This window comes from Nansenia antarctica, assembly GCF_963989245.1.
Source record: "Nansenia antarctica genome assembly, chromosome: 6".
Classification (NCBI taxonomy): domain Eukaryota; kingdom Metazoa; phylum Chordata; class Actinopteri; order Argentiniformes; family Microstomatidae; genus Nansenia; species Nansenia antarctica.
In genome coordinates, this window is record NC_137676.1 from 23973949 (window position 1) to 24046037 (window position 72089).

Consider the following 72089-nt stretch of genomic DNA (forward strand, 5'->3'; position numbering starts at 1 on the left):
TTGTTTCACGTTCTTTGTAGAACCAGCCGGTTTGTCAATCAATGAATATTGACTAACGCTTTTAACCGAAATTATCATTTCTGCTATCTTATATTTTTGCCATTATATTTTTGGCCATTATGTAACAAACAGTAAGACCATTTACTGAAATTACAGGGCTATTCTCTCAGAAATAGCTAGGATAAATCAAAGAAAACCATCATAAAACTGATTAAATCAGGTCGGGTGTTTTTTATTTATTAAAGCATTGTTTTGAAGTCGACAGCGGTTGCCCTGGGTGACCGGGTGAGACACTGATTGATACGACGTCTCTGTGTTCACAGTCCACCGTTACCATGGAGGAAGACAAGCTTGCACACGTGCAGAAGTGGGACGGCAAGGAGACCAAGTTCGTCAGAGAGATTAAGGATGGCAAACTGGTCATGGTAAGAGAGGGGGGGGGGAGGGGGGAGGCTGGAGAGAGAGGGGGTGGAGGCTGGAGAGAGAGGGGGGGAGGCTGGAGAGAGAGGGGGGAGGCTGGAGAGAGACAGGGGGGGAGGCTGGAGAGAGACGGGGGGGAGGCTGGAGAGAGACAGGGGGGGAGGCTGGAGAGAGACGGGGGGGAGGCTGGAGAGAGACGGGGGGGGAGGCTGGAGAGAGAGGGGGGGGGAGCTGGAGAGAGAGAGAGGGGGGGGGGCTGGAGAGAGAGAGGGGGGGGAGCTGGAGAGAGAGAGGGGGGGTGGGAGAGAGGCCGGAGAGAAAGAGAGGGGGGGGGAGCTGGAGAGAGAGGGGGGGGGAGAGAGAGGCTAGAGAGAGAGAAGGAGGGGGAGAGGCTAGAGAGAGAGAGAAGGAAGGGGAGAGGCTGGAGAGAGAGAGAGAGGCTGGAGAGAGAGAGAAGATGGGGTGAGGCTGGAGAGAGAGAGAGGGGGTGGTGGGAGAGAAGCTGCAGAGAGAGAGAGGGGGGGGAGAGAGAAGCTGCAGAGAGAGAGGGGGGGAGAGAGAAAGAGAAGATGCAGAGAGAGAGAAAGGATGCAGAGAAAGCGAGAGAGTGACTGGGGAAAGTAAATGTGTGTGTGTATGTGTGTGTGCGTGTGCGTGCACACGTACTTGATCAACGTATGACAGTTGGGGGTCCAGTTGGAATGCAATGGGGAATGTTTTCTTGCCACACTTTGGGCCTTTTAATACTAATCAATCATTGCTTGAATGCCACAGCCTATTTGAGTATTGTTGCTGACCATGTGCCTCCCTTCATGGCCACAATGTACCAATCTTCTAATGGCTACTTCTGGCATGATAATACATCATGTCACACAGCAAAAGTTCAGTGTTCTTCAGTGGCCTTCCCAGTCACCGGATCTGAATCCAATAGAACACCTCTGGGATGTGGTGATTCACAGCTTGAAACTGCACCTGAAAAATCTGCAGGAATTGCATGATGCAATCATGTCATCATGGACCAGAATCTCAAAGGAATGTTTCTAACATCTTGTGGAATCAATGCCACTAAGAACGGAAGTTGTTTTGAGAGCAAAGCCCTACCCAGTATTAGTAGTGTTCCTAATAAAGTGTTCAGTGAGTGTGGAGAAGGAACCTTGTCCTCAATAATTCACACATTTTTCTTTCGTCCTCCACAGACCCTGACCTTTGACGACATCACGTCCGTGCGCACCTATGAGAAGGCATGAGTTGGATGACGTCACTACAGTCAAATCATTGTTAGGGCTCTTTATTGGACCACCACCAAGAAGAAGCAAGAAGTGTTTTTGCTGTTTTTACTGTTTTGCTGACCTGTGTACTTCACTGTTGAAATGTTTTAGGACATGGGCTGGAAATGTTTTTGTAAGAAGACCTTTTTTTTAAATATACATTTCTGTCGCAATGGACCATCCTATGTAAAGCTGTGAGAAACATACTGAAACAAGAAATAAAATGACTAAAGAAGCATAATTTCTTCCTGTGAATTCATGTTTGATTTCCAATGTATTTGGGAAGCTTACGTCATTGTCAACATACATACATACATTCTCACTCACACACACACACTCTCTCTCTCACTCACACACACACACTATCTCTCGTTCTCTCTTGTTCTTTCCGTGAGGGCATATACAGTGTATCATATCACATACCTTGTAGAATCATATTATTAACATGTAGCCCATAGTGCTGCATCAAGGTGTTATTGCATATAGTGGAGGTACTGATATTGAACTATCAACCAAGCTGGCGTTTTTTTGCGTGAGATAACACAGTGAGAACTCATGTGAACTCATTTGTCAGCAATATATTATGGAACAGTCTGGGTGTCTGCCAAGCTACATGTCATCTGGGCAGGACAACAATGTTTCAGGAAAAGGTCCCAAGTTCTCGTCTGCTGGACGGACTGACGTAACATTAGTCAGTAACAAGTTACGGTAAGGACGCGGTCAAAAGCGGTCACATGATCACCTTACTTCCTGTTTCTGTCCCGTGTGAAAGCTGTGATGTTGATGTGACCTATAGCTAACAACCCAGTCTGACTTGTGTTCAGTAGGAGTGATAGGACTGTGACAGGAGGCAGGCAGATAGCAACCATGGCACTGTGTGTTATGTATGTGGGACTGCGCCTTTAAGAGGCACCGGAAGTTAGTGGGGTAACCCCGTTGAAATGTGTTGTTGGAGTGCAAGATGGCGATGTGTGAAGACAATAAAGTGTTGACTGTTATCCAAGGTGCGGACAGTTATTGATCATAACATTGGCGACGAGGATTATGGATTCTCTACTCTCACCTCTTCCCCCGTTCCTCGCCCTGCCTGGCGATCCACCGGTCCCGTGGATTCGCTGGTGTGAGTCCTTCGAGACATTCATAGTAGCCGCCGGGTTGGCCGGTGCTAGTGACCAACGAAGAAAAGCCCTGCTGATTCACTCACTGGGCAGCGAGGGACAGCGGATTTTTCGGTCTCTCGGACCCGCTCCGAGATACGCGGACTGTGTGACACTGCTCAATGGACATTTTGCTGCTCCACAGAATGTAATGCTCCGGCGGATAATGTTTCGCCAACGTCGGCAGCAGACGGGTGAGTCTATCCACCATTACGTGGCTGATCTGAGGGGACTAGCCAGCCTCTGTAAATTCGGGGTGCTGGAAGACGAACTGATACGGGATCAGCTGGCTGAATACACTAATAACTCAAAGCTCAGAGACATGTTGTTAATGATGCCAGACGACCTAACTTTAGCTAAAGCTGTGGATTTAGCATTCCAGCTCGAGTCAGCAGCAGCCTTGAAGTCACAGCTAGCGCCCACCTCCAGCTCTTTTCCCCCCAGACCCATGCTACTAACCCACGGAGCCTTCCGAGTCCGGTTTCCCAGAGGACGGCCTCGATGTGAACTTTGCTGCACGCCAGGGTACGACAACACGCCGGGCCTGTGGTAATTGTGGCTCATCATCACACCAAAGCCGAGCCCCAAACTGCCCTGCCAAGGGGCAGCAGTGTAAGCGCTGTGGCAGGCAGAACCATTTTGCCCGGGTCTTCCACTCTACCCCCACAACAGACAGTCCACGGCCACAAGGTACACCGGGATGGCCCACACAGACGACCATCCATTCAGTGACTGCCACCCCCCGACCGGCTAAGTGGTGCACTGTTGAGCTGGATGGGGTTCGCCTCCCACTGCTGGTGGATACGGGGGCCTCCAGGTCGCTCGTGAACGCTCCCACGGTACGGCGGCTCTTTCCACTCCGAACGCTCACTGCCAACGCCGAGGACCTAGATGGCTATGGGCACTCCAAAATAGACATGGTGGGCACAATCGCCTTCACTGTGCGTTACGGGACTAAGGCCCTCCCCTCATTCACCTTTCAGGTGTCTCACCAGGGTTCTAACCTCATGGGTTTTGATTTGTTTTGCGAGCTGGGTTTCACCCTCATGGACAATGTTGGATCCGCCATCTTGTCTGTTGGCTCGCCGTGGGAACAACGCTGGCCTGCTCTATTCAGCGGTTTGGGCTGCCTCACCGCCTTCAACCACCAGCCCCTCCTCAAGCCCGAGGTGCATCCGGTGATACAGCCCATACGCCGCCTGCCCCTCGCCCTACGCGACGACGTCACCGCCGAGCTCCAGAAACTCTCGGATGCGGGCATCATCGAGCGTGTCGATGCCTCCCCCTGGATTTCGAACCTGGTGGTGGTAAAGAAAAAGTCAGGGGGCCTGCGTCCGTGCATCGATCTCAGGTCAGTCAACAAGGACAGGTACCCGCTGCCCACGGTGGAGGAGCTGGCTGCACATTTCTACGGCTCCTCTGTGTTCTCGAAACTCGACCTTCGCCAAGGCTACCTACAGGTTCCGCTGCACCACGACAGCCGCAACCTGACAGCTTTCGTGACGCATGGCGGGGTGTTCCGCTACACCCGCATGCCCTTCGGTCTCAGCTCAGCCCCCAGCTGTTTCCAGAAGATCATGACCACCATCTTCGCCGGCATCCCGGGCGTGGTCGTCTTCCTGGACGACATAGTGGTCCATGGTGCGACACCGGACGTCCATGACGAGCGCCTGGCGAGGGTGTTGGACGTCCTCGCCAGCCACAACCTCACAAAATGGGGAAAAGTGCACCTTCGCCACTCCGGTCATCGAGTTCGTGGGGTTCCGCCTGACCGCCGACGGACTCAGCCCGCTACACTCTAACGTAGAGGCTGTGCTGCGCCTGCCGGAGCCATCCTGCCCAGCTCAGCTGGCTTCGTTTCTTGGGATGACGGCCTACTACCTGCGTTTCCTTCCCCGATACTCCATGACCACCTCCCCACTGCGTGAACTATTGAAACAGGACGCGGTCTGGGAGTGGACCCCGGCCTGCTCTGCTGCTATTCACCAACTGAAGAAGCAGCTGACCTCGCCGCCGGTGCTGGCATTCTTTGACCTGGCGAGCCCCACACTCGTGACGTGTGATGCATCCAACACGGCGATCGGGGCGGTGCTGTCCCAGATCCAAGGGGGCACGGAACGCCCGGTGGCATTCGCCTCTCGGTCCCTCAACACAGCTGAACAAAAGTACTCGGTGGGGGAGCGGGAGGCGCTAGCCTGCGTCTGGGCGTGCGAGCGGTGGCATATGTATGTGTACGGGCGACACTTTACATTGCGAACTGACCACCAGGCTCTCACGGCCCTGCTCGCTACTTCAGGTTCGGGCCACAAGCCGCTGAGGATCTACCGCTGGTCGGAGAGGCTTCAACCATATGACTTCACCACACTGTTTACCCCCGGCAGGGAAAATGTAGTGGCTGACCTGCTCTCCCGAGCCACCCCCGTCCCAGCACTCGGCGGCCCCAACCCCGGCCCGTTGCCCAACAAGGGCCCAGACGAGATGGAGTCAGAGCTCGTGCTCATGCTTCACGCCCCACTCCAGGCCACGGTTTCCCTGGAGGACCTTCAGCGCGCGTCGACAGAGGACCCCACGCTCTCCCATCTCCACACTTACATCCGGGAGGGTTGGCCCACGAAAGTGCCGGAGGAGCTGGCGCCTTTTCATCAGGATCAGGAATGAACTGACCTGCTGGAACGGTGTCTGTGTGGCCCGGGGGCTCCGCACGTTCATCCCCAGCGACCTCAGGGCGCGCGTCCTCGCCATGGCGCACGAGGGCCACCTGGGCATTGTAAAGGTGAAGCAGCGCTGCAGGGATTTGGTGTGGTGGCCGGGCATAGACCGTGATATCGAGATGATGGTGAAGGAGTGCACGGCCTGCCTGGTCAGTGGGAAGACGGGCCCGCCACCCTCACCACCTCTACAGCCCTTGCAGTGGCCACCCACGCCTTGGGAGCACATCCAGCTGGACATATGTGGCGAACTTCATGGCGTCCCACACCACCAACGTTTCCTCCTAGTGGCCTACGACCTCCACTCAAAGTGGCCAGAGGTGGTCGCCACGGGGTCCGTAACAGCTCGGGTGGTCACTGACTTCCTTTCCTCTCTGTTTGCTCGGTGGGGCAATCCAAACGCCATCACAACTGATAATGGCCCGCAGTTTGTCTCAGCGGAGTTTGCCGTCTTCGTGGAGGAAAGGGGGATCAAACACATACGTACGGCGTTCTACCACCCGGAGGCAAATGGGGGGGTCGAGCGTTTTAACCAGACTCTGAAGAATGGGGTCAGAGCACACCTGGCAGATGGCCTGCCGTTCTCAGCCGCGCTGCTCCGCACCCTGCTTCACTACAGAGCAACGCCGCACTCAACTACCGGCAGCTCCCCAGCCCTCCTGATGATGGGCCGTGAGCTGCAGCTTCCTCTGAATCGGCTGCGGGCCCCAGCGGTCCCCACGCCAGAAGCAGCACCCTGCCAGAGCACCAGGGTCGCAGACGCACAGTGGCGGATGAAGCAGCGGTTCGATAGGAGACGGAGGGTGAGAACACCTCCCTTCACAGAGGGGGACTGGGTCAGGATTCGCCGCCCTAACCGGGACCACAAGCTGCTCTCGTTCTGGTCTGCGCCGATGAAGGTCACCGCTCAGCTGGGGCCAGCCTCGTTTCGCCTGGACGACAGATAACGGTGGCACGCAAGCCGGCTTCGGAAGGTGGCATCGCCTCCCATCATAGACCCAGAACAACCGCAGGGTCCAGCTGAGTTCCCACCTGAACTGGTGGAGGCCGGGGTTCGCCCAGAGGCTCGTCCAGCCCGTGCCCGGGTCAGACCAGCACACCTGAGAGCCTATACCGTGGACTGGTGAACCCAAGGGTAAGGTTTAGTGCATAGCCTGTTCAGTGGCAGAATAACCCACATGGCTATGCTGGTGACTGGCAGTCTACCCAGTTCATCAAGGTTAAAAAAGTTTGATAATTATAATGTTGTGTTCTTCTGGTTCCTGTGGGGGGGGGTAAATGTTATGTATGTGGGACTGCGCCTTTAAGAGGCACCGGAAGTTAGTGGGGTAACCCCGTTAAAACGTGTTGTTGGAGTGCAAGATGGCGATGTGTGAAGACAATAAAGTGTTGACTGTTATCCAAGGTGCGGACAGTTATTGATCATAACACTGTGGTCCTGTCTTCTAGTGTTCCTGCTTCTCTCCAGCCGCTAACCGCGGCTCCAGTTCAACCGTTGAACCGTCACCTGCCAAGCATAGGTACGTGTGTTATAGATACGTGTGTACTAGGGGTGCAACGGTTCAGTTGGCCCACGGTTCGGTACGGTTCGGTATTTTGGGTCACGGTTTTCGGTACGGTTCGGTTCAGAAACAAACGTTCCAGACCAACTCGACCTCTGACCAAAGGCCGCGTTCGAGGCATTCACGTGGACGCTCCGGCGCTCTCAGAGCTAATTTACGAACGCGGCCAAATTGATCTTCTCGCCATAAAGCTTAAGCGTACAGTGGGCTTCCTGTATAGATTTAAATCTTGCTTTTCCTTGGCTTCCAGAAAACGTCTTGTCTCCGCCCTTTTCCTTTCACAATTGGATTATGGTGATACAGTATATAGGTTTGCTTCTCTGTCCACTTTATCCAAGCTAGACCCCCTGTATCATTCGGTTCTAAGATACATCACCAATAGTGCCTTCAGGACCCATCACTGTACACTGTATAGTCTGGTTGGATGGCCATCTCTTTCTGTCAGAAGGCTCCAACACTGGTACACTCTTGTGTTTAAAATCATCTCTGGCTTCTTACCGAATTATCTGGGCCTGAAGTTCATCCCTATACCGAGTGGCTCGGGTCTCAGGTCTCGTAGATGGCTACAATACAAGGTGCCACTTATCATGAACAATGTTGGAAGGGCAAGCTTGTCTTATTATGGCCCTTGGTCTTGGAATGACCTACAGACTACTTTTAAATTAGAGGCCCTTATTTCCATAAGTATCTTCAAGCGTAGATTAAAGGATGTGGTCACCGCTCGCTGTACCTGCTTTGGTTAGACTTCTCAATGTTTTAATCACCTTGTAAATACCCCTACCATTGTTTGTCTATTGTATTGTTGCCACTGTCTTATGTCCTGTCTTGTTATCTGAACAGTTTTTTTAAGCTACTATTTTGACCCTGTCTTGGCCAGGTCTCTCTTGTAAAAGAGGTTTTAATCTCAATGTGACTTCCTGGTAAAATAAAGGTTAAAAAAAAAAAAAAAAAAAAAAAAAAAAAAAAACGAAAACCGAAAACCGTCACGGTTCACTAGTGAATTGAGCCGTGGAACGCAAACCGTACCGTCCGTAAAAAAACCGAGAACCGTTGCACCCCTAGTGTGTACATAGGTACGTGTGTTATAGATACCTGTGTTACATGTGTACATAGGTACGTGTGTACCTAGTGAACTGTGAACTTCGGACCCATGACGCATACCCATACACGCCTATGTTAAACTGCTCATTGGCTGTGTTCGGAATAGCATACTAGCATACTACTCATACTAGATATGACGTAGATTTTGAGTATGTAGTGCGTTCACCTTGTACAGTATGCGAGATTTGAGTATGCGAGAAATGTAGTATGCGAGCAATACTTCCGGGAAAATTGAAGTCTGTTACGATGGACACTTTTGGCATACTAGATCCCCAAAATGCATTTTGCGTCCAGGGTTGCAGGGTTGCGTCCAGGGTTGCCAGATGGGGTGGGTTACCGCCGAATGGGCTACTTGATTTTGAGGTTATAGAAAGTTTAGGCTGTAAATTGTCAATAATACAGCTGTTGTTTATATCGTCCGATAGCCTGGGGACCAAAAGCTTGCAATAAACATCGTTTTTTGCACAGATTTGAGTGTGCAGATGCCGCTTTTTTGCACTCTATTTGATACTCTTCAGCTGCAGCACCCCAGCTAAGTCTGATCACGGATGAGCGGTGGTATTTTCACTATACTGGGAATTAACATGGTGAAATGCATTCTTAGACAAGGCTACGTCGTCATGATTACAAATATGCCACTTGAAATGCATGAAATCCAAGTTTATTTGTGTCTTACACACATGTTCACTTAGTATTTGACTGCTTGTAGCGGACAATTTGGTTGTAGTGCTTGCCCACGATATGTTATTGGTCATATATATTTATTTTAATCATGTTATTTTACCAACTGTTAAGACAACAATATAGTAAGCTAGTTACTTGAGCTAGCTAACGATATTGGCCCCCCAAATCATTTTACAACCTGTTGTAATTATGTTACAATATTTCTGCCGAACTCCGTAAGTGAAGGTAAGCAACGTAGGGTGCGTTCGTAAAATCGCTCTGAGAGCGCCGGAGTGCACACTGGGTGCAACGTCATAAAGGGACCAGGTAATTTGATTGGACAAGAGGCATTCCATGAGTGCTGATCAGATTTCCAGGGCGAATTTACGAACGCAGCTAGCGAACAGAAGACGCAAAAAATCGTCAGATCAGATATATAAACGGGTTATTTTGGTAAACTGGACACATTTTGGGAATATATGTGGTTACTTTCTCGCCTGAAAACATATTAAAACTTCATAAAATGACATGTTAACACTTGTAAAGCCAAAATTACATATTTTAGCTAATGGAGGTTTAAAATGGAGGATATTAGAACGGCTATATTCAGTGGAAATAAGGGCCAGACGGACGGACCTTATTTCGCTGTAAAAAAGACGTCTGTTGTATATTTCTAACCTGTTGGCTACTAAAATGAAGAATAGTTATTGAGCAGGTTAAGACCATTTATTCAAAATACAAAAGTATACAGACATCAAAGCTGGACGCTGGTCTGGCAGAGAAAGAGAGAGAGAGAGAGAGGAGAGAGAGGGGGAGGGGGACAGAGAGGAGCTGCTTGGTCAGGCACAGAGAGAGAGAGAGAGAGGGCCAGAGAGGAGCGGCCTGGTAGAGAGAGAGAGAGAGGGCCAGAGAGGAGCGGCCTGGTAGAGAGAGAGAGAGAGAGAGAGAGCTGCTTGGTCAAGAGGTGGGAGAGAAGAGAGAGAGAGGGCTAGAGAGGAGCGGCCTGGTAGAGAGAGAGAGAGAGAGGGCCAGAGAGGAGCGGCCTGGTAGAGAGAGAGAGAGAGAGAGCTGCTTGGTCAAGAGGTGGGAGAGAAGAGCGAGAGAGGGCCAGAGAGGAGCGGCCTGGTAGAGAGAGAGAGAGAGAGAGGGCCAGAGAGGAGCGGCCTGGTAGAGAGAGAGAGAGAGAGAGAGAGAGAGCTGCTTGGTCAAGAGGTGGGAGAGAAGAGACCCTCTCAGAGCCCACACCCTTACTTATAAACAAAGTCAAAATGCAGTCACAGCCAGTGGTCCTATCAGGTCAAGGGGGAGAGGCCAGGAGGTCATAAATACCTTGCCCTAACCCCACAGTCAGGAGACATTTCTTCATAGCAAACATATAGGCCCATTATTAAGTACAAATAAACTACATATTCCCCCAGAGGGTGTTCCGAAACTAAACGACCACAAAACAAAAACAACCCTGCCTGAAAACCTCAACTATCATCCCAGTCCCGAAGAAAAGCACGGTGAGCTGCCTAAACGACTACCGCCCGGTGGCACTCACACCAATCATCATGAAGTGCTTCGAGAAACTAGTCCGGGCCCACATACTCACACGCCTCCCGCCCAACCTGGATCCATACCAGTTCGCCTACAGAGCCCACAGGTCCACAGAGGACGCCATAGCGACGACTCTCCACGCCACTCTATCCCACCTGGAGAGGGGAAACAGCTACGCGAGACTACTCTTCGTGGACTTCAGCTCCGCCTTCAACACCATCCTTCCAGACAGGCTAGTGACCAAACTACTAGACCTGGGTCTATCACACTCTATATGTGCGTGGATCAAGGACTTCCTGACCGACCGCCCCCAGAGGGTGCGGGTGGGCCCCCACACCTCCACAGCCCTCAGCCTCAGCACTGGGTCCCCCCAGGGCTGCGTGCTAAGCCCCATCCTCTACAACCTCTACACCCACGACTTCACCCCCGTCCACCCCAGCAACTACATCGTAAAGTTTGCAGACGACACCACCGTGGTGGGATGTATCTCGGGGGGGGACGAGGCGGCGTACAGGGATGAGGTAGAGCAACTGAGCAAGCTGTGCAAGGTTAACAACCTGCTGCTAAACAAGTCAAAGACCCAGGAATTCATCGTAGACTTCAGGAGGAAAAAGTCCGAGATCCAGCCCCTGCTCATCGACGGAGAGAGCGTGGAGAGAGTCTCAACCCTCCGATTCCTGGGACATCACATGCGGGATGACCTGGCCTGGAAGGACAACACAAAAGGCACCATCAAGAGGGCACAACAGCGGCTATACACCCTGAGATGCCTCAGGAAAGAACACAACAAGCAGGAGATACTGGTGCAGTGGAGAGCATCCTCACCTACGGCATCTGCAACTGGTTCCACAGCTGCACAACAGCGGAGAGAAACGCGCTACAGAGAGTCGTGAGAACAGCACAGAAGATCACCGGCGCCCCCCTCCCCTCTCTGGAAGAGCTGTACAACATACGCTGTCTCAGGAAGGCCTCCAAGATCTCCAGGGACCCGACCCACCCTGGGCACGAACACTTTATCAGGCTGCCCTCGAATAAGAGGTACAGGACCCCGGCCGCTAAGACAAACAGACTGAAGAACTGCTTCTACCACAGGGCTGTCAAGGCCCTGAACACAGCAAAGGCCTAAGTTCTGGGCCCAGGACAGTCCGGACGGATTGTATGGTAGCTAGTGCTGAGGCACAAACATGTACATTTCAAGCCTGCAAACTGTGACACTTTAAAATAACGTGAAAAAATACTTTTGTGCAATATGACAACCCTAGTTGACTATCTGTGCAGTATAGTACAGTGGATTGTGTACATAGCCTTTATTTATGTAAACCAGCTCCTTACCTTCTTGTGATTTTATGCTTTTTCTAAAATGTTTTTTTTTTCCCTTTCCTAACACCAGGGGAGCCACCCCTCCTAAATTTCGTTGTTTGGTACCTGTACTGTAGCAATGACAAATCAAGTCCATCCATCCATCCATCCATCATCCATCCAAAAACACAAAACCCCACATACTGCAACTAAGAAACCAAAGATTTTTTTTAAAAAATAAACAACAACAGACAGAAAAACTACACCAAAACACAACACAAGAAACATAATAACACAGACCAACCCAGCACCAGTACCAGCAACCAAAAACATCATATAAACCAAATACAAAACAATCAACAATAAAAAAAGAATCCTAAAAATAACAATACAAATTAATCTAAACACAGTACATCATACATATTTCAACACAAAAACTTCCAACGACCGACGTCTTCTTGTTTCTTGCATCTTCAGAACAACCTTTACCACTGTCTCAGATTGATAACCTTTCCTAGTCAGGAGCTTTTTCTTCGTTGCGCTAGGAACAGAACTTCTTTCCTATCTTTGCATAACCACCACATCACTTCTCAACTGACATCAATCACATACGATATAGAAATAAACAAACAATACACAAATAATGACATTCAGTTATCATAACACATAATTCCCCAACAGTAAGCACAGGACAAAGGGAATGCATTAATGCATAACCTCAGGTGAGGACTAGTCTTCTGAAAAGTTCATCAACGTGGACTGAGTGACTGATTTTCCAAAAACAGTCAATGAGGCCCTGTCTCCTAAGAAAGTCAAAAATCATGTCTGCTATAATAGGTGCTCCTATCTTAGCAAAATAAGTTTCCCATGCCCCTAAGACCGTTTCCAGCCATGCTATCATCTGCTGTCCATTCCCGTCATTCCCTTTTATCTGCTGCTTCACTACCCTATGCATAGTCTTTAATCTCTTCCTAACTGGTCGTCGTCCGTCAGTGTCATTCAGGTTCAGGCAGTCGTCTGGTCCCCTCCCACGCTGATCAAGGTCTGGGGAGTCGCCCTCAGCATCATCTGAAGCATAATGCAGGCACTCGCCAGCATCCCCAGTAGCACAGGTGTCCAGGCTTTGGACACTCCCAGGCTGGACCTCCAGACTGTCAACACTCTCTGCTTCGTTGGTTTCTGGTTCATTGGCATCTGGACAGCTTTCCACTGTCCCCTCGGTTTCAGGCATTGCCGGTAATGTCACTGGCTCTGGCAACACCACAGCATCTCCTCGTAGCTCCTCCTTCTCAGGTTCTCTGGGAACCTCGGCACCTGTTGGCACAACATCCTGCCTACTCTGTACATCCACCCCCCTGTCCACCACCCGTGGCCCAAATGGGGTAGGGATATGCCCAGACACCACTGGTGTACCCACTCTGATGTTGTTTCTCCAACAAACCCCACATTGACCTAAAGCATGGTCAATCTGTTCCATCAAATATGGACTCCAAAACCCATATTCCTTGTTGATCTTGCGTCTTACCTCCCCCCTAGCCACATGTGCTAATCCATGAGCTTCCCGTATTAACATGCCTAATAAATCTGAGGGTGCTACAACCAACCCCTCATGATTCCTCCATAGACCTGTGTCATCCTGACTTGCCCCCCTTGCTAGCCAAACGTTCTTGTCTAACGTAGTTGCTCTACTCTGTAACATCAATAAATCCTCAAGTGTGACCATGCCCTGTAATTGTACTTCATGTGCGACCAGAAGAACTTTACCTGCCTTGTCTGCTCCTGTAATGGCTTTGGCTGCATCCTCTGCAGCCCTGTTACCTTGTGTGACATGTGATGATTCAGACCTGTGTGCGGCACACTTCACTATGGCTAATTCCTTTGGCTTCATCATGGCTTGTAACAGCTTCATGATCTGTGCGTGGTGCTGTATAGGCGTACCATCAGTTCTCTTAAAACCCCGCCCCCTCCATACAGCTCCATTAAAATGACAAACATTATGTGCATAGGCAGAGTCGGTGTACACTGTCACTCTCCGTCCGGTTCCTAAGTTGCATGCTTCTGTGAGGGCAATAAACTCAGCCAACTGAGCTGAGCAAGGCTGAGGAACTGCCTCAGCCTGTTCCACAATAAACTTTGAATTCTGTGCTTTAACTAAGGAATACCCAGCGCACAAAGTTTCTCCTACCCGGTAACAAGACCCATCAACCCAATATTCTATATCAGCTCCCTTTAAAGGCAAAGCTTGTAGGTCTGTTCTATGCTTAATCACTCTGGCTGTCGATGGAATCTGAGCACCGGATGGCACCGTCACCTGACAGCTGTCAGGTGTGCATTTTACTGTACAGTTCAATTGGCATAGAGCATCTCTCCCTAGCAACCCTGTTGGCATGTGTTCTGACACAAGTATTGACAGAGTTGCTCTCTGTCCCTTGTACTCTAAGTCTACAAGCTCAGTTGTAGGAATCAGCTGTTTAATTCCCTCAAATCCGATTGTCTTCACATATTCTCCAGACATAGGAAGGTACGTGGCGTCTTCAGGCTTCTTTGTCACCACCAGCTGGCACCTACCACTCGGATCTTCTGGGCACCCCTATAGCCCAGCTGCTGGGCCTCCGTAAGGGTTCATCACTCCTGGAGCAGGTGTAGCAGGAGGCCAATATCCTCCTCCTTGGCTCCCCCCTGCGCCCCCTTGGGGCCTGTTGTAGCAGGTACAGGCTAGATGTCCATTTTGGCCGCATTGGTAACATGGTCCTAGAATCTTCATCCCTGCTGCTGTCCATCCCCCTGGTGGTGGTCCTTGGCCAGGCTGTGTGTATGGCTGGTATGGAACCGCTTGCACCCCTGGTGGCCCCTGTGGGTATGGCTGGTAAGTAGCAGGATACCCCCCTTGTGGCTGAGATGGGACCTGTAGAGCTAAAGCCTGCACTCCCTCTATGTTCCTCTTGCTTTCAGTCAATTGCACATGAGTCAATATTCTGAGTGACTCTTCATCTTGTGTCTTCTGTATCTGAATATTCTTTCGATATAACTCAACTTGATGAGCTACGTGGTCTATATAAACAGCTTTGTTCATGTGTCGTAGCCCCACCACTTCTGCTAGCTTATCCTTAACTGGGGTAGGAAGCCCTTCTTGTAGTTTTTCCCTGATTATGGATTTTTCTAAGGGGTTATCTTCAGCGTCCTTCCCTGTCACACTCCTCCATTGAGAGTGCACACGGGCAACAAAACCCCTGGGATTCTCATCTCCCCCTAGTGGCTTCACAATGATATTGTCTGGGTGAATGTGAGTAGGGTAAGTCTCTCTGATTGCCTTCCACAGCCTGCCTCTGTTTGCTGCGAAGAGCTCTGGGTCATAAACTGATGTGTTGATATATTTATGAAGTCCTGCCTTCATCAATATTTCCTGCATTGTATCCAAACCTGCAATAAAAGCTAAGAGTCTTTTCAGGTCTCCCATCGCTGCTTGCGTTCCTGTCAGTCTCACGTCTACCTCAGTAGTCCACGGGTGGCCACCATCTTCCAGGACTGGGAGCTTTTCTATCACTTCAGACAGATCTGTATGATTCCAAGGATGATATTCCATCTTGTTACCCCGAATCAGCACTGGACAGTTCTTTAATGTATTTGATGACATTCGATGACAATCTTCCTCTTCCTCCCTTTCTCGTTGCTCCTTCAGCCGTCTGTGGTGTCTTTCTTCCTCTCTTTCCGCTTTCTCCCGGCGTCTTCTCCCACCTTTCTTTTCGGCTGTGGCTATCATCTTCCTGACCTGAGCGTTGTAGCCTCCATCTGCATTGTCGTCATCACTTGAGTCTTCACTGCCATCTTCGCTGTCATCTTCCTTGTCACTCTTGTCCTCCCCTTTTCCCCTTGGCTCCTTCTTCTTCTTCTTCTGGGAATGGTCCTCCAGTGCCTTAGCATATGGAGGGGGACTGGAGACTGGACACATGTTTGTGAATGGAATGTTCAATTTCTCCTCAAGTGTTTTGGCCAATTCATTTTTCTTTTCCGTTCCCATTTCTGCTGTTTTCTCATCCCAAGCTAATGCTATTTTCTGCCCCTCTACCTTAAATAGATCTAAAATAGCTAACTCTAACCTGCGTTTCTCTGATCTAATCTTTCCTTTTTGATGTGCCTTGTGCACATTGATAACTATTTCCAATGTTGCAATTACTTGTAAGTCAAAGGTGCCCTCTTTCGGCCACGGCTGTTCAATGTCTGCCCAACGACTATTCCATTTCGTTGATATTTTGTTAATTACCTTAACAAGAGGATTCATTTGTTCTACTATAGCCATAGGGGATAAAGTAGCCAATATTCCACTATGTTCACTAATATCTTTTAACATCTTAGTTGAATTTGCCCCCATCTTAAGCTGATTGATTTCTACTGCTCAATATGCTGAAAATATTCTATAAGGTGTACTTTTCTTACAACCCACCTCCTTATTGCCTTGTTTGCTAAACAAATGTGACTGCTCCTGGTGTTTCTGGACACCTCTCGGAAATGAGAAAGACGTCAAATTCGTCTTTAAAGTTTTTTTTTTTTTTTTCAGATTTTCGTTTTTTTAGCTAACATTCAACTCGAAGATGTGAAGTACCCACTCGTTATTTTTCCGAACAGTTTTACGTTCATTAAATAAGTGTAATCTATAACACAATGACTTCGTTTCTTGTTGTTTGATGGGGATTCATTATCTTTGATGGGGATTTTCTGTGCTTAGTGATTTCCGGTGTAGCAACTTTCAAATACTCATGTCATCTTCAATTTGTTTCCGATTTCAATGTATGATGCATCATTTGAAAGCTTACAATCTGTAGTTTAAGCACATGTAAAAAACAGAAAAATTATTTCGCCTACAGGTAGCCCTTTTCATTGGGCTGTGTCACAAATGCTAGTCCAATTTAACTGTATTAACTGTCCACACAGAACCCTACAACTCAGAATAACAGATTTGCCTCTTGTGTATGTCAGTGCAGTATTAACTTAAATCTAATCCTCTGTGTAAGTACTTTATACTTAAATGTTTTTCCTAATTGTTTATGAATATATGTCACTTAATTACTCATTCAATACTAATTACAGTTCTAGTCAACACAATTATTAAACAACAAAGACTGGTCAACACCTAAGTATTCACTGATCTACAAAAACCCTTTTACTGCTCAACTATCAAATATGTACTATTCTGCTATTCCTTAATCAAAAGCTGTGGACCCTCTAACTAAAATAAAAGATGTAAATTACAAATATTAATTACAACCTGTAAATAAATCAACTGTTAAGTGAAAGGAATGAATGATTAGTTAGAATTATTCATTATATAATCGTATAGAGCCGTTTTATTGGGTGTCATAAATCCTTCTGTGCTGGAGGCAGCCAACAGCTGTCTCACAGAACGACTCTCTTTGAATCTTACCTAAAACTCACAATCTATCTTTTACTTTTAACAAACAATGCTTAAGCTTTCGTGATTCTGCGATCACAACTTTATCACAGAGAGAGAGGGGTTGAAATTAAAAGTATGGGTACCGTCTCTCAGCACTACAGTATTCACTTAGATTCAGTGCGCTTCGCGCTCTCTGTGTGTGTGTGGAATGCGCCTGCAATGCGCATGCGCGAGTCTCCGTGTGTAATGGCTGTAAGCGCTTCTTTTCCTAGTCTATGAATGTTTTAACCGTAACTTTAAACTATTTAAAATACCCCGATGATCAATTCACTTTATCTCTATCTTTAAAATACTACAGTCTATGTGTATGAATTTATCTTTATCTGTAAGGGATGATTAATGTAACAATCAAATTCAGCTTCCCTGCGTGTCTGTAGCCTATGTTTGAAAAGGCCAGAGGGCAGAAAGCAGGGGGGTCAATTTAACAACCCTTTGTCTAACCTCTGGGGAAACAGTTTGTTTCTGGCAGTCTACACTTTTTCATATAGACACTATTAGAGTACGTCTTCCTCTAATACCGAATTTTACACACATACACGATATTCCATAATACCATACAAATCAAATCACTCAATACCGTACAAATCAAATCGTATATTTACAAAAACGGGCTTCTTAACCCGGCTCTCACCCGCAGCTATTAAAGATCATGAAAGATTTGTTTCCTTTTCCAACAAGTTACTTTACTTTAAACCTTAAAGTTTAAGGTTGTTTTAGTCTCAAAGACCAATGAAAACACAGCTGTTGCACACGCGCCCCTAGCGGTTTAACACTAGAACAGCCGTGAGGTGTTAAACAGCACCAGTGAGTACAAAAAAAATTCTACCTTTGCACTCGATCACATTTCAGGACCCTCCTTTCATGACTTTTCCTAGATATGTGCGTTCTACCACCCAGCATTTTTACATTTTCAAAATCGAGTTAGTATAAAGCGTTTTAGCAGTATTTCTGTGTGTGTCTGTGTATTTGTGGCTGCCATCTTTTTCTCCAAGCCTGCAATTCTCTTTTATATCAGCAGAGGTAGCAAGGGGGCACACACTGTGCTCAAATTCAGGCTTCAGTGCTGAATGAGACACAGTGCATAAGACTGATATTTGTGTTTATATATAGGCTACAATAACAATCAAAATAAGATATGTATATGTGCAGACAGTTATGAAAATGATCAACTGTACAGTATGTCTCCCAATCAATGTTCGTTCAGACAATACAACCAAAGGCGTAAAAATACTGATGTTCTCATAATGTAATTATATATATAGCTAAATTAGACTGTAGACTGCTATGGAGGTATATTGAAACCAATATATAGATTATATATATAGATTATATATACAACCTGATTGGATTAAATAAGATTATGTTGTGATTGTGTTGACATTGTTGTGATTGCAAAATAAATCTTGGTTATGTAATGTGTAAAGAACATGATGACACGAATGCCTATTATGATGATATGCAAAAGGGACAATCTGTCTATGAATCTTGGTTCAATCAAGGTTGTACATAGATATACGCAGATTCATATTTGGATAGTTGATTTTGGCACCATTGTATAGTAGCCAATTGCAGAGAGTATACATTATTTTGTTTGTTTACTGCACATTATAAATGAAATGATGTGTATTAATTATTTTTGTTGGTTTGAATCCTCACTGTGTTCATGTGTCTGCTGATGTTAGGGCCGGCGTGAAGTTCACGACAAATAAACAGACTGTGTGAAGCTCATAACTATGATAACACAATATTGCAATATTTATTACTATTCTTTTTTAATAATGATAATCAACTTTCATTCATTAGTAAAGCTCCCGCAGTCTCAATCAATCTCCTCTCCATATATAGCATTTAATCTGTTCCATAGTTCGTTCTCAGCTGACTCAAGCTTCATATCAGATTGCTCTAATAATTTCCCCACTTCTCTGCTTATAGGAACTTTATGCATTTTAGAGAAACATGCAGAGCATGTATTTGACAAAGAAACGTGTAGGCTAAGAACTAGTTTCTAAAGTGAGTTACAATCACTTGATGGTTGATACACGGGGGAGGGTAATCTTATTGATCGTTTCCCATTAGCAAACAATAGCTGCCAATTCATGAGCGAGCCAAGCGGGTTTCAAAGCTGCCAAGCGGGTTTCAAAGCTGCCAAGCAGGTTTCAACGCTTACAAGCTTACAGCAGTCGATTGTCTGCTGATGTTACGGGCACGGCCGGCGTGAAGTTCACGACAAATAAACAGACGTTATCACTGTGAAGCTCATAACTATGATAACACAATATTGCAATATTTATTACTATTATTTTTGTATAATAATAATCAACCATCATTCGTTAGTAATGAAAACTCCCGCAGTTCCGATCAATCTCCTCTCCACTTTACACATTACATAACCAAGATCTCTTTTGACATCACAACAATGTCAACACAATCACAACAGAATCTTATTTTATCCAACCAGGTTTTATATTTTGATTATGACATCATGTCTTTCAACATTGTCACACTTTTCATTACACACATTAGCGGATTTATCATTCTGTACTCTTTCTCTCCTTTCTTTCATGTATTTTCTTTTCTTTTTCTCAATTAGTAGTCTCCTAATCTCGCTACAGTTTGAGCGAGACTGTAACTGTCATTGTTTGAATGAATGAATGAATGAATGGTCTTTATTTGTCATTGATATAGTACAGGTACCAAACAACGAAATTTGGGAGGGGGGGCTCCCCTGGTGCTAGGAAACTAGGTGCTAGGAACTGGTGCTATAACTGTGTTCATGTTATAATGTTTAGTGAACGAACAATTGTTGGGTGTTTGCCACAAATCGGAATTATCTTGCCGTGAAATGTACATCAAATAACATGATGTCGGCGATCTACTAGAACTGCGGGACGACTGCAATGTAGGCTACCATATATATCTGCCATATCATACCGTTTTATATTGAAAAATATGATGGTAAATAAATACATGTGGGACCGATGTATGATATGGCAGAGGTGTGGTGTGTATCAGTCTGTCTCGTTCCAGCGAGTCAACTCGTGTTGACTCAATAAGACATGCGCTTGATGGGGGAGGGTTGATGGCTCTCGATCGTTTCCGATCAATGAACAAAGACATCGGGTTCCCCCGCAGTCACAGTGCTACATGAAAATATCTAGCCACACACCACATAGCATACCTCCGCCCTATATGTATTTATCATCATATTTCTCAATATAAAACGGAGGTACGATATATGGCAGATATATGTATGGTATATTATGGCAGTTTCTGGCGCCTGTCCCGTTCTGTTGTTCAAAGAATATAATATAAAACGCATCACTGCACTGCTGTCTGTCCTGTGTTGTTTTGTTTGCATTGCATTTTAGCACAGTGCGCCGATTAGATAGAAGATGTTCTACAGAGGGTGATGTAACCCCTCCCTCCCCTCCCTTCCCCCACCCCTCCCCTGCTGTTGTGTCTCGATACCTGGTCAACACAGCTTGGGATTCCAAGGAAATTACTTGGAACTATGTGTGAAAGGGACAACATTGCAATATATATTACAGTTATTTTTTTATAATGATAATCAACTTTCATTCGTTAGTAATGAAAACTCCCGCAGTCTCGTTACATACATGCATACGTTATTATATATATAAATAAAGCCTTGAACTGGCCAAGCATAAAGGCTGAAGATGGAAAGTCACTACAGGCCTATGCACTGTATTTGAGAGGATGCAACAATGCCATGCAAGACTTGCACTATCTGGAAGAGCTTGATAGCACATCAAACCTCAGGCTTATTGTTTCTAAGTTGCCCTACAAGTATAGGGATAAATGGAGGTCTATTGCCTGCAATATACTTGAGATTAGTCATGGCAGGGCTAAATTCAAAGACCTTGTTGGCTTCATTGGAAAAACAAGCCACAATTGTTTTAGATCCTTTGAATTTAGCCCTGCCTGTAATGTCAGCCTGTCAGCCCCTACAACTGCTGTAAGCTTGAGAGCCGTGTTTGAAACCCGCTTGGCTCCCCTTGGGAGGTGTGGGGGATGGAAATCCTTTGTTTGGCTGATCTGCGACTATCAAGAAGAATAAGATTACCATCCCCCATGCTTCAACCATTATATCAAGTGAATGGAACTGATCTGTTATGTAGGACTAGATGTTGATATCCCTCGATACATACATACTAAAGGCACCGATGAGACTCTGTGGTGTTCAAATGAGCGATGGCATCCTTTGGGTTGTCAAGTGGGCGCCCTCCTTCATGAATGTTTCGCTGATAAGCCCACGACACCTCCAGAGGGTTCAGCAGTGAATCCCAGCGTCCCAGGTTCACTCCCTAGATGCGATCAGCTCATTTGAACGCCCGGGTCGAGTCCTTTCTCTTCATCCACAGCCACTGGCTCCCCTTTTCAGCAGCCCTGGAGAGGTCCTTGATTGCCTGCCGGTGGGTCTTCCCTCGCACTCCCATCTCCTTGAGTAGCCTGGATGTTGAGGTGGCTACGAACCCTCTGCAGCCTACTTCCACTGGGCGTACCTTCGCTGTCCAGCCTTGTTGTTGGGCATCTGCTGCGAGTTCAGTGTACCTCAGCCTCTTCCGCTCGTAGGCCTCCTCCACTGCACCCTCCCAGGGCACAGTGAGCTCGATGATGTAAACGAGCTTGAGCGAGGCTGACCACAGCACAAGGTCTGGTCGCAGGTTGGTGGCTGCGATCTCAGCTGGGAAGCAGAGTTTCTTGTCCAAGTCTGCCAGCAGCTTCCAGTCCCGTGCTCTGCCCAGCTGCCCAGTGTCTGGTCTTATGGTGGTGAGGCTGGCTTGACCCTCGCCCTCCCGAACAAATGGTGCTGGCTGCCACCGGGATGATGGGGGAGGAAGGGCGTTCACACTTGTCCGTTGACTTTCCAGCACTGCTGCAAGACACCTTAGCACCTGGTCGTGCCGCCAGGTGTAACGGCCTTGGGTGAGGCTGGTCTTGCATCCCACTAAGATATGCTTCAGTGTTGCTGGACTTTGACATAGAGGGCACGTGGGGTCTTCGCCATACCACTGGTTTAGGTTTGCAGGAGAAGGCAGGACATCGTAGGCAGCCCTGATGGTGAAGCTCGCTCTGAATGCCTCCATCTCCCACAGATCTTTCCAGGAGATCTTCCTCTTTTCCACTCCTTCCCATGCCATCCACTGCCCTTGCTTTGACTGCGCCACAGCTTGTGCGCGCCTTCCTGCTTCCTCTTCCCGACGTACCTCCTGGACCACCAGCTTGCGTCTCTGAGATGGATTGGCCTTGCTCCAGGCCGGTGTACTAATCCCGAGGCCAAGACCACTCCTCCCCTCCTGCACTCGGCCCACAATGTCCCTGTGTCTGAGTGCTGCCTTTGCCTGCTCAGTTGCAGCCAATGGGGTCCACTTCCTCCCAGTGGCCAGGATGGGGGCAGCTTGGGCTACAAATGGATCATTCGAATCCAGAAGCATCATCTCCAGTCTGACTTTGGCACACTTGTACTCCTCTGTCAGACTGGAAATGGGCAGGTGTAACATCCCTTTGCCGTAGAGCCCAATGCTGCTGAGGCACCTGGGAAGGCCAAGCCACTTCCTTGCATATGAGTTGACCAGTCTCTCCAGCTTTTCCACCTTTGAGAGAGGAACTTCATAGAGGGTTAGTGGCCACAGGAGACGTGGAAGTAGTCCATACTGCATGCACCAGAGCTTCAGCTTGCCAGGAAGCAGGGTTCTGTCAATGTTCTCCAGGCCGCTGGCTACCTCCTTCCTGAGCTGCTCTACTTGCTCTTTATCTTTGAGGGAGGCATCATACCAACGACCTAGGCTCTTCACAGGCTTCTCGGAGACCGTTGGAATGGGTTCTTTGCCAATGTGGAAGCGGTGGTCTGACAACTTCCCCTTGACAATGGAGATGCTTCTGGACTTGCTCGGCTTGATCTTCATGCGAGCCAACTCAATGTTTTCCTGGAGCTTTCTTAGTAGCCGTACTGTGCAAGCCTTGGTCGTGGTGAGTGTTGTGAGGTCATCCATGTAGGCTCTGATCGGCGGCAGCCTCAGCCCAGGTCTTATTCGCTGTCCGCCAACCACCCATCGAGAGGCCCGAATAATGACCTCCATGGCCATGGTGAAGGCCAGCGGGGAGATGGTGCAGCCGGCCATGATTCCCACTTCCAGATGTTGCCATGCTGTGGTGTACTCTGCTGTGGTCACGCAGAGCTGGACGTCCTGGAAGTAGGCCTTGACAAGGGTTGTGAGAGCTGGTGGGATCCTGAAGTAGTCGAAGGCTGTCCACAGGAGGTTGTGAGGGACTGAGCCAAAGGCATTCGCGAGATCCAGGAACACCACGTGGAGGTCCGTTCCCTCCTTCTTGGCGACCTGGATCTGATGCCAGATGACACTAGCATGTTCGACACACCCTGAGAAGCCTGAGATGCCTGCTTTCTGGATTGACGTGTCAATCAGGTTGTTTCTTTGCAGGTATCCTGCCAGTCTATGAGCGACCACGCTGAAGAAGATTTTTCCCTCGACATTTAGAAGGCTGATCTGCCGGAACTGTCCGATTTCTGTTGAGTCCTTTTCCTTGGGGATAAGGATCCCTCCGGCTCTCCGCCAGGACGTTGGTATCGCCTTCTTTTGCCACACAACTTTCATCAGCTTCCAGAGGAATCTCAGGACATCTGGTGCGTTTTTGTAGAGCCTGTATGGAACTCCGTTGGGACCTGGAGCTGACGCGGCCCTTGCTCTACGCACAGTGTTGTCTACTTCACTCCACCTGGGTGGACTGATATCTAGTTCGTGCTCTGGTGGATTGACTGGTGGCATGTCAGGTGGGAGCGTGACCTCTTCCTGGTGTCGGTCATCTGTGCAGCCCTTTTTCAGATGTTCTTCCAGGTGGGCCTTTGCCACAGAGAGACTTCCGCTCTTCTCCTTTGTGAAGAGAGTCTTCACAAATTTGAAAGGATCTTTGTAGAAGCGTGATCTTGTTTGCTCCTTCCTTCTGCGCCTCTTCAGGAGGTTTTCAGCTCTCCTCAGTGTTGCAAGCCTGCTCTTAATCTCTTCCTGCAGCAGGTTTATTCCCTCCTTCTCCTCCTCTGTGGCCTTCCTCCATTGCTTCTTCAGCTGCCTCCTCTCCTTGACTAGTCGGTCTATTTCTGTCTGCCTTCTGGACTTGGTGGGAATTGACTGAGTAGATCGTTTGCCTTCGACCACTCCGAACTGTTCCACTCCATAGGCATAGATGAGGTTGCCCATTCTCTCCAACTTCTTCATGGTGGTGCCTCTGATCCCTTCTAGGATGTTGCAGAGATCAGTGTTGACCTCCTTCCACAGCGTCTTGTTGCAGGACTTTGGCCACTTGACTAATGGCCTTCGCCCCTGGATCTTCTTCTCTGCTGGTGGTCGTGATGTGTTGGATTCAGGTTGCTCTCCTGTGCCTTGTTCTTCCTCCTCTGGGACAGGGGTGTTGATGTCCTGCAGACTGTGGTGTGTGTCCTGCTGCTGAACTTCAGTCGACTGACTCGGCCTGCTTCTCAAAAAGTAGCTGTCGATGCGACTTCCCTGTTGACCCTTCTTTAGGCACCCTTTCTTGCCCTGGTGTATCTTCAGGCCATGGGTGGAAGTAACCTTTGTCCAACCACATACGCAGTTCTGGAGCGTGTGTCCTGCTGTAGCTGTCGGAGCCTCAGGTATGCTGATCATCAATCTCGTAGTCTGTTCCGTTCCTGTGTTCGTTACCGGGTTGTCTGCCGATGAGCCATCTTCCGCCCCCGCTCTCGCAGGCTCAGGGGGTATTTTCTTCTTAGAATTTTTCGTAGCCAAGTTTGGGTGGGACCCATACACTGTTCGTGCTGGATCCCGCCGCCACGGGTAGCTAGCCCATGGCGGCCCCGTTGGGGTCTATTCCCTCCTGTCAGCTGTCTTTCCATGCTGTCGCAAGGTCTTTCCCTTGTTGCCAGCTGCACTTTCACAGCAGTCACTGGTTCACCAGATGATCAGATCTGTTATGTAGGACTAGATGTTGATATCCCTCGATACATACATACTAAAGGCACCGATGAGACTCTGTGGTGTTCAAATGAGCGATGGCATCCTTTGGGTTGTCAAGTGGGCGCCCTCCTTCATGAATGTTTCGCTGATAAGCCCACGACACCTCCAGAGGGTTCAGCAGTGAATCCCAGCGTCCCAGGTTCACTCCCTAGATGCGATCAGCTCATTTGAACGCCCGGGTCGAGTCCTTTCTCTTCATCCACAGCCACTGGCTCCCCTTTTCAGCAGCCCTGGAGAGGTCCTTGATTGCCTGCCGGTGGGTCTTCCCTCGCACTCCCATCTCCTTGAGTAGCCTGGATGTTGAGGTGGCTACGAACCCTCTGCAGCCTACTTCCACTGGGCGTACCTTCGCTGTCCAGCCTTGTTGTTGGGCATCTGCTGCGAGTTCAGTGTACCTCAGCCTCTTCCGCTCGTAGGCCTCCTCCACTGCACCCTCCCAGGGCACAGTGAGCTCGATGATGTAAACGAGCTTGAGCGAGGCTGACCACAGCACAAGGTCTGGTCGCAGGTTGGTGGCTGCGATCTCAGCTGGGAAGCAGAGTTTCTTGTCCAAGTCTGCCAGCAGCTTCCAGTCCCGTGCTCTGCCCAGCTGCCCAGTGTCTGGTCTTATGGTGGTGAGGCTGGCTTTAGAAACGAGTTATTCTGGTTTATTTGCGAGGACCACAGGAAAGGCCAAGGATTTCCACTTACACATGTGTGAGGAAAAGTAACAGCGTTTTGTTACAGAACTGTTCGCAAATGTTCCATTTGTTCATTTGCTTTATTGAGGTGACTCTGCGAAATGACAATAACTAAACAAGTCCTGACAACAAAAATATATGTATAATATTGTATATAATGTTTTTTCTGTATATCACTGTAGACCACAGTCTCACTCACATATACACAACACAACACTGTTGTGTATAATACAGTTTTCTCAGTCGCTTTGGTGCATTTCTCACATCACTATTAACATTTGCACAACAGTTGTCAGTGTCATCAAAATGAAAAGTCCTGACACCATTGTTTATGAACAAGATAGTCAAATGGCTTTGTCATGTTTTCATTATGACAGTTCACTCTGTAAGTGTTTTCCAATGCAAAAAAATTAGATCTTGAAAGTGAAACCGCAGGGTGCGTTCGTAAATTCGCTATGAGAGCGCCGGAGCGCACACCGGGTTCAACGTCATAAAGGGACCAGGTAATTTGATTGGACAAGAGGCATTCCATGGGTGCTAACCAGATTTCCAGGGCGAATTTACGAACGCATGCTAGCGAATTCGACGACGAAAATCGTCAGAGGAGATATACGGGTTATTTTGATAAACTGGACACATTTTGGGAATATATATTGGTACTTTCTCACCTGAAAACATATTAAAACTTCATAAAATGACATGGTAACACTTGTAAAGGCAAAATTACAGCATTTTTTTTTTTTGAAAAAAAATGGAGGATTCAAATCGCCTTCTGCTTGCCGGTGCGAAATGCATTCTGGGAAAAGGCGTCGGAGCCTGGCAGACGGCCTTGTGTGACATCGCCCTCCAGCGATCTTTGTGCGTCAGTACACTCTTCTCTATGTTAAACTATCATAGTGCTGAATCACACCTCATCGCGATTGAATAAGGTCGCGATCCGCGGCGGTCGTAGTGTTAAACAGAGCTGTCTTCAGAGCCGTGGTTTCAGCTTCAGTTTTCAACCGTAGATTCCCCTTTATAGACCTCCGGGATTCAGGCTCGCCATCTTGTTGTATATTTCTAACCTGTTGGCTACTAAAATGAAGAATAGTTATTGAGCAGGTTAAGACCATTTATTCAAAATACAAAAGTATACAGACATCAAAGCTGGACGCTGGTCTGGCAGAGAGAGAGAGAGAGAGGAGAGAGAGGGGGAGGGGGACAGAGAGGAGCTGCTTGGTCAGGCACAGAGAGAGAGAGAGGGCCAGAGAGGAGCGGCCTGGTAGAGAGAGAGAGAGAGAGAGAGAGAGAGAGGGCCAGAGAGGAGCGGCCTGGTAGAGAGAGAGAGAGAGAGAGAGAGAGAGAGATTGAGAGCTGCTTGGTCAAGAGGTGGGAGAGAAGAGAGAGAGAGGGCCAGAGAGGAGCGGCCTGGTAGAGAGAGAGAGAGAGAGGGCCAGAGAGGAGCGGCCTGGTAGAGAGAGAGAGAGAGAGCTGCTTGGTCAAGAGGTGGGAGAGAAGAGCGAGAGAGGGCCAGAGAGGAGCGGCCTGGTAGAGAGAGAGAGAGAGAGAGAGAGGGCCAGAGAGGAGCGGCCTGGTAGAGAGAGAGAGAGAGAGAGCTGCTTGGTCAAGAGGTGGGAGAGAAGAGACCCTCTCAGAGCCCACACCCTTACTTATAAACAAAGTCAAAATGCAGTCACAGCCAGTGGTCCTATCAGGTCAAGGGGGAGAGGCCAGGAGGTCATAAATACCTTGCCCTAACCCCACAGTCAGGAGACATTTCTTCATAGCAAACATATAGGCCCATTATTAAGTACAAATAAACTACACGTCCACAGACGTCTGGTGCGCACTGGGAAGTGACAAAGGACTGATTTCTTCTTCTGAACCAGGGTATGGAGGTTAGTTCTAGCTAATTTACCTGATAGAACATCGACATGCTAGAAACACATAACTACACATGATCATACAGCCCCAAACACAAACAGGTCCCAAAACAAAAGTATTTACAAAAGCCTTACCAAACAGTAGTCTATGGCAAACGAGAATGGTGAATCCAATCCATAAAGTATTTAGTGATCGTTAAACTGTTGTTTATTATATTGAGTGGGTACTTTACAACTTCAAGTTTCGTGTTATGAAAAAAAGCGAGTCGGCGAGTGGTGTAGTTCTAGGCTGCGTTCGTAAATTCGCTCAGGAAATCTGACCAGCAGTCATGGAATGCCTCTTGTCCAATCAAATTACTTGGTCCCTTTATGACGTTGAGCCCAGTGTGCCCTCCGGCGCTCTCAGAGCGAATTTACGAACGCAGCCCTAGACTGTCTCGCGTCCCCCTTTTCCTCGCTTCTACCATGCTGCTACGCTGCTTCTATAACATCAGGATCAGACACAGGGCGAGACTTTCAAAATAAACCTTTTTAATGGCTTCTGTGTGCTTTAGACTTGCGTAGAATCTATTTTATTTTTATTTAAAAAGTCAGACCGGAAAATGTATTATTGTTGCCAGACCCACTGCGCGGGAATACGACGCGTGCGGATGAGAGACAACATCAAAACTTGCACACTTATTGCTCGTGTGCCATTGGTTAAGCTGCGCCCAAAACCCTGATATGTTGCCACATAAGACAAGAGGCCACGAGACGATAATCGCCGTAGGAGGCGATTCGACTGTAGGCATGTGAAGTTAGAATTTCTTCAAACTTGTAGTGGTAGCAACGGTGTGTGTGTTTTAGTAAATATGGCGTGTGTGTGTACCTGTTCGTGTGTGTGTGTGTGTGTGTGTGTGTGTGGCCCTCCTGTGAGAGGTGTGTGTGTGTGTGTGCCATATCTCAGTATGTAGGCTATGCAGTGTAAGTAAGTGTGTGAGTTTATTCTGTTATTTATGCTATTATATCTAGTATTGTGTTGAGAAGCAATGGAAATGAATCAAGAATTTATAAACTAACTTACATTATCATTGTTCTACCAACAGAACAGATCACCCAGCATTGCTAATGAAAATAATCAATGAATACCAATACTTGCTCAATAGGTCTTAAAATCTATTAAAAGTGTTCTTATAAAGGTCTTAAATGTAACTTGTTGAAACCTGCAGGAACATGCATAATTAATTTAGGAACAGGTTGCTTACATTAATTATGCGGGTGTTACGGTCAGGGCCATCGCTACTTACGCGCATCATTGTTAGACTGTTAATGATAGAGCTAACCATCTACGGACCAGAAAAAAGTGTCACCTTTTTGGACCATCGCCAGTTTGCACCCCTGCGTATGTAAACCATGAAGGCCACGTTTATGATGTCTTTTATACAGCCATATCGACTGACTTGGGTCTGCGTTTGCTTGGTGCCTAATGGATCAAGACTTTTGTCTAAAAAGCTAAAAATATGTAGGCTATTATCCAGTCAGTAGGCCTACAGTTATGTATTTAAAAAAAAAAGTTATGTATTTTTAAAAAAATGGTTATCGGTATCGGCCCCAAAAATCCAGATCGGAGCATCCCTAATATGTATGTATGCCTATGTATGTATGTATATGTATGTATGCCTATTGTTAGAGTAAATTATTCAATAATGGCAGCCTGTTTCGTTTCAAGATGTATAAGAAAAGATATTTAATATTCTTCTGCAGAAGGAGGAAGTTTACAGGTCTGTCAGACGCATCTGAACGTTTCAAAGGTTCCTCCCAAAAGTGACGATCATTCATTATATGTCAGTATTTATACAATCAGATTTCCACAGGTAAGGGGTCCGCCCTCGGGTGAGGTCCAGACCAATCACGAGCAAGGGGCGTGAGTCTGTACATGGATGAAGATGATTTTGATGAAGGCTAGGGGGGAATCGGCCCCCACTTTCTCCCAGGGAGACAAAGGTAAAAACGGAACACAATAGCCACAACTGGTTCAGTCTGGTCCCAGAGCACAGGGTCTGGGCAACACAAAAACCCAAAACTGCTCCAGATGGCCTCGTCCACTCAGGGAGAAAAGAGGGCAATCAGGTCTTTGTAATCATTTAAATGTGTCTTGTTGTCTTAGCCAATGTCAAGCTTAAAGTAGAGAAACTGGTTCTATTGTGTGACAACAGGAACTCATCTTCTACAGTCTGCTGCAGACATTCAACCCAAGATGATGTTTGATTCTTAAATGTAGCTTATTACATATAATAATTTTCTCTCACATTCCACACTTTTTTAAGATGTAAACTCTTAAAACAAGAACAATTTGAAAAATATGGTTCAAAACATTTTTGGAGAAAGAATAATAAAAATTTCATCACAACCCAAAAATCCTAAAATTAACAACCAAGCTTAAAATTAAGCACAGTACATCATACACAAGACAAAAAAATAAATCCAAACGACCGACGCCTTCTTGATTCTTGCATCTTCAATCTCTTCCTAATCGGTCGTTGTCTGTCAGTGTCATTGAGGTTCAGGCAGTCGTCTGTCTCCTTCCATGTTGGACATGGTCTGGGGAGTGGTCTTTAGCACCATCGAAAAACATGATGCAGGCATTCACCAGCATCTTCACTAGTACAGGTGTCCACACTTTGGACCCTGGCTGGACTCACAGGTATCTGTTGACAGATCCAACAATCAGAGTAATTCATCCTCGAAGCAAAATCTCTCATGATACTATGTGTCTTTCCTCCTTGAAACGGCCATGCTCTGATTTGAAGGCTCGGTGGTCCGGGCTGTTGAAACTGGAACACTGTCGTCGATGGTCGTTTGGTGGTTCTCTGTCGGGCCTGGCATATATGGTCAAGGGGCTGCGTTTACTTTTCAGTTTAACTTGTCTAATCGACAGTTAGATTCCTCCTCTCACTTCCCTGTTGTGTAGCAGCCGATCCTGACCTCGCGTCTGAAAGGTTAGATTCCTCCTCTCACTTCCCTGTTGTGTAGCCCATCCTGACCTCGCGTCTGAAAGGTTAGATTCCTCCTCTCACTTCCCTGCTGTTGTGTAGCCGATCCTGACCTCGCGTCTGAAAGGTCGAAACACAAAGTGATGACGTCCTCGCTGAGAGCTACACAAGCGTCTTCATGAGGTCCAGAAAGAAACCATTTTAAGCTACTCTTTATTTATAAATGATATATGATTGCTGGAGAATATAAAGTCATAATGTGAAAATGATCATTTATTTATATCGCTTGCTGTTCAAAACTAGGATGACTATTAAAACATAACTGTGACCATTATAACTGGTCAATATGGCTGCGTCCTTCTCTGTCGGGCCTGGCACCCTGGTGGCTCTGGTTCCTCCTCTGTCGGGCCTGGCACCCTGGTGGCTCTGGTTCCTCCTCTGTCGGGCCTGGCACCCTGGTGGCTCTGGTTCCTCCTCTGTCGGGCCTGGCACCCTCTCTGGCGGGCCTGGCCACCCTTATCGTCATCTCCTCGGTGTTCTCTGGTGGGTCTGGTAACCCTGGTCGTCGTTTCCCTCTCTGGTGGCCCTGGTTCATCCCTCAATCATCTGGCTTGATATTGCGTAGCACGCCGTCTCTGGATTCTGGTAAAACGGCTTCCACTCTGAAATATATATCACATTCTTGCCGTGGCAAAAATCAAGTGTATCTGCAATAATACAGGGCCACCACTGGTCTGTCTGAGGAGACAGTTAACAAATAAAAAAAACTGCAACAGAATTTGATGTCTAATCAAACCAACATCTTAATATTAAAATAGGAAACGGTAGAACATTTTCGTGTGATTTGAAAATCATAAACAAATGTGTCATGTTTTATGATGTCAAAATATACTTACTGAAAAATCATTCAAAAACAAGAAAAACCAGGGTTAATTGTTAATGAGTTAGTGGGAGTTAGCAATCAAAAATATAGTATTTTATGAGCCTCTGATACGACAGGCCACATGGTTCTTTTTTCAATACATCATGGTCTGAACAATGCATGAATACCAAACAGATCTATATAATTTTGGACAGGTTTATGCAAAAAACTCAAAGTGGAGAGTGATCAGTTCTCCCAGAGTTTCACACATAAACCTACCTTTTTGAGAATATAAATAACTCTCAGGGTCTTTCTGCGCAAGAAAGCAGCTCCCCATGACTTGGGTTAGAAAATATAAAACCTTGCCTAATGCAAAAAAAAATGTTTTTAAAATAGAAAACAGAAACTCAAAACCCGCTAGGGTCTCTTTTCACAACAAGAAAATTCAAAACTCAACAATTTTCCTAAAAGTGTCGGGAAACAAGAACATTCTTAAACCATCAAAGATATACAAAAACTTGGAGCTGTACATGGAGAAACAACAATTATAGACTATTTCCTAAAATTTGCTGTTGTGGTGTCGGGCAGAATTTGTAGGAATGGTTGCCCCCACAATTATAACATGCAAAACCCTTATCACCCCACTGTCTGAAATTTGTTTGTGGCTGGCCATGCTGTTCTCTAGAACGTTTCTCTTGTCCTTCATAAAATCTAATTTGTGCAGCTTGTAGACGCACCTGATCCTGTGTAGACACTTTATGAGCCTCCCCCGCTATAGTAAGGTGTAATCTTTCTGCATGTTTACAGTGAGCTATCAAATTTTCTAGGGTCCCCGTCTCCCACCCAATGCAGGTCAGTCTCACTTGCTCACTCAAAGTCCGTTTACCAGTCCGTTTACCAGTGCAGGTTTCAGTAGTGTGGAGTAGTTATTATCATCCCGAGCTACACCACTGTGTAATATAAAACATTTCTCTAAACTGACATAATAGTCCTCGAACAGTTCCTCTCCTTTCTGAGTACACATCTGGACTTTGCTCCAATCAATTATCTTTGGCCACTTGTCTTTGATGCGCTTTAGTAATTGTTGGAACTGTGGGTCATAATCTCGGTCGTCCACCATCAAGTTAGTGTCGAAATGTCCCCGTACTGTCAACCATTTCATCCCTAACTTAGCCCGTATAATGGTACCTATCTCAGCTGCAGAAGGTCTGTACATGCCCACTAAGTCTACCATCTCATTAGCAAAAGTCTCAGAATCGAGAGAGGGGTCGGTAAGCGTCTTGCACATGTCTCTCACCTCATCTGAACGCCACGGCCGATAAACTTCAATATGAGCTTCCCAGGTTGGATCATCTTCTCTTGTGGGACCTCTAGGATTTGCACATCGGATCATTGGCATCGAAAAATTGTCTGCACTATTCTGCTCTCTTTGCCTAGCTTCCTGTCTAGTGTTAGGCCGTGCAGGCTGCTCAACAGGTAATGGGATCACAGGTAAAGGGGGTGTATATTTCGGGGGAGCTGGACGGAGTGGGGATCCTAGCTGTGTTGAGAGATTTTGAGGGTCAGGGTACAGGGGCAGAGGATCTAAATCCATGCTATTGGTTGGAGGTAATACTCTATCTTCCTGCTCTTTTACTTTCTGTAGCAATTTCAAAAGTAAACCCTCTTCTGAGTTCTTGTGTTTGTCCTCTGCCATGCGTTCCCACTTTCTAAAACAATCCCAATTTATCTCATTATTTGCTTTCTTTCCTACAGATGTTTTCTCAAAAGTCTCCAATTCTATTCTAATCCCATTTAACATGCTAACGCTCAGTGTCCCACATGTAGCAGGAAAAGATGAATACTTAGACCACAACCCAATATGTTTAACAGCAGATAAACCCCATTTATCGACCATTATCTTAGCAGGGCCAAAAAGTGGTTTCACTCTCTCTGAACGACTTGATTCTGTACCCATTTTAAACTCAAATCAAGTTATATTCAAGCGACAATTATAGATACAAATAGCACTATTAGTTAAAATAGCTTAAAAAAACACACAAGGAATGACTAAAAACGGAAAACAGCTGTAATGTCTTATCACAAATAAGAAAACAATTACTTTAACAAATACAATTCACAAAACGTAGTCTGTGGAGATCATTCATTCATTCATTCATTAGACTCTGGGCTCCAGGGGAGGGGTGGCTGGTAGGTAGCAATCTTGTAAGATCAGCACTGCCTTTTAAAAGTATTAACACTGATTAACTAATTAAAACTGGAGTTCAGAACTTTGGTTAGCTCAATGAAACTCTATATTCATACATGGAAAATTCAGAACACCTGGTTGGCTCAATGAATTTTATGGATAAGTACTGAAAATGTGTTCCCACCTCCCCACTTTTACACAGAACTAAAACCTCTTTTCAGTTCCACTAAACCTCTGTGTAAATAAACCCAATCTCTCCCTGGTTAGGCCCTCTCTGTAACCAGGTGAACAGCAACTCCCCCTGATTAGTCCCTCTCTGCAATCAGGTCAGCAGCCACTCCCTCTGGTTAATACTTTTTCTGTAACCAGATAACAGCAACGTCGAAAGATACACGTATATATATATATATATAACTAAACCTCTTTTCAGTTCCACTAATCATATACACAAAAAGAGCAGTCCTATGATTTTGCCAGGTGCAATTATAGCCACGATAACATGTAAATCGTCTAAAAACGCCACAAGCCTTGCATCACAAAGTGCACCCGGAAACAAAGACCTCTCCAATCGGGTATCTTTCTCCGATTAAATACCGTTCTAATACAAATGAAAATCGACAGGCTTACCCTTGTTCGTGTGTTTGCCAAGGCCCTGATCATCCGCTCTCAGCCAATCCCAAAAATAGAGGGGATCTCTTGACCGCGTCACTTGCTAGGTGAAACGGGAGAGCTCCGTCTCAAAAACAGCTCGTCAGCTGAAAATGGCTGAAAACGGACAAAACAGGATACCTACGCAGCCGCTCCCTTTGTTTCCTCGTCGCCAACTTGTTAGAGTAAATTATTCAATAATGGCAGCCTGTTTAGTTTCAAGATGTATAAGAAAAGATATTTAATATTCTTCTGCAGAAGGAGGAAGTTTACAGGTCCGTCAGACGCATCTGAACGTTTCAAAGGTTCCTCCCAAAAGTGACGATCATTCATTATATGTCAGTATTTATACAATCAGATTTCCACAGGTAAGGGGTCCGCCCTCGGGTGAGGTCCAGACCAATCACGAGCAAGGGGCGTGAGTCTGTACATGGATGAAGATGATTTTGATGAAGGCTAGGGAATCGGCCCCCACTTTCTCCCAGGGAGACAAAGGTGAAAACGGAACACAATAGCCACAACTGGTTCAGTCTGGTCCCAGAGCACCGGGTCTGGGCAACACAAAAACCCAAAACTGCTCCAGATGGCCTCGTCCACTCAGGGAGAAAAGAGGGCAATCAGGTCTTTGTAATCATTTAAATGTGTCTTGTTGTCTTAGCCAATGTCAAGCTTAAAGTAGAGAAACTGGTTCTATTGTGTGACAACAGGAAATCATCTTCTACAGTCTGCTGCAGACATTCAACCCAAGATAATGTTTGATTCTTAATTGTAGCTTATTACATATAATAATTTTCTCTCACACTATGTATGTATATGTATGTAGCCTATGTATGTATATGTATGTATGCCCATGGGCGTCAGCAGCTTTTTGAATGTGGGGGGGACACTTATTTTTCGGGGGGTCTGGGGGTCCTCCCCCCGAAATTTTTTAAATAGTAGATTCAATTTCCTGCATTCTGGTGCGTTTTACACCCAAAATAATCTCCCTCTTTCTTTGTTTTTCCTTGGAGCATGGCATGGTCTGCAATTACTGACTACTATTATGTTTTGGTTTAACTCACAGAGGCCTGACACTGACACTTGGCACTTTTTAGGTACTTTATTAAATATGAAGATTCAAAAAGAATCAAAGAGTGAATTAGAAAAGAATGAGGTAACTCAATACAACCTGTTAAAGACTTGCTTTTACTCCATTCTTTCCCCAAAATTTCAAAGATTCCCATTTTTTGTCCTTTCATTAAATGTTCCATATCTCCTCCTATAATCATATTTCTCCTCTATTATCTGTACTATGCATACAGCAGGATTTCTACAATTAGAACATAAGACATCATACAAAGGCTCCAAAAGTGTGACCTCTTTTGTCATTTGCAGACACAAATGACTGGCAAATCTCCTTTAAGTCAAGTTTGTCAAGATGCTCTTGGTGGATGTGGCAAACAGCCACATGTTCAAGCGCCTTTGAGCATTGAGCACTTGTTCATATTGTTTTTCTCTAATAGAACATTTGACATAGAAATACAATCATCAATACAAAAAATACAATCACAAGCATTTTAGAAATAGAAAAATAAATGGAACAGGTGTTTTCTTCTTCTTTTTTAACCCTAGCTCAAGCAATCAGATGCAAAATTGATTCTTTGGGTGGGTGCAATGGCCAAATTAAATAGTGCAAATGCTCAGGGCAATGAACACGGGCAGGAGATGCAATAATGACAGGACAGGTAAGCACTGTGAGGTGTTTGTCGCCATTCTGTGCTTTTGATGACATTTCGCCTGTGTCTGTTCTGCATTTAAACATGTCTAACCGCACTAGTAATGCCTAACAAAACTGCTAGTGCCATATAGCTGATCTAGCTCGTATTTGGTTGCTAGTAGGCTATGCTAATTCTATTGCTAATACAGAGAATGTCTCATAAGGTGCTAACATTCTTATCAGAAAAGCTGGCTGTGTTTGACCTTGGGAGAACGCAATGTTGCTGTTTGGCCACTCACGGGAAAACTTGGATGACTTTGACTTACTTTTCTCTTCTTAGAAAAAAAAAATCCTTATATCCATCTTGGTGGATGATCTAAATATCGTCTTGCCTCAGTCTGAATGTTTTGAATCTGCGTGCGTGTCCGATGCTGCTGCTGCTGCTGCCGTGTTAAAAACAGAAGTAAAACGCGGAGTGGATTTCTGGATATGGGCAATCCCCTACTCATAAAGTGGAACGGATTTGATTGTGAAGCAATGAAAATAACGCTGACCAGTCATGCAACATATTTTTGATGGCAAATGTGGGGGGGTCCAAACGACCTTGTTTCAAAGGTGGGGGGGACACGTCCCCCCCCAAATATATGGTGGTGACGCCCATGTGTATGCCTATGTATTAGGGATGTCCCGATCCCATTTTTTCACTACCGATACCGATACCTGGGCTTCAGGTATCTGCGATACCCATATCAATCCGATATTTGTATTTATTGTTTTAATCCTGAATAATAACAAATACTTCCCCAGTATATAGTCCACAACAACAGTTGGCTATTAAAGACTGCCAGCCTTTATTCAAGCAACAAAAACAGTACTATGCAGTAGCCTAGTACTCAGTACTGTCTGATTTCTAGTTTTAGTGCCTTCAGGTTTTTATTCTATTTATCTTCTCTTACAAATGGCAAATCAACCAGTCGCAGAATCGAAGGGGGTGTCAACAATATCTGGTTTTCGTTTTTTTCATAACAGGCAACTTGAAGTTTTAAAGTACCCACTCGATATAATATACAACAGTTTAACGATCACTAAATACTTATAATCTGTACGTTGGATTCACTGTTGCCGGAGGCTACCGGTAAGTGATACCTGGCTTGTAAACATACTTTCGTTTTAGAACGAAACGTTAGCCGCTAGCTGTTAGCAGCGTTTTTAGCAGTCACCATTCTTGAGCTATAGAAATTCAAATACTTGTGTCGTCTTGAATTGTTTTCCAATTTCAATGTATGACGCATCATTTGAAAGCTTACCATCTGTAGTTTAGTCATATGTAAACAACCGGAAAATTACGTAAGCAAATGGTTTATGATTTCACCAGCTGGCATCATGACATTGTCAGACTCATTACACACAGGTAGCTACTAGGAAACTCTCATGCATGTGACCACTGACTACTACTGTTGTCATCACGTGAGTGACACGCCGGATCACGAGCCCCAGATCGCTGCCTGTTGTTTTTCTGGTGCGATCTGCGATCCAGCATTCAGGACCAATATCGCAGCGACACATACATATATGTATGTATGCCTATGTATGTATATGTACTGTATGTATGTAGCCTATGTATGTATATGTATGTAGCCTATGTATATGTATGTATGCCTATGTATGTATATGTATGTATGCCTATGTATATGTATGCCTATGTATGTATATGTATGTATATGTATGTAGCCTATGTATGTATATGTATGTATGCCTATGTATGTATATGTATGTATGCCTATGTATGTATATGTATGTATGCCTATGTATGTATATGTATATTTATTTATGCCTATGTATGTAGCCTATGTTTGTATATGTATGTAGCCTATGTATGTATATGTATGTATGCCCATGCCAGCCTGTGTGTGATGTTCCAGGGCGGTTTTGGCACATCTCAGACCTGCACCTGGACCCCACCTACCACCTGACGGAGGACCTGACCCAGGTGTGCTTCTCCTCTAAGGGCGTCCCGGCCGCGGCCCCCGGGCCCTACGGGGACTTCCTGTGTGACGCCCCCTACCAGCTGATCCTCTCTGCCTTCCAGCACATGGCCCAGATCTCCCCCCAGCCCTCCTTCATGATATGGACAGGGTGTGTGTGTGTGTGTGTGTGTGTGTGTGTGTGTGTGTGTGTGTGTGTGTGTGTGTGTGTGTGTGTGTGCGTGCGTGTGTGTGTGTGTGTGTGTGCGCGTGTGTTTCATTCAGGATTTCACTTCAATGTCATTCAATTGGACAGTCATGGACAGATTGTTTGTTTTGATTTTGTTCCGGCTTTGAATTCAATTCAGTACAACTTTATTGATCCCAAAGACAGGGGCAATATCATTCAGTTCAATTCATGGACAGTGTGTGTGTGTGTGTGTGTGTGTGTGTCGGTGTGTCTGTCTGTTTGTCTGTCTGTCTGTCTGTGTGTGTGTGTGTGTGTGTGTGTGTGTTTAATTCAGGGCTTCGTTTCAATATCATTCAATTAAATTGAACTAACTTTATTAATCCCAAAGAGAGGGGCAGTATGAACTGCGTGGTCCAGTCCAGTGGCTTCATATCAGGACAATGAGCATGTGGTGTTGAATCAACATAATTCTGTCACATTTACATGTTTGGCATTTAGCAGACGCCTTATTCCAAAGCGACTTACATTTGACTAAGCAAGTTTAATTCACCAGTCGTAGCAGGAAGAGTAATCTAACTCAGGTTAGGGGCCATTGGCAGTCTCAGTGATAGAAGAAGAAAGAAATAATCTTTTAAAAAAACGATTTATAGACACTGGAGAAACAGTACAAGAAGGGAAGTAGAAATCTTAGGAGACACAGTACAGGGGGACGCAGGTGTCTCAGGTGACACAGTGCTGGGGGGTAGTATTTTATTTTATTTTTTTCTTTCCTAGCACCAGGGGAGCCACCCCTCCCAAATTTCGTTGTTTGGTACCTGTACTATAGCAATGACAATAAAGACCATTCATTCATTCATTCATTCATTCATTCATTCATAGTAGATCGTAGTCTCAGGAGGAGCAGTTAACGTGTAGCCTGAAGAGATGGGTCTTTAGTCTCCGACGGAAGATGGGAAGTGACTGCAGTTCTGACAGCTGTGGGAAGCTCATTCTGTGTCTGTTTCCTTCTAACACACGATTGGAAAAGTAACTGTGGTCACAGGGTGGGAGTGTCAACAAGCAGCAGTCTCTTCCTGGTAGAGGAACACTGAGGAAGAGTGTACAGTTCTTCTTCTTTTCGTTTCTCTGAAGCGTGGTGGTTATATGACAGTTTCCCATTTCTTTACACAGTCCTTTGTGTTTTGGTTGAACACTGCAAGGTTTTTTGAGCTGTAGGGGTTGGGTAGTAGAGGGCAGACAAGGCAGTGCTCCACCGTATGGTCTGCTCCTCCACACTCACAGGTGGTTGGGCCAGTCTTGTAGCCCCATCTAACCAGAGCAGCCCTGGATCGTCCTGTTCTCCTTCTGAGGCGGTTGAGTGTTTTTCACTGAGCCTATGGTGCTTTTGGGCCAGGGGGAGGGGCTTCAGTGGGGGGTGTTCCCATGGCAGTTGGAGGAGGGTCATTCTCAAGCTTTTCCATCCAGAGTTGGATTCTTGTTTCTTCCCGAGATGTTGTTAGGGACTGGACCTGGCTGAGAAAGAGATGTTGTTAGGGACATGGCTGGTTGCTTGTGTTGGTGGGTTTCAGGCAGCCAGTGATCAGGCGGCAGGTGTTGTTCAATGCAGAGTCAAGTTTCTTAATAATAATAATAATAATAATAATGCATTTTATTTATAGCCGCCTTTCAGAGCACTCAAGAACATATTACAGAGCATAATTTAAAAACAAGCAACAGATTCAAACAGGTTAAAACAGTGATTCAAACAAACAAAATAAGACAAAACAAAAGAAAAACAACCATCAATTAAAAATATGCCAGTTTAAAAAGGTGGGTTTTCAGGCAGGATTTGAAGGTGGGGAGAGAGTCAGTGTTGCGGATATCTTGTGGAAGAGAGTTCCAGAGACGGGGGGCAGAGTGACTGAAGGCTCTTGACCCCATAGTGGTCAGGCGGGCAGAAGGTATAGTGAGTTGAAAGGCAGCGGAGGATCGGAGAGTGTGAGAGGGAGTGTAGGTGTGAAGGAGTTCAGAGATATATGGTGGTGCAAGATTGTGAAGGGCCATGAAAGTGAGGAGCAGAATTTTTAAGTCAATGCGGTATTTAACGGGAAGCCAATGGAGTTGTTGAAGAACCGGAGTGATATTATGATCTATGGAAGGGGATCTGGTTATGATACAGAGTGATATGATCTATGGAAGGGGTTCTGGTTATGATACGGGCGGCTGAGTTTTGCTTACGCAGAGATTTGTGAGGAAGACCAGAGAGGATGGAGTTGCAATAATCAATACGGGATGTGACGAGGGCGTGGACGTGAATAGCGGGGAATTCTTGGCATATGTTGACCTCTCCCAGACAGGACATGCATATTCCGCAGAGGAATAGCACAGGGCCAGAGCAGTGGATCGTAATGTGTGTGCTGTGGCTCCCCATTTGGAGTTGGTCAGTTTCCGTAGGATGTTGTTTCGGGAGCCGACTTTGGATTTTGTGGTGTTGGTGTGCTCCTTAAAGGAGAGAGTACGATCCAGGGTTACGCCAAGGTAGACAGGGTGGGTACAGTGTCCAAGTGGTGTTCCAGACCATTTGATGTTGAGTTGTCGGTCGGCTTTACGGTTCCTGAGCTGGAAGGAACAGACTTGGGTCTTGGCAGGGTTGGCATGTAGCTGGTTGCACTCGTAGTAGAGGAGTAGCTCATCTAGGGCTGTGGTGAGGTTTGCTTCTATTGCTTCGAACGAGTTCTCTTGGGATGTTACACATAGATCGTCGGCATAGATGAAACGCTCAGTGTTCTGGTCCATTGGCTGGTCGTTGGTGTAGATGTTATATAGTATATATAGTAGTGGGGCCAGCACACTACCTTGAGGTAGGCCATTCCGTTGTTGTTGCCAGTGACTCTGCTTGTTATTCAGGACAACAAAGAAGCGCCTGTCTTTCAGCAGGGTTCCAATGAGGTCTGTGAGTGCCAGGTCTTTCATCAACTCTTAAGATCTTTTTTAGGAGGAGGCGGTGGTTCACAGTGTCATATGCGGCAGACCAACAAAGACACCTACTGTTACCAGTCCTTTCTGAAATCCGTCCTCTATTCATAGCTTTCATGTGACGTCACAGCATAGTGGAAACGCCCACCTGACGGGCAAAAGGCACTTTTTGCGGGCAAAACCCACGGGCAAAACCCACTTTTTGCGGGTTAATAACTTTGATTTCCCGTGGGTTAGGAAAATAATTCCAACGTGTCCGGAAAGAGGAGAAGCCAGGGAATCGAAAAGTTTTTGAATGGAGTCGATCCTCCACTCCTATCACCGTGGACACAGCAAGGAGCGAATTCCCGGGTAGAAATATCCCCTCGACCCGCTGTCAGCGGGAGTTCCGTCCAGCAGCGGTAGAACTCCCGAACGCCCGGTTGATCGAGTTTCGTATTAAAAGTATATCTTCTCGGGGTGACAGCGAGGTGGTTAAGGGCTCAAAATGACCGTATACTGATGGTGAATTTAGCAATAATAGTCTTGTGTTTGTACCACCTCCATAACCGGTGTTATTCACGGAGAAAGCCGGTCAAGGACGCACCTTTTGCGGGTTAATAACTTTGATTCTCCGGGGGTTAGGAAAATAATTCCAACGTGTCCGGATAGAGGAGAAGACATGGAATCCAAAAGTTTTTGAATGGAGTCGATCCTCCACTCCTATCACCGTGGACACAGCAAGGAGCGAATTCCCGGATATAAATATTCCCTTGCCCGCTAACAGCGGGAGTTGGGAGTTTCGTCCAGCAGTGGTAGAACTCCCGGTTGATCGAGTTTCATATTAAAAGTATATCTTCTCGGGGTGTCAGCGAGGTGGTTAAGGGCTCAAAATGACCGTATACGGATGGTGAATTTAGCAATAATAGTCTTGTATTTGTACCACCTCCATAACCGGTGTTATTCACGGAGAAAGCCGGTCAAGGACGCACCTTTTGCGGGTTAATAACTTTGATTCTCCGGGGGTTAGGAAAATAATTCCAACGTGTCCGGATAGAGGAGAAGACATGGAATCCAAACGTTTTTGAATGGAGTCGATCCTCCACTCCTATCACCGTCGTGTATCTTGATAGTTCTTCATGGGTGAGGTGGTCTAAATAGTAGGCAGCCGGTAAATCGCCATGTTGAGCGATGTTGCTATGATACTTTTTGCCCGTCAGGTTGGTGGTTGCTAGGGAAGAAACCACGTGACTGAAAGCTATGAATATGTTGAGTGAGGTTCAGGAGTTGGCTTGTTGTAGATTTGCCAGGTCAGAATCCGGCTTGTTGAGGGATGATGGCTGGTTCAGCAACAGGGGCGAGTCTGTTGAGAATCATGCGTTCAAACAGCTTGTATAGGTGGCATAGCAGAGAGCTTGGGTGGAAGCTCTTTGCGTGTGTTGGATCTTTGCCTGGTTTGAGAAGGGCAATAATCCTGGTTTTCCTCCAGATCTTTGGGATGTATTTTGTCAGCATGCACTTATTCATCAGCTCGAGGATCCATTTCCTCATCAGAGGTCCAAAATGTACCAGTTTTAAGGGTGTTGATGCTGGTATTGAGCTCTTCGGGGGAGAACGGCTTAGTCAGTCCCATGGTTTGGGAGTTCTTTACTCGATCTACCTTTGGTCTTGGCTGTTTAGTGGTGGATTTCCCATTGAGCAGCAGCTGGTGCCCAACTTGGTTGGTAGTGGTCGTACACTGTTGCTGAGTTGGGGTTGATGGGTCATTGCTGATTTTTCGGATGAGGCTCCATGCCTTTTTGCTGTTCTTTGCCATATCAGTTCCAGCAGGTTTTTCCACTTCAGCTGGCGGCGTTCTGAGATGGAGGCCATGAGTCTCTCACCTACTTCGATGGTAGTTTCAGCAAAGGGGTCATATTCATAGAGCTCTTGGTATCGCTCATACAGTTCGGTACTTGTAGTGTCAAGGCCCGGGATGTATTGAGTGCGGCAGCCTCTTGGGATGTTCTTGCGGACTGCTTCGTGGACAATCTTTGTGAATTTGTCATAATTCCTGGGGTCTGCTGGGAGATGGGCAATCTTCCTTTCAAGATCTTCTTGGAAGCCAGGCCAGTTCGCTTTTCCAAAGTTGAATCTTCTTCGGAATGGAACTGTGCCTGGGGTTATAGCAGCATTAACTGTGATACTGATGGGACAGTGTTGGGTCCTTGGCAGTGGCTCCAAGACCAGATGTTTACTTAATCCGGCGATCCTGTTGAAGGACTTTGGTTGTTTTACGTCGTGGATCAGATTAAGATGGCAGTTTTCGGCCCACATTTCTACTGCATCTCCATCTGCGTTGTTGTTGGCGTATGGCGTATGCCCATCATACAGAGTGAACAGTAAAACAGGTTGTCAGACTACAGTAAAACAGGTTGTCAGAGTGTACAGTAAAACAGGTTGTCAGAGTGTACAGTAAAACAGGTTGTCAAAGTATACAGTAAAACAGGCTGTCAGAGTGAACAATAAAACAGGCTGTCAGAGTGTACAGTAAAACCGTTTGTCAGATTACAGTAAAACAGGCTGTCAGAGTGTGCAGTAAAACAGGCTGTCAGACTACAGTAAAACAGGTTGTCAGAGTGTTCAGTAAAACAGGTTGTCAGAGTGTACAGTAAAACAGTTTGTCAGACTACAGTAAAACAGTTTGTCAGACTACAGTAAAACAGGCTGTCAGACTACAGTAAAACAGGCTGTCAGACTACAGTTAAACAGGCTGTCAGAGTGAACAGTAAAACAGGCTGTCAGAGTGAACAGTAAAACAGGTTGTCAGAGTGTACAGTAAAACAGGTTGTCAGAGTGTACAGTAAAACAGGCTGTCAGAGTGTACAGTAAAACACTTTGTCAGACTACAGTAAAACAGGCTGTCAGACTACAGTAAAACAGGTTGTAAGAGTGAACAGTAAAAGGTAGACATCACTCAGGTGTTTGGTATCGTTCCTCATTCCGTCCGTCCCATGCATTACAATGAGCCCCTGTCCTCCGATGTCTACCTCCGCCAGCCTCCCCTGATCACAGCCTGACCTGACCTCCGCCAGCCTCCCCTGATCACAGTCTCCCCTGATCACAGCCTGACCTGCAACTGTACTTCATATTGTTTAATCTGTAGGTAATCCAGCCGGAGCTTTAATGGCATGTATAATGCGTGATAAGCTTGATTATGGTGCTTGACAGGAAGGCCCTGCTGCAACCTCACTTGGATTAACGTGAACAGAATAAGGTGCAGGATTAGTGGCTTCATACCGGAGGGCAGAGCTGTGTTTTATTTAATTAATTCTGCCTCTGGTTGTGTATAATGTCTCTGTAGGAAGTGGGGCTGTATAATGTCTCTGTAGGAAGTGTATGAATGAATGAATGAATGGTCTTTATTGTCATTGCTATAGTACAGGTACCAAACAACGAAATTTGGGAGGGGTGGCTCCCCTGGTGCTAGGAAAGAGAAGAAAAAAACCCGAAAAAAACAAGAAGGGAAAGGAGCTAGTTTACATAAATAAAGGCTATGTACACTATCCACTATACTATACTGTACAGATAAAACGACTAGGGTTGTCATATTGCACATAGTGTTATTGCACATTCATTTAAAGTGTCGCAGTTTGCAGGCTTGAAATGTACACATTTGTGCCTCAGCACTACACCTGATTTTTACAATCCAGCAGCTGCCATCAATCCGTCCAGCCTGTCCAGGGCCCAGAACCTAGGTCTTTGCTGTGTTCAGGGCCTGGATGGCCCTGGGGTAGAAGCTGAGCTTCAGTCTGTTTGTCCTTGCGGCCATGGTCCTGTACCGCCTTTTCGAGGGCAGCCGGGCAAAGTGTTCGTACCCAGGGTGGGTTGGGTCTCTGGAGATCTTGGAGGCCTTGCTGAGGCAGCGTGTGTTGTACAGCTCTTCCAGAGAGGGGAGGGGGGCGCCGGTGATCTTCTGGGCTGTTCTCACGACTCTCTGTAGCGCATTTCTCTCTGCGGTTGTGCAGCTGGAGAACCAGTTGCAGATGCAGTAGGTGAGGATGCTCTCCACTGCGCCGCGGTAGAAGGCCACCATTATCTCCTGCTTGATGTGTTCCTTCCTGAGGACTCTCAGGAAGTAGAGCCGCTGTTGTGCCTTCTTGATGGTGGCTGCTGTGTTGTTCTTCCAGGACAGGTCATCCTGTATGTGCACCCCCAGGAATCGGAGGGTTGAGACTCTCTCCACGCTCTCTCCGTCGATGAGCAGGGACTGGACCTCAGATTTTTTCCTCCTGAAGTCCACGATGATTTCCTGGGTCTTTGACTGGTTCAGCAGCAGGTTGTTAACCTTGCACAGCTTGCTCAGCTGCTCTACCTCATCCCTGTACGCCGCCTCGTCCCCCCCCGAGATGCAGCCCACCACGGTGGTGTCGTCTGCAAACTTTACGATGGAGTTGCTGGGGTGGACGGGGGTGAAGTCGTAGGTGTAGAGGTTGTAGAGGATGGGGCTTAGCACGCAGCCCTGGGGGGACCCAGTGCTGAGTCTGAGGGCTGTGGAGGTGTGGGAGCCCACCCGGACCCTCTGGGGGCGGTCGGACAGGAAGTCCTTGATCCATGCACATATAGAGTGTGATAGTCCCAGGTCTAGTAGTTTGGTCACTAGCCTGTCTGGAAGGATGGTGTTGAAGGCAGAGCTGAAGTCCACAAAGAGCAGTCTCGCGTAGCTGTTTCCCCTCTCCAGGTGGGATAGAGTGGCGTGGAGAGTCGTCGCGATGGCGTCCTCTGTGGACCTGTGGGCTCTGTAGGCGAACTGGTATGGATCCAGGTTGGGCGGGAGGCGTGTGACTATGTGGGCCCGGACTAGTTTCTCGAAGCACTTCATGATGATTGGTGTGAGTGCCACCGGGCGGTAGTCGTTTAGGCAGCTCACCGTGCTTTTCTTCGGGACTGGAATGATAGTTGAGGTTTTCAGGCAGGGTGGGATGGTGGCCTGGGACAGGGACTGGTTGAAGATGTTGGTGAAAACCCCGGCCAGCTGGTCGGCGCAGTCCCTCAGCACCCGTCCCAGGACGCCACTGTATTGTATAATGTCTCTGTAGGAAGTGGGGCGGCTGTGGCGCAGGAGGTAGAGCCGGTGTCTAATGATCTCAAGGTCGGCAGATCGGCGGATTGAACCCCCACCATGTCGAGGTGTCCTTGGACAAGACACTGAACCCCAAATTGCTCCCAATGAGCGGGCCGGCGCCTTGCATGAATGGGTGAATGAGAGGCCATTGTAAAGCGCTTTGGAGTAAGGTGCTGTATAAGTCATCAGTCCATTTACCATTTTACCATTTAACAAGTGGAATAATATATTAGCCCCCCCCCCCATCTCTCTCTCTCTTTCTCACCCTCTTCTCTCTCTCTCTACCCCCTCCTCTTTCTCTCTCTCTACCCCTCCTCTCTCTCCCTCTCATGTACCAGTGTTGTTATAACTATGTAATAACAGTCCTGTTCCTCTCTGTAGAGACAGTGTTGTTATAACTATGTAACAGTCCTGTTCCTCTCTGTAGAGACAGCCCTCCCCACGTCAGTGTCCACTGACGTGGTGATCCAGGTCCTCAGGAACATGACTCAGACCATCAGAGAGACCTTCCCTGACACAACCGTCTACCCCGCCTTCGGGAACCATGACTACTGGCCACAGGTGACGTACCTGCCCCCACACCTGCACTCACCTGTCACACTGAGTACAGACATTCAACACCTGCAACACCTTAAGCCCCAGGTGAAGGACTTCCTGGACCCCCGGCAGTTTGCATACCAGGAGAGCATGGGGGTGGAGGATGCCATCATTTACATGCTGCACAGGGCCTACACACACCTGGAGAGGCCACAGAGCATGGTGAGGACCACGTTCTTCGACTTCTCCAGTGCATTTAACACTATCAAGCCATCACTGCTGGCTGACAAACTAGCAGTGATGTGTGTGGAGGACTCCCTGACGGCTTGGATCCACAACTACCTCACAGACAGGCGTCAGTATGTGAGACTGCAGGGCTGTCAGTTTGAGGTGGTGGTGTGCAACACCGGTGCCCCCCAGGGAACTGTTCTGTCACCCTTTCTCTTCACCCTCTATACCTCCGACTTCCAGTTTAGCTCCGACCAGTGCCACCTGCAGAAGTTTTCGGATGACTCCTCTATCGTCGGTTACATCACAGACGACAGGGATGAGGAGTACAGGGCCCTGGTGGAGAGCTTTGTGCAGTGGTGCGACACCAACTACCTTTTGCTTAACACCAGCAAAACAAAGGAGTTGGTGGTGGATTTTAGGAGGAAGAGAAGGACCCCAGCCCCCATCACCATCAAGGGGGTGGAAGTCGAGAGGGTGGACTCCTACAGGTACCTGGGAGTACAAATTAATAACAAACTGGACTGGATTGACAACACCGAGGCTCTTCTCAGGAAAGGGCAGAGCAGACTGTTTTTCCTGAGAAGGCTGAGGTCTTTCGGTGTCTGCAACAAGCTGCTGCAAATGTTTTATCAGTCGGTGGTTGCCAGCGTTCTGTTCTTCGCCGTGGCCTGCTGGGGTGGAAACATCTGTGCCAGGGATGCTGCGAAGCTAAACAAACTGGTGAAGAAGGCCAGCTCTGTGGTGGGGACCGGGCTGGACAGCCTAGAGGTGGTGGCAGAACAGAGGATGGGGAAAAAACTGGCGGCCATGCTGGCCAATCCCTCCCACCCGATGTACTGCGAGCTGGCGGGGATGAGGAGCAAGTTCAGCCACAGATTTGTTCTCCCCCGTCAAAGTACAAAAAGATTTGGACAGTCCTTTGTTCCAGCTGCACTCCGACTCTACAACCAGGCCCTGCAGGGTGGGGGAGACCTGGAGCTGGAACTTTTGGAACTTTTTACTTATTGAGCCTGCACTGTTTTATGTATTTTATTGAATGTTTTCTGTTTTCTGTATTGAATGTTTTCTGCCCTAACTGAGCTGTTTGACAACAAAATTTCCCCATTGGGGACAATAAAGGTTTTCAATCAATCAATCAATCATTCTTCAAAAATAGGGTTCTGAAAGGAAGTGTAGACCCCCTTTTGGGTTCTGTAGACCCATTTTCACACCGTTATGGGTTCCTTTCAGGATCAGTTCCCCACCTCCACCAACGCCATCTACCAGGCGGCTGCAAAGCTGTGGGCACCGTGGCTGGAGCCAGAGGCCCTCCTCACCCTCAGAGAAGGTGATCTGGCTGGGCCTGGAGGGCTGGAGGTCTGGAAGGCTGGGGGTATAGGGCTGGAGGGCTGGGGGGTATAGGGCTGGAGGGCTGGGGGTATAGGGCTGGGGGTATAGGGCTGGAGGGCTGGGGGTATAGGGCAGGGGGTATAGGGCTGGAGGGCTGGGGGTATAGTGGTGGAGGTCTGGGTGTAGGCCTGGAGGGCTGGAGGTCTGGGTGCAGGGCTGGAGGTCTGGGTGCAGGGCTGGAGGTCTGGGTGTAGGGCTGGGGCTGTAGGGCTGGAGGTCTGGGTGTAGGGCTGGGGATGGAGGGCTGGAGGTCTGGGTGTAGGGCTGGGGCTGGAGGGCTGGAGGTCTGGGTGTAGGGCTGGAGGGCTGGGTGTAGGGCTGAGGCTGGGACTGGCACAGACCAGAAGTACAGTAGGTTTAAGCACGCTGATCTGGCACACTGCTAGTGTTTCTGTATTACTGTATTACTGTATTACTGTATTAGTTTATTACTGTATTAGTGTGTTCTGCAAACTTGCAGTTTTCTTTTGTGCATTGTCATGATGCGTAGATATAGACCCTTTTAGTGTTTGTAAACAATGATGACGTATGCAAGTATGCACGCGCATTTTGGCAACGGAAGATGGCACTGACTTGTCTCGTTATGCAAGGACATTATCCACAAAAGATGAGGAATGCTACTTCAACAAACTAACTGTCAAACTAACGCGACTCCCAGATCCGTGTGCTATTACTGAGCTGGTAGATGACATTAGCAAGTGGCCCAATATTCATTGGCCAGATATATATATACCTATTTGGTGGAGAAGCCTAGCGTGTACACCTGTGAGAAATTGAGAACATATAAATCACTAGATGCCTACAACTACGCCATCTGTGGTCATGTACAGGACATCAAATACCATGACATAGACTCAGACTTTTGTGTCTTGAAATCCGAAGTCCTCCCAAGCCAAAGACAAGGACACAAGACGACTATGTATGACGCACATATCACACACACACATTTGTTTACTAGACAGCTAGCGCTGGTTACTTTGGCTAGGCCTGCCTTAGCTAGATGTTAGTCTAGCTACATATCACTGACAATTGTTCATGTAAACAATAGGTTTTCCATTGAAATCAGAGAATAGATTAGCTATAGATTTTAGAGATACTGTAATGTCCCAACTTGGACAGTGGTGAAATAATAAGAGGATAGGTTGTCTTACAATCCGTGCATTTGCAAATTGCAAACGTCCACGTACAAAACTCTCCTCTCCTCTACCGTAACAACAACAACACAAACCCCGCCCCCCTCCGTGATCTCCACCAATCACAGGAATGCATTGGCGCACAACACAGAGCACAGTAACAGTGCTAACATTGAATTTCTGAACTCAAGCATTAATTGCAACATTAATGAACAGATTATTACAGGGTTGCTACAATACTTTACCTGATATAAAATGGGCGCCACATAGTGTCCTCAGTCCAGTTGCTGTCAAGGACCCCAATTGAAATAAGCCAGTGGCTTTCTTGGGTTTTTATCCTTTTAGTTGACCTTGTATGTAATATGTACTTTCATGTACCTACTTCTGCAACCCTTCTAATAAAGTTTTCAATCAATCAATCAATCAATCAATCAACACGTTTAATTCGGTTGTTAAGTCTGACGTCAATCGTGACGTTTAGCGATTTCCGGGTCCAAGCCAGAAATTCCCCACACCAGAGTACCAGTGTACTACAGCACCAGAGTACCAGTGTACTACAGCCGTAGAATGACAGTTCAATCGTTTTTTAGACTCGGATCTATTCATACAACAAGGGACGCAGCACTTTCCCGTTTCCCCCATAGTGTCAGGGTCTTTGAGCCTCGGAAAAGCGCTATACAAATATAATGAATTATTATTATTACTGAGGCATTTCGAAGAGAGCGCCTCAGCCAACTTTGGACCCGCAAACACGTCACGACTTAACAACCGAATAGCTTGCAGCCATAGACGCTGCCGGTTGCTCTGAAATGGTCGTGATCCTGACGGGATTCGGTAGAACTTGAGTCCGATAGTCGTGGAATATCGATTCTGACAACCGAACACGCAACAACCAGACATTTATTTATGCTAGTAGCCGTTGTAAGCTATTTGAAGCTTACCTAACTCTAACTCTGGATCAAGAATGTTGTTTTTGTCCACGCTTCTGTTGTCAAAATGCGTGCGCATATTTTGCTGGCGTCAGCTGTAAAAGGGTCTGTTAGAGAAGGATTTCCTCCGTCAATCATTAAACAAGAACAAAACCCTGACTTGAATCTATCTTTGTTTGAAAATGTTTCTTTGTTTTAAATCTTAGTGCTTGTGTTGTTTTGTGTGTGTGTGTGTGTGTCTGTGTCTGTGTGTGTCTGTGTCTGTATGTCTCTCCGTGTGTGTGTGGGTGTGTCTGTGTCTATGTCTATGTCTATGTCTGTGTGTCTGTATGTCTCTCCGTGTGTGTGTGTGTCTGTGTCTATGTCTATGGTGTGCAGTCAGGTGAGGCGGGGTAGGCAGTGCCTCACCCAGGCATTTAAGAAAGAAAAAGAATATCAGTCTTTTAAAAATATTTTTATTTTTTTTTCTCATTATTCTTAACTTTAATGTGTAAAAATGTTGTTAAAATTAAATTAAATGATGTAAAATGTGTTGTTTTAAAAATATACTGCATGCCCTGGCACCAGGAGAGTTTGCTCCCAAAGCTAGCTGATTGCTGGCGAGAGGCTGAGGCAGACTGTGCTTGTGCCTCTATGTGCTATGCAAAGTGATAGACCAACAGTTTCGTAGGTTTGCGCATGCGTAGTCTGTTCTCACATTGTCTTCATTGATGGACGTTGAGGCACCGTGCAGGCTGCCTCTGACAGCATGATTGACAGTTTGCGTTTGGCTTTCCGTAGCGGCATCCTCTGCTGTTCGCGCCGCGGTTCTACATTTCCCCAGCAGTAGCTCCATCAATCGTGGGAATTATGTCGAACTTTTACATTTGGTGGCAGAAAAGGATGAGAAATTAGCCGAACATTTGCCTACGCATGTTACATGGTTAAGATAATGTAGGCTATTGCGTGCCGGTTCAAATGCTGTAAATCCTGTGTTGTTGATGCAGGTGAATTTATATTGTCATTGAGCTGTTTTGCGTGCTGCTGTAAATCCTGTTGAGATGCAGGTGAATGTAGGCAATGCCATACAGGCTGTTGCGCTACGCTATGTGTAGTTATGAGATAACAATACATGACATTTTTGACCAGCTATTTGATAGTATAGTATATATGGGCTATGTGATTGACTTTATAGTATAGTATATTAGCCTACATTACATTACAGTCATTTAGCCGACGCTTTTATTCAAAGCGACTTACAATAATTGCATTTAACGTAGGAGTGTACTGTTTTTTTTAAGGCAAAATGAAGAATAGCAAACTAAAAATACAATAGGTGCTTAACAGGGAGGATTCTGGTAGTAGGCCTACTTCTTGAAGAAGTGAGTTTCGAGCCTGCGTTAAAAGATATAAGGGCTATTGATTGCCTTTATAGTATGCGCTATGCCATTTGAAGTCTGGCTGCTGCGTTAATCGCATGTTTTTTTTTTTTTAAATAGCTCACTGCCTACCCAGCCAATGACCTCACTGCACGTTACTGGTCTATGTCTATGTCTATGTCTATGTCTATGTCTATGTCTGTGTCTATGTCTGTGTCTGTGTCTGTGTCTGTGTCTGTGTCTGTGTCTGTGTCTGTGTGTGTGTGTCTGTATGTCTCTCCGTGTGTGTGTGTGTGTGTGTGTGTGTGTGTGTGTGTGTGTGGTCAGGGGGGTTCTACTCCCAGCGGGTGCGGGCGGGCCTGCGTGTGGTGAGCCTGAACACGGTCTTGTACTACAGCCCCGACAGGCAGACCGTCAACGTGAGCGACCCCGTGGGACAGTTCAGCTGGCTGCAGAACACGCTGGAGAGGTCCGCTCAGGCCCGGGAGAAGGTAGGGAGCAGGGAGACCCCCCAGGGGAGGCTGGGGGGGGGGGAGGAATCGGAGGACAGGCAGGGGAGGCTGGTGGAGGTAGAAATGGGGAGGACGGGCTCATTGTAATGCATGGTAACTGACGGTATGCCAGAGACACCATCATAGTCCCTGACCATGCTCTCTCTCTCTCTCTCTCTCTCTCTCTCTCTCTCTCTCTCTCTCTCTCTCTCTCTTGTTGTAAAGTCGCTTTGGATGAAGGCATCTGCTAAATGCCAAAAATGTAAAATGTTATGTCGCTCTCTCTCCTTCTCCCTCTCTCCCTCCCTCCCTCCTCTCTCTCTCTCCTTCTCTCTCTCTCTCTCTCTCTCTCCTTCTCTCTTCTTCTCCCTCCCTCTCCCCTTCTCTCTCTCTTCCTCTCTCTCTCCCTCCCTCTCTCTCTTCCTCTCTCTCTCCCTCTCTATCTTCCTCTCTCCTTCCCTCTCCCTCTCTCTCCCCCTCCCTCCCTCCTTCTCTGTTTCCCTTCTCCCTCTCTCTCCAGGTGTTAGTCATAGCCCATGTCCCAGTGGGGTACCTGCCGTGGGCCAGAGATACCACGGCCATCAGAGAGAGTTACAACCAGCGGCTGGTCGCCATCTTCCGCAACTACAGTGATGTCATCGCCGGCCAGTTCTACGGCCACACCCACCGTGACAGCATCATGGTGATGCAGGACCCGCAAGGTAAACCACGGGGAGGGCGGGGGTGGGGGGGTGGGTTGCGTGCACCCGCAGGAGCATGCACGTGCAGGAATGTGCACGTTTCACATACATACACACATTTGCGCCACACAGTTCTGTTGTGTCATTTCATGACATTAGAATTATAAGGTTCTATCTCTGTTTGTTTATTAATGCCTGTGTGGTGTTATTTTTAAAATGTTGACATTTTTTTGGTAGTAATTAATAAAATACAAAGGTTCCATCTCACAAAACATAATGGAATGTAAAAACGTTGACGCTCAATATCTCTGAACTACCCTAAACGGAGATAGAACCTTATCATTCTAAGCTCACGATGTGTTGTCCGGCTCAGCTCCTCTCTGGAACTATAAAACACACTGTCAGGCGGTAGCTAGGCTAGGTAGCTAGGCTAGGCGCTGAGGAGGAGGTTGGAGGAGCTTAGCTGTAATCAGACGGTGTTTAGCTTACAGCCCTGGGGGGCGTCTCTCCCAGGTGGACCCAGACAGGCACACCCTGGATGACCTCCTGCGCCTTAGTGAGTTCTGATGACGGGATCACGTCCAGCTCCGCCGCGGGCGCCTCAGAGCACCGACCTCCCACGGGGACGGCAGAGGCCTCCCACAGCAGACAGACAGACGGACGGCTGATACTCCCGGTCGGTTGAAGTAAAACGGGCAAATTCTAAACGGTCAAACAACCTGACTTCTCAACCCCTCCTGGTGGCTAGCAGCTAGCACCACCGCCTGACCTCTGACCTCTGACCCCTCCTGGTGGTTAGCAGCTAGCACCACCGCCTGACCTCTGACCCCTCCTGGCGGTTAGCAGCTAGCACCTCCGCCCTGACCTCTGACCCCTCCTGGGGTGGTTAGCAGCTAGCACCACCGCCTGACCTCTGACCCCTCCTGGTGGTTAGCAGCTAGCATCACTGTCACTACCAGAGCATCTCCCCACAGCCACAAGAATGCATTGTTGTCTAGCTGCTAGGCTAATGTGCTTTAGCTAATGTGCTGTGCTATATTAGTACCTGAGCTGTTGGCATGGAGACGTGCACTCACCCACATTCCTCTGGTTGGCTCTGAAGGTAAACCGCTGCAGTCTGTCTTCGTCACGCCGGCCATCACGCCCATCAGGAGCGCCAGAGAGCCGTACTTCAACAACCCCGGCTTCCGCATTTGTTCCACTACGACCCCAACGACTACACGCTGCTGGTGGGTAGGACGCTCAACCTTAGAACCTAGAACAATGGAACCATAGAACTATAGAACCTAGAACTATAGAACTCTAGAACCATAGAACTATAGAACCCAGAACTATAGGACCATAGAACCATAGAACCATACAATAGAACTTCAGTACTATAGAACCATAGAACCGTACAATAGAACTATAGAACCCAGAACTATAGGACCCTAGAACTATAGAACCATAGAACCATACAATAGAACTTCAGAACTATAGAACCATACAATAGAACTTCAGAACCATAGAACCGTACAATAGAACTATAGAATAGAACTATGACCCCCCCCAGAACTCTCCACTCTATTGACGAGAGGAACCGTTATTGGCACGGCCGGCCCCTCTGAGATGACCTCATTGGTTCCATCCAGTCTCAAGTGCTCCTCAAGTGTCTGGACGTTGTTGGCTGAATGCTGTGTGGTCCAGGGCTGGCCAGCAGTGGTGAGGTCCCAGGACACAGGCAGCTTGGACCCTCAGAAACGGTCTCTTTGTAACGCTACTTCCTGAGAAGGGCATAAAGGAGATCTGTCTGAATGAGAAGCCATTTGACAGCAGTGATTCATGCAGGAACCATTCAGGCCAGCATCATTAAGGTAGCTACTTGGCAGCTATCTGTTAGCTCTCCCTACCCTCAGCCACAGCCCCAGACAGGAACCTAGACAGTGATTAATGTTGGGAGTCATTCATCATCCATCACTATGCTCCAATCAAGCTACTTTCCTTTCTGAGGGGGTCTCTTTATCTCCCTTTCTCTCTCTTTATCTCCCTTTCTCTCTCTTTCTCTCTCTTTCTCTGTCTGTCTCTCTCTGTTCGTAGGACGTCTGGCAGTACTACTTGAACCTGACAGAAGCCAACCAGGAACAAAGGTCCGACTGGAAGCTTGAATACGTCCTGACCGAGGCGTTCGGCCAAGCAGCCGGGTTCCTGCAGCCTCAGAGCAGAGAGTTCGACAGGTACAGTATATGCACCATTACATGGTGAGTTATGACAGCAGCGCGGTGTGTGGCGGGGCGTGCAAGGTCACCCAGGTGTGTGCTGTGCTGTATCTGGACCACGACTCCTACTCCGACTGTGTCAAGAAGGGATCAAAGACCTAAAGGTTGTTGTTGTTGTTGTTGTTGTTGTTGTTGTTGATTGTGATCATATCAGATTGGGGGATTTTTTATTTTTTTTATCATAGATATTCACAATCATGCTGTATGTACTGTAAGTGAAATTATCTATTTTGGAATACTCGTACTTAATAGGCGACAATGGAAGCCATCTTTGTTTACTGCAGGTTGTTGTTGATTCTTATGAGTATGAGTGTGGAAAGACAATATATTTTTGTAAACTTTTGACGGGACTGATTGGAAAGTAATTTGTCTCACTTTCATTTCATTTCATTCTTATGACATAATGACAACGTTTGAATGTCTGAATTGTTTGATTTATTTTGCTGCTGAAATGTCTATAGCCTGCATTCCGAACCAACTCAACTGGCTCCGTTCCAAATCGAACGTGGACACAGAAACAAAGGCCATTGATAGGATCAGAGGCACAAACATGTTCGTGTAGTTTGCACTTGTTATTCTCTCCAAAAATAAACAATATCTCTGCTGTTGTTCTGGATCTGTGAGTGATTGTGTCATTATTCCACAGAGAACAATATCAGTTTCTCATGTTTAGAGATCAAACTATCTGCATCAAAGAGACTTTAGTTTGGAGGTTGTTTATCCAGCTGGAAGGGAACAGTCACTTTCTTCACCTGCTCCCTCCCTCTGTCTCTTTCTCTCTCTCTCTCTCTCTCTCTCTCTCTCTCTCTCTCTCTCTCTCTCTCTCTCTCTCTCTCTCTCTCTCTCTCTCTCTCTCTCTCTTCTCTCTCTCTCTCTCTCTCTCTCTCTCTCTCTCTCTCTCTCTCTCTCTCTCCCTCTCCCTCCCCCACCTCTCTCTCTCCCTTGCCCTTTCCCGCTGTCTCCCTCTCTCCTCATTTCACCTCTCTCCCCCTCTCCTCTCCCTCTCCCTTGCCATTTCCCCCTTTCCCACTCTGCCCCCTCTCTCTGTCCCTTGCTCTCTCTCGCTCTCCCTCTCTCTCCCTCCATGTGAGAGAGGTTAACTCCTGACCTCTATGTAGAAAATGAAAAGCGGTAAAATGCCTCAGTAGACCAAACCTCTCCGCGGGGAGGGGGCAGAAGTCACTAAGCCTCCAACCCCATTCCACCCTCCCCCCTCTTTCTGTTTCTGTCCTTCCCCCTCACTCTCCCACTCCCTCCCTCCTCCCCCTCTCCCCATTTCCCTCTACCCTCTCTGGCTGTGTTGGGAATGGCATACTAGCATACTACTCATACTAGATATGACTCATACTAGCATACTACTCATACTACTCATACCTAGGTTCTGGGCCCTGGACAGTCTGGACGGATTGATGGCAGCTGCTGGACTGAAAAAATCAGGTGTAGTGCTGAGGCACAAATATGTACATTTCTAGCCTGCAAACTGCGACACTTCAAATGAATGTGCAATAACACTATGTGCAATATGACAACCCTAGTCGTCTATCTGTACAGTATAGTATAGTGGATAGTGTACATAGCCTTTATTTATGTAAACCAGCTCCTTCCCTTGTGTTTTTTTTTCTTTTTTTTTTCTTTCCTAGCACCAGGGGAGCCACCCCTCCTAAATTTCGTTGTTTGGTACCTGTACTATAGCAATGACAATAAAGACCATTCATTCATTCATTCATTCATTCATTCATTCATACTAGATATGACGTAGATGTGAGGATGCGAGAGCGTTCACACTGCGAGATGCGAGATTTGAGTACCGGTATGCATGAAATTGAGTATGTATACTAGATTTTCTGAATTATTTAAGTATGATATGACTGGACAGTGTACTGGGGTACTAGATCCCCAAAATGCATTGCGCGTCTCTTCAGTCTCGTCAAACAGCGTCATGCAAACTCGTCATACAGCTGTTTACATTGTCTGATAGCCTGGAGACCGAAAGCTCGCAATAAACATCGTTTTTTGCACAGATTTGAGTGTGCAGATGCTGCTTTTTTGCACTCTATTTAATACTCTTCAGCTGCAGCACCCCAGCTAAGTCTGATCACAGCTGAGCGGTGGTATTTTCACTATATTGGGAATCTACATGGTGAAATGCATTCTTAGACAAGGCTACGTCGTCATGATTACAAAGATGCCACTTGAAATGCACGAAATTCAAGTTTATTTGTGTCCTACACACACATTCGCCTAATATTTGACTGCTTGTAGCCCAATCACGAATGATCCCAGTATTGTAGCTTCAGACGGAGAAGTTGGTTGTTATTGTGCTTGCTGCAGCAAGCCCACGATATGTTATTGCTCATATATATTTATTTCAATCCTGTTCTTTTACCAACTGCTAAGACAACAATAAAGTAAGCTAGTTACGATATTGGCCCCCCATATCATTTTACAACTTGTTTAGCAATTATGTTAGCAGTGAAGGTACTGAAGCAACGTAGGTTCGTAAATTCGCTCTGAGAGCGCCGGAGCGCACACTGGGTTCAACGTCATAGAGGGACCAGGGCCCTGTCCCTACAATCCTGATTAAATCTGATCCAGGTTTAAATCAGATCCGGGCGCTAATTTCAGCTTGCGTTCCATTCCATCAATGTGGCTCAAATCATTTGCTACTTGGTTGCTATGCAACCAATCCTTCTGAACAAACCTGGTAGCGAGCAGGTTTACAGGCTGGTTTAGGTAATACGTGCATTAAAAATGTCTCACAGGCGGAAACTACATCCCGAACGACAGTTCCTTCAAGTGTATTTTAGGAAATATTAGTTCCCACTTTTTACGAGACAGATAGATAGATAGTTTGATTGTGTGATAGATAGATAATTTGATATTTTGAAAGTGTGATAGATAGATAGATAGATAAATACAGAAGTGTAAAAAAATAGGTTTGTCTATCAACTTGCATTAACATCATTACACCACTGCGAGGTAATCTGCGTAGGCGTACTTCTGCGAGAGTGTGTTGGGCAGGTCATAGGTGTAGATATTATAGAGGAGGGGGGCCAGGACCGATCCCTGAGGGACGCCGTTCTTAAGGCGTCGAAGCCTGCTTAGCTGTCCGCGACCGGTGGTGAGGGTAAAGTTGCGGTTACGGATGAGCTCCATGATCATTCTGACCATGTGCCTGTCCGGCAGCAGGCGGAGCAGCTTTCCCTGGCTTTAGATGCTGGAGGGCAGCAGCGAACTCCGCGACCACATCCCAGTCGCCGGCCCTGAGCCCCTCGGGATGGACTTGCCAAGGCTATCCTGGGTGAGGCTCAATCGTCTCCGGACCGGCGTCGGGCGTTTCCGCTCATCAATGCACAGATGGGGCTTGGCCCCAAATGCGTCGTGCGAGTGTGGCGCAGAGGACCAAACCGCAGACCATGTTATCCTGGATTGCCCGGTGTACCACCCACCCAACGGGATGCATGGTCTGTCGGTATTAGATGACGAGACGATGACGTGGCTTCTGGAGGGGTGTCCAGAAATATAGCCCGGGTGAGCCCCTCAACCAGGTCTCGGGGTGGTAAAAGGGTAGCCCCTCGGCCCCGAGCCTGGTGGAGTGGAGAGGAAAAACAACTACCCATACGCCGAAGAAGAAGAAGAAGAAGAACATCATTACAGTGGTGTGTTTGGCACAGGGGTTAAGGCAGCCAGCTAGAGGTCCGAAGGTTGCCGGTTTGATACTTGATTTAATTTAATGTTGTTTTTTTTTTTTACATTTAACCGAAGCCTTCATGCAAATCGATTTACAATATATATATATCTGTCAAGTGAATCATCTATCCATCAGTAATCATAAGAAAAAATTATCTATGCCAAATCCAGGGTCCAGTTAGAAGAACATCATTTACTAGTCAGAAAGGCTTCAAACACCATTGTACTCGTGTCAGTTCTTGTAAATTAGCCTACACCATAATTTTATAGCCTACATACTTTTTTAGATGAGATTTTAGATTAGATTCAGACAACGAAATGCCGTAAAAATTGTGTCAGAAGAGGGATTTGAACCACTGTCTTAAAATGACAAATTAATACTATGGCAGCGATCAATACCACTATGCCATCAGTAGATGTATGTACACAGTATGTAGCCTGCTGCTGATATCACCACAGTAGTAAATATTAATTTATTAAAATATGAACATATAACAATAACTGGGGCTAGTATGACCTACGCATTTAATCAGTTAGCAATTTCTTGCCAAACCATTTCCCTCGCCTTGTGAATGGCGGCAGTATTGCACTATTTTACATCTTATTTTTCGTCTTCATAAAGATCAATAAGTAGGACTTCTGCGCAATAAGTGGGACCTCTGCGCAGGGTAGTATCTTCATTTCGACAGTTCGACTCTTCTGGGCTCTTTGTCTGCGTGCACGCGCCTAAATCAAGTATTTCCAAACCGGTGTTCTGTGAACACTGATGACACAAGGCTGATCCTCGTTCGAGGAATCACCTGAGGCTTGAATCCCAATCACAAGTTGCCTGAACGAGGCTTTTATTTGAATCGCAGATATACTAATCCAACGTACGTGGAATAGCCCCCAGGTAATTTGATTGGACAAGAGGCATTCCATGAGTGCTGATCAGATTTCCAGGATGAATTTACGAACGCAGCCCTAATGTAGCTAGCGAACAGAAGAGGGAAAAAAACGTCATCAGATATATAAACGGGTTATTTTGATAAACTGCACACATTTTGGGAATATATATGGTTACTTTCTCACCTGAAAACCTATTAAAACGTAATGACATGTTAACACGTGTAGAGCCAAAATTAGCCAATGGAGGTTTAAAATGGAGCGAAATGCATGCGAAATGCATTCTGGGAGGCAGTATGCATACTGCAGTGTAAACGGTCGGCTGGTTTTGGCATACTTATTATGAATTTAGTAGGCAGTATGCAGTATATACTCTTTGAGTATGCTAGTATGCCATTCCGAACACAGCCTCTGTCTCTTTCTCCCTCATTCCTCCTCTGCTCCCCTACTCCTCTCCCTCTGCCCTTCTTTCTCTTCCTCTCCTCCTTTCTCTTTCTCCACTCCCCTTCTTCTATCCTTCCTTTGTGTCTCTCTCCTGGGTGTTTGGGGGTGACTCTCTCCTGGGTGTTTGGGGGTGTCTCTCTCCTGGGTGTTTGGGGGTGACTCTCTCCTGGGTGTTTGGGGGTGACTCTCTCCTGGGTGTTTGGGGGTGTCTCTCTCCTGGGTGTTTGGGGGTGACTCTCTCCTGGATGTTTGGGGGTGACTCTACCCTTCTCTCCTGGGTGTTTTGGGGGTGTCCCTCCTGGGTGTTTGGGGGTGTCTCTCCTGGGTGTTTGGGGGTGACTCTCCAGGGTGTTTGGGGGTGTCTCTCCTGGGTGTTTGGGGGTGACCCTGCCTCCTGGGTGTTTGGGGGTGACCCTGCCTCCTGGGTAGTAGGCAGTATGCAGTATATACTCTTTGAGCATGCTAGTATGCCATTCCGAACACAGCCTCTGTCTCTGTCTCTTTCTCCCTCATTCCTCCTCTGCTCCCCTACTCCTCTCCCTCTGCCCTTCTTTCTCTTCCTCTCCTCCTTTCTCTTTCTCCACTCCCCTTCTTCTATCCTTCCTTTGTGTCTCTCTCCTGGGTGTTTGGGGGTGACTCTCTCCTGGGTGTTTGGGGGTGTCTCTCTCCTGGGTGTTTGGGGGTGACTCTCTCCTGGGTGTTTGGGGGTGACTCTCTCCTGGGTGTTTGGGGGTGTCTCTCTCCTGGGTGTTTGGGGGTGACTCTCTCCTGGATGTTTGGGGGTGACTCTACCCTTCTCTCCTGAGTGTTTTGGGGGTGTCTCTCCTGGGTGTTTGGGGGTGTCTCTCCTGGGTGTTTGGGGGTGTCTCTCCTGGGTGTTTGGGGGTGACCCTGCCTCCTGGGTGTTTGGGGGTGACCCTGCCTCCTGGGTGTTTGGGGGTGTTTGGGGGTGTCTCTCCTGGGTGTTTGGGGGTGACCCTGCCTCCTGGGTGTTTGGGGGTGTCTCTCCTGGGTGTTTGGAGGTGACCCTGCCTCCTGGGTGTTTGGGGGTGTCTCTCCTGGGTGTTTGGAGGTGACCCTGCCTCCTGGGTGTTTGGGGGTGTCTCTCCTGGGTGTTTGGAGGTGACCCTGCCTCCTGGGTGTTTGGGGGTGTCTCTCCTGGGTGTTTGGGGGTGCCCCTGCCTCCTGGCTGAGTTTGAGTCATTAGTATTCAGGCTCCGGGGGTGTCTGAAGGGAACACAATGGGGCTGGTGGGCCGGCGAGAAGACAACTGTGGAAAATCAAGTTAATCGAGGTGGTTGCCGTGGCGATGAAGAGGACGCCGTTGCCGCGGTAACCGCAATAGACCTCTCTAACTCTGGCGAGCCCCCACCCCTCCCTCCCTCCCTCCCTCCCCCCCTCATGACCCCACGAGAGGTTCTCCCTGCCAATCAGACGAATCGGTTCCTCTTCGATGACCCGACTGTGATGGAGTAGAGGAGGAGGGGGCGGGGGGGGGGGGGGGAGAGAGGGGGGGAGAGCAAGAGAGAGAGAGGGAGAGAGAGAGAGAGAGGCCAATATTTACCCTGTCGCTAGGCTCTGTCAGAGCTGAATGGCTGCTCCTCACTCTTCTCCCTCTCTTCTCTCCCCCTCTCTTCTCTCCCCCTCTCTTCTCTACCTCTTTTCTCTCCCCCTCTCTTCTCTACCTCTCTTCTCTCCCCCTCTCTTCTCTACCTCTCTTCTCTCCCTCTCTCACCTCCCGGAGTTGTCCTGAGTTCATCCCAGCCATTAGAGGACAGTATAAATCTAGCAGGGAGACAGGCCGTAGAGAAGCCCTCCTGTGGACTACCCCTCTCCCTCACCTGCTCCTAGACCTAGCCACACACACACACACACACACACATACACTCACACACACACACACACACACACACACACACACACACACCCCCACACACACACACACACACACACACACACTCTCTGGATCAAGTCTGTTACCCGGTCACAGCTTTTCACCGTCCTGGCACCCCACTGTTTGAATGAGCTTCCTACTGCTGTCAGTACTGCAGAGTCACTACCTACAGTGGGGGAAATAAGTATTGAACACATCAACATTTTGTTCAGTAAATGTATTTCCAATGAGCCTATTCAAGTGAAATCAAAGACAAACAATCTAAACATTAAAGTCCATATGTAAATAAAGTTATGTGTAATAAAGTGGAAAAAAGTATTTGTTATGAAGGCCCACAATTTAGAGCCAGTTAGTTTCCCCAGATCAGCCCTATTTTTGCCCTGTTATTTCCTTTATTATTTTCCATACTATTCATGTACGTTTCTCATGAAGGTGTATGTATTGTTATTGTAATTGTATAAGTTCTGTCTTAGATTTGTTTAGTATTGTGCAAGCGCCAGATTTAGTGGGCGTGGTTTTGAGTGGCGTACGTGACCGGATGTATGATTGGCGTACGTGACCGGATGTATGTTCGGTTGGTATATATAGCGACGGAAGTGGTCTGTGCGCCAGAGTGACGAGAGTGAGAAGGAGAAGCAGAAGGAACCGAATGTGAGACAAAGATGGTGGATCAGTAAACGCACACGGTGCTGAGACCGAAGACAACACGAGTCATTTAGAGACCTGCCTTTAACATTGACTGTTAGTAGTGAATCACGGGCTACCCGCAGCACCGCGGGAGTTCGGAGTTTGTTGAGTTGGCAGCGCTAGCCCAGATTAGCTGTGTCCCCGTTAGCCAGCCTTGCTAGCCGCCGGCTGCTAACGTTGGCGCATAGCGAGACCCAAGCTGGACAGAGCCGTCGCCTCCACGAGGTGGATTGCGACCGACCGCCGACACCACCGGAGCTGACCGTGGACCACCGGACCTGAGCCATTCACCAACCTCGTCGTTGACTACGAAGAAGCCCCTTTCCCTTCGAGTTGCAACGTCACTCCCCCCCCCCATTTGTCTGCTGCCTTCCTCGAAGCACATGCGAGCTCCAACCAGGCCTCAACGCGCTCATTCTCAGTCCGGGACTCTAAGCCTTTTCAGGCCAGGTACTGTGTGTGAGTGAGTGAGTGAGTGTGTGTGTGGCCGGCGGGGAGGGAGTATATTTGGGATGTATATATAACTTGTATAAATAAATGTGTTTGTTCATATTGGATACCGTTGCTGTGTGTTTAGTTGTCTGTTAGCTAATGCTAATGCTAATGCTAATGCTAATGCTAATGCTAGTAATGCTAGTCTAAAGGGTTGCTGGCGCCCCCTGCCTCTATCCTCCTACACTGCCGATTTAGCTCAGAGTTAGTTAGATAACCAGCCCTTCCTAAATTCTACAGTCCTTTAGCTACTCCCTGGTTACAATTGGTCCTTCGAGCCGGATAGGTTGTGTAGTGATAGCATGGCTGAGCGCAGCCAACCAGACAAGACAGTTACCCCCCCTTCTCCGCCCCCTGAGCCAGAGCCACGACCACAGAGAGTCCCGCGGTTGCCTCCGAGGTTACAAGAGTATGAGCTTGAGCTCGAAAGCTCACTGAGTGGTAGTGAGGAGCGCACTCCACGGGATACAGTGGTCGGAGAGGCCGAGGTGGCCGCCGGCGCGCGGGTGGCTAGCACCGAGACAGCCATCAGAGAGCACCAGCCTGAGGATGAGATGGCAGAACAGCAGGGTTTTGCCGTAGAAACGGAAGAGCAGGAAGGAGAGGCCCGGTCTGACAGCGCCTGCGGGCGGAAGAGGGAGGGCCTCAGCCTTAACGATCTGCCTCCCAGTACGGCGCGCTCGAGACCTAGCTCCTGCCGTTCAGTGGCTTCCTCCCGGTCCAGGGTTTCCGTGGGCAGTTCTGCCTCTGGGGCGGATAGCATGCACTCCAGAGGGAGTAGTGCCGCGCTGTCAGAATGTATGCGCCAACAGGCCGGGATGGCGTTCGAGCGGGAACGCCTCCAGTTCGAGCGTGAACGCCTCCAGATGGAAGGAGCGGAACGTGCGGCGGAGAGACAGCGCCAGGAGGCGTTAGAGAGGGAACGTGCGGCGGAGAGACAGCGCCAGGAGGCGTTAGAGAGGGAACGCATCCAGTTCGAGCGCGAGCGCCTCCAGATGGAGGGGGCGGAACACGCGGCGGAGAGGCAGATGGAGGGGGCGGAACGCGCGGCGGAGAGGCAGCGCCAGGAGGCGCTAGAACGTGAACGCCTCCAGATGGAGCGCGACCGCCTCCAGATGGCGAGAGAGCAACTGCACGCGGAGAAGATGGAGGAAGTGATGCAGACCATGCGCGACGTGTGCATCAGCAGAGCTCCGTCGGCCCGTAGCTCCAGAGCATCATCCGCACGGCCCTCTCGAGTGCCATCTCCTGAACCCCCCGCCGATGGCTCCATGACCCCCGCCATGACTGTCCAACTACAGGCCCAGCTGACCACCTTGAAGGAAGAGGACCAGGGACCCGACCGCTACGCGGCCCAGAGGGAGCCAGCGTCGCTGCCCGGGAGGGGAGCCATTCCCCAAGAGCGTAGCACACCCCTAGGTCCTCCAGTGAACCAAAATGCATGCAGGCCGGACACCCAGACCGTCACTCCAGCCCCGATCATCCACTACAGGATGTTTCCCCAGGTGGAGGGACCCAAGTTCCCCTTCTTCAAGGACGAGGACAGGAGCCAGTATGTGGAACTACGCATCTGCCTAGACACGCTCTTGGACGACTCCTGCTCAGAGTCCTACAAATATGCGATTCTCCTTCAGCATGTGAGGAACCCCAGAGCCCACAACATGGTTCTGGCCCATGCCTCCGCACCGACACCTTACACCAGAGCGCTCGCCGACTTGGATGCCCGCTACGGTCGTCCCTGGAACCACGCCCTTGCTGAACTGCAAGCCCTCGAACAGCAGGCCCCCATCAAGGATGAACGGGCGCTGGATGACTTCGCGCTCCGCGTGCACACCTTGGTTGGAATGCTGAAGACGCAGGGCCCAGCTGGCGCCAGCGAGATCAACAGCACCTCCAACGTAGAGCGGCTGCTCCGCAAGATCCCACGCTTCCGGCAGGAGAGGTTCCGGCGACAGCAGCGCGTTCGTAACCCCGGGAAGTTGGGTCTGAGCATGGCTGCCTTCGCGGAGTTCCTACTGGAGGAAGTGCATGACACCAACGTAGACGCCATGGGTTACGCTGAGCCGAAGAAGGAGAGGGAGAAGGGAGACCGCTGGGACAGGCCGAGCTCGAACAGAGGACGCCCAGTAGGAGTGCTGCACACGGAGGAGGAGCCTCGGAGAGAGAGGAAAGCCCGTCCACCGCCATGTCCGTACTGCACCAGCGAGCACTGGTTCAATGAGTGCAGTGACTTCAACAACCTGAGTACCGAGGCCAAGCAGAGGTGGCTCGAGGAGAACAAGAGGTGCTGGAACTGTGGGCGCGACCATCTGGCTAAGAACTGCACCTTGAGGAGAAAGTGCAACCGCTGTGAGGAGGTCCACCTCAACATCCTACACGAGGTCTCCCTCGCCAGGTCCACGGAGGGCACCAGAAGCCCTAGGTCCGGTAGCGCACCGGAAGAGGAAACACCTGTCTACTATCTAGACCCAACCCAGAGCAGCGGCTCCAAGGTCCTACTGAAGGTGGTGAAGGTCCGACTTCACCACAACAACGCTGTGTACGACACGTACGCCGTTCTAGACGACGGGTCGGAACGGACCATCCTTCTCCAGGAGGCAGTGCGCCAGTTGGGGCTCCAAGGGACTGAGGAGAAGCTGACTCTGCGCACGATACGTCGCGACCTTAAAGAGGTCACCGGGGCGAGAATCAACTTCTCTATCTCCCTGGCGGGGCGGCCGTCGGACAGATATCGGCTTCAGAATGTCTTCACCGCAGACCAGCTAGCGCTCTCCCGCTACGACTACCCCCTGGAGAGATTACGCGCAAGATATTCCCACCTACGGCGAGTAGACCTACATCCGATAGAAGGAGCGGAGCCAACCCTTCTCATCGGCTCGGACAACGCTGCACTGATCGTGTCGCTCCGTCCTCCGCTGAGAGGACCACGAGGCTGCCCGATGGCTGTTAAGACTGCGCTTGGGTGGGCCCTCCAAGGCGCTACCGAGTGGAGAGATAGAGACGGGAGAGCTACGTCATCCCTCCAAGTCCGAACCGAAGAAGTGCAGACCATCAACTGCCTTCACACCAGTGTGGACTCCATGAATGCGGCGCTACTAGACAACGTCCAGAAGCTGTGGACGCTAGACGTTGCGCCCTACAAGAATGAGAAGCTCTACGTACGGTCCAAGGAGGACGTCTACGCCATAGACCTCCTTAAATCAAAGACAGTGCGTATCGAAGTCCAGGGCGTGAAGAGATACGTCACACCACTACTCCGAAGAGAACCCATGCCAGAGTTTCGAGTATCCCCTCGAACCGTCCTACAGTGTCTGACCAGCACTGAGAAGCGTATGAGGAAGGACGAGGTCCTTGCTGCTTCTTACAGAACGGAGATGAAGAAACTGACGGAGTCCGGTCTGGTGAAGAAGCTTGAGCCAGCCGAGGCGAACCAGAGTGCCGAGTCTTGGTACCTCCCGCACCACAATGTTCACCACAACGGGAAGAACCGAGTGGTCTTCAACTGTAGCTACCAGGTGGGGAAGCTCAACCTCAACCACTATCTTCTCCCTGGTCCAACCTTGACCCCAGCCCTCTTGGGAGTTCTGGTGCGATTCCGTCAGCAGCCGATCGCAGTCAGTGGTGACATTAAGCGAATGTTTCACCAGGTCAGGATGTTGGAGGAAGACAAGCCACTCATGAGGTTTCTCTGGAGAGAGGACCCGAGCGACCCCGACCCCTCTATCTACCAGTGGGAGGTGCTACCCTTCGGGACAACCTGCAGCCCCTGTTGCGCTACCTATGCGCTACAGACTCACGCCGCGCAGGAGACGGCACCTCCTGGAGTGTTTGACGCCGTCCATAAGAGCTTTTACGTGGACAACTGCCTCCACAGTTCGAAGACAGCCACGGAAGCCCGTCAGCTAGTCCAGGACCTGCGTGCTCATCTCCAGGAGGGTGGATTTGAGATCTGCCAGTGGGCCAGCAACGACCCGCAAGTCATCAGAGACCTCCCGAAGGAGGCCACCTCGACCAGCAGCGAGGCTTGGGTCTCTCACTCACCAGATGATGCTCAGGAGATGACGCTCGGACTTATCTGGCAGTTCCAGACCGACACTCTACGCTATCGCAATAAGCCTGCCAAGCCCCAACGCGTCACGATGAGAACGATATACAGCACTCTAGCGAGCCAGTACGACCCACTGGGATATATCGCTCCCTTCACGACGATGGCCAAGGTGCTTGTCCGGGAGCTGTGGGCCCAAGAACGAGGATGGGACGATCCTCTGCCTCGTCACCTAGAAGAGAAGTGGAAGGCCTGGGAGCAGGAACTTCCCACTCTCCAGCACATCAAGCTGCAGCGGAGCTACTTCCCTCCCTCCACGGACCTAGAGAGGAGTGTCATCACGCTACATGTATTCTGCGACGCCTCGGAGATGGCGTACGGGTCCGTGGCATACGTCAGAGCGGCAGAGCTTGGAGGTGAAGTCCACGTCTCGTTTGTCCTGGCACGTTCCCGAGTGGCGCCGAAAAAGCAACAGTCCATCCCAAGACTGGAGCTGTGTGCTGCCCTGAACGGCGCGCAACTGGGAAGGTTCCTGCTCGACGAGCTCCAGCTACCTCTGATGAGCGTCACCATGTGGTCAGACTCAACTACTGTCCTCCAGTGGTTGAAGTCCAGCTCATGTCGGTATAAGGTGTTCGTGGGCACCCGAGTCACAGAGATTCTGGAGTTGACTGAGGTGAACTGCTGGCGTTATGTAGACACCAAGAGGAACCCTGCTGACGTCATCACGAGAGGGGCAACTCTCCAGGATCTGGCTGAGCCCCACCTGTATCACACGGGACCAGACTTCCTACAGGAGCGGGAGTCAGAGTGGCCAGCCACGCCGGCGTTAGCAGAAGACAGAGAGGACAAAGAGCTGCGTAAGACGTTGTTCTGCGGAGCCACCCAGGTCGTAGACCCTGAGACTACTCCGGGAGAGGAGTGTGAGACGCTCGAAGAGCTGCAGAAGAGGATGTTCTGCTCCAAGGCCGGTCTACCCCTAGATACTACGCTCAGCGCCGAAGATTACACCGCGGCGGAGCTCCTGGTGCTGCAGAGTGCCCAACAGGATGCCTTCTCCCGAGAGCTGGAGTGTCTCGAGAAAGGGAAGCCGATCCCCTCGGACAGTAGACTCCGCGGCTTAGCTCCAGAGCTCGACGGTGTTCTCATTCGCGTGGGTGGCAGACTGCGCCGCGCTCAAGATCTAGACCTAGACACGAAGCATCCCATCGTGCTTCCCACTAAGCATCAGGTCACCAGATTGGTCATCAAGCACCATGATGACAAAGTGCAGCACGCGGGTGGAGAGCGTGTCTTCGCGGAGGTACGACGGAGATTCTGGATACTCCATGGACGGGAGGCGGTACGGAGATATCAAAGGTCCTGCTCGGACTGCCAGAGGTGGCGAGCCACGCCGCCGCAGCCCATGATGTCCGATCTGCCCGAGGACCGGCTGCGACTGAGACAGGCTCCGTTCCACTCTACTGGGGTCGACTGTTTCGGGCCACTCCTAGTCCGAAACCGGCGAGCCTCCGAAAAGCGGTGGGGCATCATCTACACGTGCCTGACGACGAGAGCAATGCACCTTGAAGTTCTGCACCAGCTCACAAGCGACAGCTTCCTCATGTCCTTCAAGAGGTTCACCTCCAGGCGAGGGACCCCTAAGACCCTCCGGTCGGACAGAGGCACCAACTTCGTCGGTGGTGAGGCCGAGCTGAGGGCGAGCTACGCTGCGATGACTGAGGAGGCCCGTGACAGACTCGCCTCCCAGCAAGTGAAGTTTGAGTTCAACCCCCCAAATGCTCCACACTTCGGGGGAGCCTGGGAGTGGGAGATTCGCTCAGTAAAGAACGTCCTACGTACCATTCTCGGACAGAAGGTGCCTACCGATGAGGTGCTCGAGACTGTACTAGCAGAGATTGAGGGCATCTTGAACTCCCGGCCCCTAGGCTATACCTCCAGTGATGTAGCAGATCTGGATCCCATTACGCCCAACTTCTTGCTGATGGGGCGGCGAGACTCTGCACTGCCTCAGGTAGTCTACGACCCTGCAGAGCTCACCGGAAGAAGATGGTGGAGGCACAGCCAGGTGCTCGCGGACCAGTTTTGGAGGCAGTTCATACTGCACTACCTGCCGACCCTGCAAGTCAGGCAGAAGTGGACGAGGGAGAGAGACAACTTGTCCGAAGGTGCCGTGGTACTGGTGATCGACCAGTCCCTTCCACGCGCCGCCTGGCAGACAGGCAGAGTGACCAAGGTCCTGCCGGGTCCGGATGGAAGGGTGCGGACGGCCATCGTGGACGTTGGTGGTCGCACTTACACCCGACCTGTGGCACGCCTGATTGAGCTCCCTCAAATTACAAAGGACACTATCACCTCATACCTCACGCTGCTAGAGCAGCCTAGCCAGTGTGCCTTCCATAGTTAAATGAAACCGAGGGTTTCATGGGGCGGCTGTTATGAAGGCCCACAATTTAGAGCCAGTTAGTTTCCCCAGATCAGCCCTATTTTTGCCCTGTTATTTCCTTTATTATTTTCCATACTATTCATGTACGTTTCTCATGAAGGTGTATGTATTGTTATTGTAATTGTATAAGTTCTGTCTTAGATTTGTTTAGTATTGTGCAAGCGCCAGATTTAGTGGGCGTGGTTTTGAGTGGCGTACGTGACCGGATGTATGATTGGCGTACGTGACCGGATGTATGTTCGGTTGGTATATATAGCGACGGAAGTGGTCTGTGCGCCAGAGTGACGAGAGTGAGAAGGAGAAGCAGAAGGAACCGAATGTGAGACAAAGATGGTGGATCAGTAAACGCACACGGTGCTGAGACCGAAGACAACACGAGTCATTTAGAGACCTGCCTTTAACATTGACTGTTAGTAGTGAATCACGGGCTACCCGCAGCACCGCGGGAGTTCGGAGTTTGTTGAGTTGGCAGCGCTAGCCCAGTTTAGCTGTGTCCCCGTTAGCCAGCCTTGCTAGCCGCCGGCTGCTAACGTTGGCGCATAGCGAGACCCAAGCTGGACAGAGCCGTCGCCTCCACGAGGTGGATTGCGACCGACCGCCGACACCACCGGAGCTGACCGTGGACCACCGGACCTGAGCCATTCACCAACCTCGTCGTTGACTACGAAGAAGCCCCTTTCCCTTCGAGTTGCAACGTCACTCCCCCCCCCCCTTTGTCTGCTGCCTTCCTCGAAGCACATGCGAGCTCCAACCAGGCCTCAACGCGCTCATTCTCAGTCCGGGACTCTAAGCCTTTTCAGGCCAGGTACTGTGTGTGAGTGAGTGAGTGAGTGTGTGTGTGGCCGGCGGGGAGGGAGTATATTTGGGATGTATATATAACTTGTATAAATAAATGTGTTTGTTCATATTGGATACCGTTGCTGTGTGTTTAGTTGTCTGTTAGCTAATGCTAATGCTAATGCTAATGCTAATGCTAATGCTAATGCTAATGCTAGTAATGCTAGTCTAAAGGGTTGCTGGCGCCCCCTGCCTCTATCCTCCTACACTGCCGATTTAGCTCAGAGTTAGTTAGATAACCAGCCCTTCCTAAATTCTACAGTCCTTTAGCTACTCCCTGGTTACAGTATTGAACACACTAACTGAAATTAATATAATACTGGAGAAGCCTTTGTTTGTAATGACAGCTTCAAGGCGCTTTCTGTATGAAGTAACTAATCGCCCGCAGTATTCATGTGTCATTTTGGCCCATTCCTCTACACAGATTGTCTTTAAATCTTGAAGATTGCTGGGGGGGCCCCTCTTGTGAATCTGGATCTTCAGATGATCCACAAAAGTTCATTTGGGTTTAAGTCAGGTGATTGACTGGGTCATTCCAACATGTTGATTTTCTTTCTCTAAAACCAATTGCGAGTTTCCTTTGCTGTCTGCTTTGGAACGTTGTCCTGCTGGTATGTCCACCCACGTCTCATCCTCAGCATCCTGGTGGATGGCAGCAGGTTCATCTCCAGAATCTCTCTGTACATGGCTCCATTCATTGTTCCTTCAATGATATGAAGTCTGCCAGTACCACGAGAAGAGAAACAGCCCCACACTATGATACTTCCACCTCCAAACTTCACTGTTGGAATTATTAGTATGGTGTTATTTGGGTGATGTGCAATGCCATTTCTCCTCCAAACATGGTGTGTTGTGTGACAGCCAAAAAGTTCAAAAGGTTCAAGAGTACATGCTCCCACTAGTTCACTGGCTTGTCCAAATGTTGTTTGGCAAACCTTAAACAAGCTTCAATTTTGTTTCAGTAGTGGAGTCTTGCGGGCTGAGCGTGCACAGAGGCCATGGCGGTGGAGTGCATTGCCTACTGTCCTTTCTGTCACAGTTGTACCTGCTGCCTCCAAGTCTTTCTGGAGCTCTTTCCTAGTGGTCCTTGGCTCTTTGGCTACTCTTCTAAGTATCCTTCTGACTCCCTGATCAGAAATCTTGCGAGGAGCTCCTGTGCATGGCCGGTTGATGGTGGAGGAATGTTGCTTCCACTTACGGATAATGCCCCCAATTGTGCTTACTGGGAGATTCAGAAGTTGTGAAATACGTCTGTAGCCAATAACATGTTCATGTTTTGCAACAATCTGGTTGTGAAGGTCTTGAGACAGCTCTTTGCTTTTTTACCCATCATTAGATGTTTGTTGTGTGGCACCGTGGTAACAAAAAAG

The 72089-nt window shown here is 48.2% G+C and overlaps 2 protein-coding genes across 2 annotated transcripts in view; both read left to right on the plus strand.

Annotated features, from left to right (window-relative positions):
• LOC308160395 (fatty acid-binding protein, brain-like) overlaps window positions 1-1667 on the plus strand; it is a gene marked incomplete at its 3' end in the record, with an annotated part of 2352 nt that extends 685 nt beyond the window's left edge. Inside the window, exons 3-4 of the mRNA XM_080534310.1 lie at window positions 324-425; window positions 1617-1667. Coding sequence (XP_080390436.1) covers window positions 324-425; window positions 1617-1667 — 153 coding nt within the window. The remainder of the gene's footprint in view (window positions 1-323; window positions 426-1616) is intronic.
• Window positions 1668-6915: 5248 nt separating this feature from the next.
• On the plus strand, window positions 6916-55401 carry smpdl3a (sphingomyelin phosphodiesterase acid like 3A; the record flags this gene model as incomplete). Its single annotated transcript, XM_080534311.1, is given in 11 exon segments — window positions 6916-6958; window positions 38027-38240; window positions 46724-46741; window positions 46743-46857; window positions 48295-48391; window positions 52201-52364; window positions 52885-53065; window positions 54147-54235; window positions 54238-54273; window positions 55121-55255; window positions 55258-55401. Coding segments are annotated over 11 exon segments (1236 nt in total).
• Between the last annotated feature and the right edge of the window lie 16688 nt (window positions 55402-72089).